At 32.2% G+C, this 72,089-nt stretch overlaps 1 protein-coding gene across 1 annotated transcript; it reads left to right on the forward strand.

Annotated features, from left to right (window-relative positions):
- The first annotated feature begins 28,977 nt into the window (after nt 1–28,977).
- On the forward strand, nt 28,978–57,031 carry LOC125077742 (tetraspanin-2A). Its single transcript, XM_047689786.1, has 5 exons — nt 28,978–29,183; nt 44,633–44,830; nt 45,350–45,526; nt 55,322–55,507; nt 56,744–57,031. The coding sequence occupies exons 1-5, from the start codon at nt 29,076–29,078 to the stop codon at nt 56,822–56,824; spliced, it is 750 nt and encodes a 249-aa protein (XP_047545742.1). The 5' UTR covers nt 28,978–29,075; the 3' UTR covers nt 56,825–57,031.
- The last annotated feature ends 15,058 nt before the right edge of the window (nt 57,032–72,089 follow it).

A 72,089-nucleotide genomic window follows, 5' to 3' on the forward strand; every position in this document is an offset into this window, starting at 1 on the left:
ATATTTCAGTTCGTATCGCATGGGAAACGCAGAACAGTCTGAAGTCGTATCTTGAACTGTTAAAGGAAATATAAAATAAGTCCTAAAAAGATACAAAGGCGGTATTTTTTTAAATAATTTCTTTTTGTTTTTTTTTTTCATTTATGTATAAAATAATAAAAAATCCTTACATCACACCAATGCGCGACCAACCTTGGGAACTAAGATGATATGTTCTTTGTACCGCAACTACATACTAAGTGTTGCTGTGTGGCGGTAGAATATCTGATGGGTGGTACCTACCCAGACGGGCTTGTACAAAGCCCTACCACCAAGTAAATAAAATTCTTTGTACGGCTTGTTAAAATACTCGTTCCATTTTTATTTTCATAATAAATTTAAAACATTCAAACCATAAAGCACGAACGTATCTCTATGAAACCATATTTTACTTTATGGTTCGTTCATGCGGATACGAATTAGTTTTAATTAAAGCCTGTATAGTAGATGTGTGTTCGTATTATCTTTGAGAAGGCCTACCGCATTTGAATCGCGCTCAGAGCGCCTCGCGTTTGATATAATTAGCTTTATTATAAGGATTGCAATATTACAATTATGAACGCTTAACCTATCTTTTTATTGTCAGTAAAATAAAAGTGTATTTTAAAGGTATTAAGAGTACAATTATTAACCCTGTAACGTAAGTTGGAGCTATTCAGGACTCTGGCTGAGCATGCCTTGATTCTTACGTGGGAGGAGGATATGGACTCCAATTCAGCAGACCTGGTGACAGTGTAGGCGATCTGTCTCCACCATAAAGATACAGATTATAATTTTCATTTAAACTTTATAATTATAATTAAAACTTTAGAAGATATCACCGATTCAATTGAGTGCAATAAAAAAACGTTCACTACGAAACGAGTAGTCGAATAAAATTTCTTACCTTGGCAGCTAAAATTACCTAAAATTTAATCTATAAGCCGTAACATATTTAAATTTATGTTTCAAAATAGACCAATTGATTCATATTTCTCATTTATGACCTAGTTATTTAAGTATCCCGTACCACGTAGATGTCCAAAAATCCACAACAGCGCGATATTTAAGACATTTTCTGCCTCGCACAACCACTCTGTGGAACCAGTTTTTCCGGCGGTTTTTCCGAACCGATACGACTTGGGAACCTTCAAGAAAAGATTAGTACCCATTCCTTAAAGGCCGGCAACGCACCTGCAAGCCTCCCAGTGTTGCAGATGTCCATGGGCGGTGGTAGTCACTTTCCATCAGGTGAGCCTCCTGCTCGTTTGCCACATATAATATAAAAAAGTATGCTTTATTCATATTAGTATATAGCACCCTTCGAAGCCAGGACTCTCTTATGACTTCTCTTATGATTTCGATTTCAATTATGATCCGCAATTTGATTTTTTGTCTCTTCACAGTTGATGTCAATGCATATTTATACTTATATACCAATATCATAAATGCGAAAGTAACTCTGTCTGTTAACTCTCCACGATTAAGCCGCTGAACCGCTTTAGATTAACTTTGGTATGGAGATTGTTTCAGCCCCTACATACAGGTTAATTTTTCAATTCAACCCTCGAAGGGGTAAAATGGGGGTGTTTTGTCTGCTATAGGTAGTTTTATAATTTTATTAACGCGCGTAAAGCAGCTAGTTTCACGTATTGAAAAGTATATTTATTATTTATTCTATTTTAAAGTCGTGTATCGACTTTCAATGTCCGGTTAAATATTATCATATTCCGATTGTATTCAAATTATAAAGTTCGGAACGATAAAACCTAAAATATTATATGATTTTTTTTTCAAACAAAATCAGATATTAAAACACTCAAATAAGATCACTTTGCTTACATTAAAAAATCAAATTAAAAATATACTTTATTCAAGTAGGAATCCATAAGCGCGGTCGAGCAAAACCTGTAAAATCTTTCATCATTTCACCAATAAAATACCAACGTTAATTGAGTGCAAATAAATTCATATACATAATACACTCTACCTGAAAATCAACAAATATGTTACTATATTCTTTCGTTGAATAATTCTCATTACAGTAACTGATACCATCGTGATTAAATCCAGGCAGGGCTTAGTAAGGCGTAATATCATTTAAAACACGCCACGCTCTAAAATTTTACAACTGTCTTTAGTATTCTAGCGTTCATCGATAGTTTGAATTTTTAGTGCAAAAATCTGGAGCCTTAAAATTTTAACCTCAGAAGAATAAAGATGTAATAATTCATTCCACCTACGTTGCCTTAAATTACATGCCTACTCAATCAATTTTTGTTTAATTCTGATTTAGTTGCTTTGAGGCGTTTTAACTACATTAAATAACGATGTTTGTGTCATTTTAGTTACATTAAAAGTTTTTTTACATTTTTCGGTATTTTTTAACGTAAAATAATTCGTTTCGTTCGTGCAATTATTTGCTTTTTGCTTCTGAGCTATCTATCACAAGTCATTTTTATCAGTTTTTTCAATGATTAAATACGTAGGGATGCTACGGCTTCCTTCATAATATTTTTGATATTATACTTTTAACGATTTATTTATTTTGTAATTTGTGCGCGTATATCACAAATGCACCCCCACTTTGCCTAGCTAAATAGTGCGGGACGATTAGTTGAACTGAACAGAAATGTATCACTTTACACCAAAAACACAGGACACAGAGGGTGTGGGCCTGTGCGGAGCATTATTATCGATAATGCTGAATTGAGCAAAGTCAACGACGTGATCACATTATTATATACTATTATCTACTTTTATATTTCAAATGAAGAGCAAATATAACATATTTCTCTTTACTTTTAGAGGGTTTTAAATAGTGTCACAGAAGCCAGACATCTTTTTACTCGGCTGAATCGGACACTGGTTTCACGTGTATCTTTTTGCAATATTCGACCATTTCAAATGTTTTTGTCTCTTTCCAAAGCTGGCGCCAAAGTGATTTATCATAAGACAACATGCTGTGGTTGAGATGAAAAATAAAAGTAATTCCTTTTGTATTTGGCGACTAAGGCTGGTTCGGGGACGTATTTCGCAAACGTCTGAATAATAGCTCTCTGATGCAGGAGTTGTTATATAATCTACTCTTTGCTGGAATGGAATTTAAAATGTTCATGGCAGGATTTATTAACCAAAAGGCTTTATCGGGGTATAAGGATTATCGAAATCCCATGGCTAACATATAAAGCAACAAATCACGAGCCCCTGGGTTCAAAGCCCGGGTCGGACCGATGAAAAGTGTTAGGAATATATAAAATGATTAAAAAGTAATAAAATCTCACTGTCTTAATTAGTCTATACCGGATAACTGTGTTACAATTTTTACGTATATAGTGAGCACATAGTTAGGCAAAACTTATAAACTGTATATAATAATACAAAAAAATATCGAGTTTTTTAGGTAGGTAAGTGGTAGGTATGCCGGAAAACTTGGAAACGAGCCAATTGATGGTTAGTGGTCACCGCTGTCTTCATATCGCTAATTAACCTCAAACGGGGAACTGAGATGTTATGTCCCTATGCCTATTAGTTACAGGGGCTCATCCTGCTTTAACCTGGAAGACAATAATACTACTAATACTAGTATTGCTGCTTGGCAGTAGAATATATGTTGAGTAATATTTTTTACGTAATTTTCAGTAGCAGTCTAGAGTTTAGAAGTCAAAGGTGTTTACAATCCCGTGACTCAGCGTTTGGTGTACTAGAATCCCTTTTGATCATGTCTTGACGTTCCATTTGATAATGAGAGTAAATGAATAGAAAGTGCACTTGTGCGCACAGACTTGTGCACTATAATATATCCTGCACAGTCGGCTAATCTCCCTTGAAATTGGTCAGCAAAATCGGTCAGGAGGACATCACCACCGTCAAAAGTTTTACTTTATAAATCTGAAAACTTAAAGACAATATTCCTTCTTCTATATCATTGTGTTCATGAAAAAGACATAATAGGGTGCGTTGAATTTATTGTAGACGACGACGGCCCAGATGGCTCGCCTCATAAAATACTACGAGTGGCTCTGTTGGTAGCAACGCTATACTTAAAGATAATCACAATTTACGAGATCCCTTTTGGCGAAAATTTGGAAATACTTTCCTTTTAGCAAGACGTTGGAGCAATTACTGGGCTTCTAATGATGTTCTGTCCCTAGCTGGTCTTTGGTGTAGTTAATGATGTACTCCGAGATTTTTACGTAAGCCTTCTCTGTTTACTTGATATAGTCTTAATAGACCTTTTAATTGATATTTGATGTCTCAATTTATTGTTTTACATATTAAATACGGAACAAGGATTTTTTTTTATAATTTTTATTTTTTACATTCGTAGTCAAACCTAATTACATTTCTTTAATATATAATTATTTATATCACTCGTTGTTGATATTCCAAAAGTCGAACTAAACGGTTTGACAGCTCGTTTTTGGTGAGAGTCGCCAAGATTTGGAACGACCTGCCTGAGTCTATTTTTCCTGATAAGTTGAACAGGTTTCTTTTGGATGGGCGTGCACCACTTTCGTCTTCATCTACACTTTCCATCAGGTGAGATGGAAGACAAACGGAAGTTCCATTACAACTATAAAAAAAACAACTTATATGCACTTTAATTTTACTTTCAAAGTACTGATACCAGCTGCAACTATTGTCTATCTATAATATTATAGATTATCGAATCTCTCGACGCTTGATATTGTGTTAATTCGTTGTCAAATATTGTTTATTTGTGTTTGGTCCTCTCGCGATTGTAATATGCTATATTCTATTTAAACAACTTTTCAGGTGAGAAAATCATTCGATTATTATGTTTCGTTTACTTCACGTTCATGAAAGTTATCAGACCGAAAACCTACATCATCTTCGTTTATATTCACGAAGGCTTTATCAAAGCAAAGCGTGTATCAGCTTAACGGTAAATCAGAATTGCGTCCAATTTATGCGGAACTGGTAAATTTTAGTTGCATTTATCTGTGAATTAGTAGATTGAAGTGAAGAATGGCGAACAGTGTAATTAAAATCAAAATAAAATATTAAATTTGACAGACGCCACAGATTAAAAATAATCTACTAAAATTATAAACTTACTTCTATATAATATGGAAAATTAATGGGTTTAACAAGCTTTTATTTCTCTTGTCACGTCGTGTGTCATCCAATCTCGCAAATTAAATTTGACACAGTTCGTGAAGTTCAGTTTTGCTGGAAAAATTGTCCACGTTTTTTTTGCTCATGACAATGTATGATTAACTAAATAGGACCATATTAAATACAATATGGCAAACGTCACGAAATGGCAATTCATCATTTCCGTAGTAACCCCTGTGATATGGGTATCAAATGAAAGGGTTTGATGAACGGAATGCGATAAACAATGTGAAGTCATTCGTAAGTCAATATGGCGGACGCCGCAAAATGTTTATATAACATTTCCATACAATGATATGGGTATTAAATAAGAGGTTTTGAGTGGAATAGGTTAAGCAAAGTGACAGTTATTATTACCCATTATACTTTAAAGTACAAATTTAATTAAACGCTTTTGTAAAATAAATAATAAAAAGTTTTTTTTTGGTTATTTATACTGAGACAATTCTAGATATATCTAGTTTAATCTGAAATTATCAGGATTCAACTCAGGGTGACTCGAATTGTGACATAAACCCGTATTACCTTAGATTTAAAAGATTATCAATATTTTATGAATTTTACAAAATATTTTATTACATAAAACTATTTAAGACGTACGAGTAAGAAACTCTCTAACGTCTTACGAGTCATAAAGTAATTAAATATTATCGGAGTCTAATATATTTATAAAAGGATACAATTGTGTCTATACATACTTGCTATAATTCTAACATCATAGTTTAAAGTACAGTACCACTTGTAAATGTCTTACAGCTTGTCTAAAGCCTACTCTCCCTTTAAGAATAAGGTTTAAAGCGTATTCCCCCTCATAGCCCGAATGGGAACACAATGGGCACACACATGTGCCACCACATGGGGGTGTCGACTGTGTTTGAACCGGGATTGTTGACTAAGATAATAGAATTAACTTTATTAAATAAAGAATAAAATATGTAGCTTAAGGAATAGTGTTAAAGTTAGACAAAGTTAAGCTATCCGAATTTTAACAAAATAATCTAGTAAGATTATTACCTTGAAAAATGTGTTTTTTTATCATATAAATAATTGTGTTTAAACATTTCGTTAGTAAACAAAACAATAGTTACGATACATGTATATTGAATAAAAAGTAATATAAGTCGTCGATTTATTCCTGAAGGCTATATAGAGTGTTCTAGGAATGTAAGCCGTTATTATCGCCGAGTACATTCACAAAGGCGTTATCAGCGCACTGCGACGTGACTGCATCAGCCTAATAGCATATCTGTGTATAAAACGTCCAGTTTATGAAGCGCTGTCACTTCAATGAACTTCATTTTCAAATAGGATTACGGAATAGAGAAGTTTTTGCACATATTCTTGTATAGAAAACATAAGAATTGTCGCCTAAGGTAACATATATATTTTTTTAAAGGCGAGTAAGATTTTTAAGTTCAATCGGGAAATTCATTTGGTGGTAGAGCTTTGTAGAGCCATCTGGTTGGTACAACCAACTCATCAGCTTTTAATAAACAGCAATAGTTGGTAAAGCTGTGTTACTTGAGTTAGTGAATCGGTGTAACTGGGGGCGCAAGGGCAAATCTTAATCTACAGAGTTGGTGCCGCGTTGACAATGTAAAGAACAGTTAATATTTCTTACAGGGCCAATGTCTGTGGCATATAACATTGACTTACGCACCTCAAAATATGACCTAGGTTTCTGTTTTCTAGAAGAATAATTAAGAAGATTCATTTAATTGTAAATGAATGGCATCTATAAACTAAATATCGTTTTCATTATTTCATCACGAAACTCCTTTGTCAGTTTTTCGCTAATGAAAAAAACATAAATACATTATGTATATATATATATATATATATATATATATATATATATATATATATTTGGATTTGACTATCCATAAATACTTGAAAGACATCAACCTGTACAACGTCAAAGAAAATGTGAAGAGAACGTCCCATGTATCAACTATTTTTCAAGCAAAATATTCCATTCAGGCATGTTCCAACGATAGAATGCGAAATTTAATTCCCTCGGTACTATCAAATCTGATAAGCTTTACAGAGCTCTGTGGCCTTGCCATGCAGCTTAAAGTTCTTTGACCTGCTCGACAATGCACCATCCCAATATCTTAAATACTAGAGGTAGATGGGATTGAAAACAAGGTATATAAATTTAACTAGTTACATTTTGTACATAAAAAAGGGGAATCCTGTCATTTTCACTATTTTCGCCTATACAACGAGAATTTGTTACTCAACGGAATAATGAATTAATGCTTTTACTTGGTTGGCTTCGTGCAGATCCGAATAGATACCGTCTCCTTATGAAAAAGAAAATATGAAGTGTCAATAGCGCAATGACTTACGGGCCGTCTAGATATGTAAAAAGTCGCAAGATCGATCCCTGACCCCGTGGGCTATTGTCGTCCCCACTCCGAGCACAAATGATAAGCTTAAAAGGGATATGAATAATAAGGGATATAAACATTTTTAATTCTTTAATTATTTTGGGGAAATGTTATTATTTTAAATTAAAAAACAAATTGATGACAAAATGTTTCAATTGAACTCTTCGACGACCACTTATTCACTAGTAATTAATCTTTGTGTTGTTAGTCTTCGTGGGATTTTGGATGGGTAACTGACGTTAAATAAACGTGTGTTATATTTTTTATTAAAACATGGGAAATAAAAATTATTCATTCGAGTTACACTCCATTTTTAGCATTCGGAAAAAAGTGAACATCACCAGTCTATAAAAGAGTACGGTAATGGGTACATTTAGTAACTCTTAAAAGCGATTTAATCTACTTTCATAAAAAAAAAGTCATTGATGGATATAAATATGTTAATTTGTATAAAACAATATAAAAGCGTTACACAAAACAAATGACAGCTCCTTTACATCTCTCATATTATAAGATCATTCTCTCTTTGTGACTCGGATTTCGAATATTTTTAGATCATATTTTCAAACATTCAATTACGAGTTTACGCCCGCGGCTCCGTTCGCGTGCGAAGGGAGGGTAGTGCAGATGTCAGTAACATTTTTCCGGGATAAAAACCTATGTGCTATTCCAGATTATAATCTGTCTCTGTACCAAATTTTATTCAGATTTGTTTAGGTGTTCTAGTGTGATTTTGTAACAATCATGCATCCATCGAAACATTCGCATTTATGATATTAATAAAGACTTCATTGCGCTTATTAATTTATAATTTTTTGACAAGATCCTTCAGAGAAAATAGCCTACCAACGATCTTATTGATTTGTAAAGGATGATATGACTTTACCAAATAAGAGAAATCATAAATAATGTGTAATGTCAATGGTGTCGTAATTGTAGTTTATATATCAATCAATACTTTGTATTGCTTGCGTATTGTGGTTTATAGGTAACACATTTAAAGGAATACAAATGGTTTTCAGAAAAGAGGTCATGATTAAATCAATATTTCTAATAACTATTTACTTGGTGGTAGGGCTTTGTGCAAGCCCATCTGGGTAGGTACCACCCACTCATCAAATATTCTAACGACAAACAGCAGTACTCAGTATTGTTATGTTCCGGTTTAAAGGGTGAGTGAGCCAGTTTAACTACAGGCAAAAGGGACGTAACATCTTAGTTTCCAAGGTTGGTGGCGCATTGGTGATGTAAGGAATGGTTAATATTTCTTACACCGCCATTGTCTATGGGCGGTGGTGACCACCTACCATGAGGTGGCCCATTTGCTCGTCCGCCTACCGATACCATAAAAAAAGATGGTACTGCGTCAGAATCATTTATTTTAATTAAAATTTGACACCGTAATCATAAAATAAGATTATTCAGTGTGACATAAATGCACTAGTGAAAAACAAAAACACATTTAGCAACCCACATATAAGCAGCTCGGTGGAATAAATCCCAGCCGTCCCCTTTTTACCACGAGAGAAATTCACAGCTTCTCAGCTCCGGCATTATGAAGTTTAATAATTGTTACTATAGTTATATTTTATTTGTTATACAAATAACAATATTTATTTCTCTATCTTAGATCGTAGAGAATATTACAATATTACCAAAATAATTATAATATTTACAATGATCGAAATACCAAAATGTAATCAGACCAAATGATAAAGATTCGACAAATGACAAAGATAATGTTCCTCTTAATAACTTGTTCATTGTAACCAAAGACTGAATGAGCCAGATTATTAAAGAAAGTAATACGCCCCGAGCTTTCTTTTGTTTCGTCCACCGGCCTTTGCTTATACTTTTCGTGAAATAGGAGTATCTGTTGGTTTTCGCCTGACCTTATTCTGACTAACTTAATGTAGCTCAGTTTATTTATTAAAGGAAAATATTAAAAAAAAAAACATTTTCATACAGAATTACAATGCTCGTGACGTTGAGCAGTTCCTTCGTGTAAGCCTGGTAACATTTTAATGGTAAGCATGACAACACGTCATGATTACCGTTGAAATGTTTTGTCATCAGAACTGAACCAACATCAATTTCATTTAAGTAATATAAGAATCAAAATTAAATAGAAGCGTGTGAAAATTGCAGCTAATATTTTATTGATTTTTTTTTTTATTAATACTTGCATCTGTATATTTTAGTGGTGTAAAACATTTAATGCCACTTTAATTGAATCGTAAATAAAAAACCGTCGTTTATTTATTTTTTTAAGCCATCGAATCCTTTCGTTTCAAACAAAGTATTTGTCTTGCAAAGGCTTTACTGTCCGCATTTTTATAACGGACGATGTCTAGGATCCCGTCATAAAATTACAGGGCGGCGCGACGAAAGCCACCCACGTTCAATACCCTCTCAAGAAGTATTACCCGTATTATGAGGGGTCACAAAGTGAGGACGGTGATATTGGCAGCCCTTACCAGGTGCCGTAAGAAGGTGAGGAAATTTCACATAAAACCTAAGGAGGCAGGTGCATTCCATTTCGAAGGCGTCCCAAATGTGGTCGTATTTCACGCTTCACGCGTCATTACTACTCCTTACAAGGTATACAGGCGTTATGTTAGCGAAAAGGGAAAGTATAACAATAAAAATCTTACTGTTGAAGTGGAGCTGGGTTATGTGAGCTGAGTGCTGCTGTGTTACACCTTATCACCTTGTGTCGGGTTATTGTACTCGTAAGTTTTTACTAATGTTATTTTTATCGTATAAGTCACCGGAACCAGTTAGAATGTATAACAATCTGAAATTATCAATTGACAGTCACGATTCTTTGTTTAAACAGAGAACACTTATAAAAAAAAGGTTGGTATCATGGTACACTCGGTTGGAACGAAATTGCTTTAACTACGTATTAAATGACACAATGAAATAAATTAAAAACTTTTGAGAATAATTCAATGACAAGTCATTAATATGAATTAAAACAATAACAAAATTAAGTTTAAATATTAAACGTTATGTAATATAAAGAGACAGAGAGACAAAAATAGAGGGAAGGTCGCCCGGAGGGGAGATTATTTCTTTACGCGCCGATGTCTGCCAGTTCACTCTACTGTAAGCCGCGGAAAAGAACTTCGTTCCAATAACTGTGTTTATTTTTTAAATATTTTTTTATCCAACTCAAACTCAAACTCAAATTCCTTTATTCGATATAAAAGCATTACACTTACTTATTGATAGTCAAATTAAACACTACGCGATTCGGAAAAGGAAATTCCCTGACCTGAGAAGAACCGGCGAAAGAAACTCAGCCTTATATTCCGCCATTAATCGTAAATATTGTAGGCGATTAGTTTAGCTTCACTGGAAGTAAATTGAAGCAAATGACTATCGCTTCTCACTACACATTTCATATACATTACATAAGGACATAAAGAAAATGATATTCATAAAAATATCAATAAATTTTCTAGAAATGTATACGATATTAGTACGAGGAATAAACTAACTTGTTACTCCTGTTAACCAACTACACGGAGTTAATATTACTTTGTGTGATAATATACGCTTTGGCAACATCCTAGAAAACGATTAATATATTTTGGTAATATACTTGGTGGTAGGGCTTTGTGCAAGCCCGTCTGGGTAGGTACCACCCACTCATCAGATATTCTACCGCCAAATAACAGTACACTGTATTGTTGTGTTCCGATTAGAAGAGCGAGTGAGCCAGTGTAATCACAGGCACAAGGGTCATAACATCTTTGTTCCCAAGGTTGGTGGCGCAGGTGATGTAAGGAATGGTTAATATTTCTTTCAGCGCCTTTGTCTATGGGCGGTGGTGACTACTTACCATCAGGTGGCCCATATGCTCGTCAGCCAACCAATGCCGTAAAAAAAAAATTTTTTTAAAACGTTTTGTGCCAAATTTTAGTATTAACATTAAGATAAGGGAATAAAATATATTCGTGATAAAAAATAACTTCTAAGTTTCTTTAATAAAGTTAACAAAACCCCGTTTCAAAGTGTAGTATCGACGTATATTAAATAATATTTTTAAATCGTTTTAAAATCCCAAATGAACTCTTCCAAAATGTACTCCTATATTTTATAATGAGGAATAAATATATCTTTCATTAAATGTAATATTCAAATTTACGCGAAGTTCCGGGCGCTATTTAAATATCTTTCTAATTAAAACGGCTAACGACCTTTTAGGAACTTTAGTATTTCTAGCCAGGTTTAATTTTGTTACAAATGCTGAAAGCGCAAAAAGGATTACCTCGACGTGTTATGCAAAATGCTATGGATTTACGTAGCCGATTATAAATAACTAGATAAACCATCCAAGATTGCCTCATTAACGATCGCTTCGCATGAAGCGCACAGTAATAGTCTACTTCGCATAATTGGCTGGTTTTCATGTGTAACAAACGTTATAAAATCCCGTTGTAATTCATCTTCGAAAATTATTCGTCTGAACAGATCATAGAGAAGACTCAAACTCAAATTCCTTTATTGAATACACGTACTTATTGATAGTCAAAGTAAACACTACCACCGGTATGGAAAAGAAAACACCCTGACCTGAGAAGAATCGGCGTAAGAAACTCAGCGGGTCTTTTTTTGTCAATTTTATTATTTACATATATTGAATATGAAAAGAACAAGCCAAGAGGCGATCGTTTTATTCTCGAGGTGCTATCAATCATGAACTCACTAATTGTATAATAACCTTTTTACCTGCTGTGCTGGAGGTGAGGGAGTGTCATCACTGTCAAGTTCCAAACTTTGGGTATTTCTTAAAAAAAATCTTAGGTCCGTATTTATTTATGTAAATACAACGATGTACGCCTACGTATGGCAGGACATTAGCGATCTAAAATTATTTGAATCATCACTTTTTTTTAACCTTATGTCTGCAATAAAAGTCCCTATCATAAAAATCTGCAGCAATAATAATCCTTAAATTACCATACTATATTATTGTAGAACAAAAACTGTGTTACGTGGTTAAGGAAGTGAAGTTACCTTTCAGACGTAGTAAAAAATCTTGGGTTTTCATGGTGGTAACAAATTTGTGACTGTAGTTGCATTCTTGATTAATTTCATAAGTTTTATTGACATACCTATAACTAAGACTTAGTTAATTAGTGTTCGTCGATATTTATTTTAAATGTTTTAGCGAATGGACGATTATAATTTATTAATAATACTTACATGTTCTTTTATTAAACTCATTTTCTTTAAGCGATAACAATATTTTACACCATTATTTAATAATATTGATGTTATATGCATCTTATGTATATATAAAATATAAGTTGACGGTTGTCTTCCCAAAATAAATTAAAAAAGAAGTACTACTAATTATAAGCGAATTCGAATTTCGCAATTACAACGTCAGCGCAATGGCTAGGGAGTAGCACTGTCACGCCGAACAGGGGAGGAGGGTAAATGACACGATTAGTTGACCGCAATTTAAACTAACAGCTTTTAAACAACGGTTTAGACAGCGTTGACTTACAACTTGCTCTTGTTAAAATCTATGGAACTTAAATAAAACTTTACTAATATAAATAAATAAAGTTACCACTGGTCCGAAGTTACCAGAAGAACCGGCAGTAACTATTACGAAATAACTCTTTACCACCGATTAAATTATTCCATTCAACTTCATTTGAAGTTTTATTGACAGAAAACCCCATTTAATTTCGATAATTTCATATTTAATCCCAAAACCATATAATTTACAACCTTTAGATCAAAACTACAACCTCTAATTAATCAAAATATCGTATTGTGAAATACGAATTATTTTATCATTATGCCTATAATTATTTCAATTTGGTGTAGTTACGAGAACAGATTTTTAGTTATGAGCACGAGGAATTACTATTGTCCATCCATTCAGAAATAGCCACATCTACCCTGTGTACAACATACAAATCGCCTACATTGTCACTCAAATAAAATGTAATCTAAAAGCAAAATAAGGAAAAACAACATGGTTTCATTTTTCAACTACGTAACATTGCATGTACAAAAGTCGCCGAGGAGCAGTCGACTTTTTTACAACACGACTTTTTTACAACACAACTTTAATATCAAAATGAAAGCACACTTAGCGATAGCATTTTCATTGCGTTTGCTGGTGCGATTTTACTGTTATGACCATGATAAGAAAAAGTTATCGTCATAAATAATACTACGACCTTTATAGCCCTTTTAATTATCTTATCTGTTTCGCTTATAATACAATCGTTATTAACTTTTTTCTTGCCCGTTTTTATTTTCATTAATTGTTTTAATGTTTGTTTTAATCAAATACATTAATAGATATTTGCTTGCAAGCATTTTAACATTTAATTAAATTTTAAAATACAAATGTTTTTTCCTCTGCACTTTTTTAATAAACTATTTTATTTTAATGTTGGTATTGCTTAGGCAGTATAGCTTTGTGCGCGTCCATCTGAATAAGATCCACCCTTTCATCTCTAAGAATATATCTCTTTTTTTCCAAATTTGATTAGTGACTAAACCTCACAGAGAAGACTAGATCCCAATAAGCAAAGAGCATTTCATACTAATTGCTGTCTTTCTTAATATGAACTAAAATCACAGCTAATCCTTAATTACTTGACCTTCGACTTTAACCTGCGTCAGTAAGTGAGCTTTGAGCTAAAAATAATTTTCATAATATATCATAGTAAAAATTCTAGAAAATGTTTAATTTTGTAAATATAATTTAAAAAAATTAAATATAAAAGGAGAATGTTTTATCGTACATTTTACTCGTAAATGAACAATGTTTTCAATAGAAAAAGGGCTAGAGTTGACACTTCAATTAATCGAGTCCCCCTTGTACTGGCCGCTCTATTTTCCTATTACTGCGTTTTACTTTGCAAAATTGCAAATCTATACAGTGCTACTCTTTGTTCACGACCCAAACTCGAATTAACTATTAATTACGATTACTACCTATTTTTTCACAAGTTTTATTTTGAATTTTTTCATCAGAATTCTTATTAATAATTTCTATTTAGTGTCGGAATAAATATTACTAATTACTTTCATTTCATTAATTTAAATTTCGGGAAATATCAAAATGTTTTTCCCATTTGTTTATAAAAATGTGTTACCTGAGTGGTTACCATCACAATACTAAGTATTGCTGTTTGGTGGTGGAATATGTGCCGATTGGAAGGTGCCTAAGAATGACTAGCACATAGCCCTAACACCAATTAAATATACTATTGACTTTTAAATCTAAATAAATGAATCTTCTTAAAAATATAATTAAACCATTTGAAATGGACGGTTTCCATACAGTATAAATAATTATTTAATTTGAGAAAAAGAGCAGTTGTTCATTTTACAGCATCACATTACAAAAGTGAACCACATCATTACGCTATTTATACACTCGCTAAATATGTTTAAGTTAATAAGAGTGCGTGGTAGAGGCAAGCAATTTCCTCTCGACTTTTTGTAACAAATTTTATTGTGCCTTTCCTTAACAACGGCGAACATGTTACTCGCAACAGCCTCAGGAGGATACATATTAAAAAATCTACATGATTCTATAGCACTGCTTGGTAAGGTACGAAGGCATTCTCATGGAAATTCGTCGCGACAATTTGCTTATTTAATAACCACTTACTAAAAAAATAAAAATAGCCCGTAAATATCTCACTCATATTTAAAAGTTTTCTCTCTAGAATGAGTTTTTACTTATTCCACCAGGCGATCCAAACTTTATTTCGAACATCTACGGATCAAATAATATTATCAATTGATAGCCTCGTTGGTGGAGTGTCCCGAAACAGATCAAGACATTCTGATTTCAACCCCTGATGATGAAGAGTTGTTGGGTTTATCTGTAGAAAAAAAAAAACAAAAGAAATCTGGTGTCTCAAAATCTGCTTTAGAAGAGTGTGTACAGGTACACACTTCACTTACCTTGGAAAGCCCGTAATACCGTTAGACCTAGATTTGAAGTGTTTCGAGTCGTTTTGGATTTGAGGTCCCATCGGATTATTAGAGTGACTGAGTGAGTGAGTGAGTTATTATTAGTTATACAGAGTGCACTTGTGTGACTCACACTTGTGCACTATAGTATACCTATATAGTTGGCTAGGCCAGGCTCTCTTTCGAAGTTGGACGCCGAGACCAAAATCGGTCAGTCATAATCATCATCACCAACTAATGCGTGCGTTTTTTAAATATTAAGAGACATTATTCGCTACTCTTACACAGGATACTATTCCTTATATTTTTTTTATTAATAATGTATGTCGTTAGTCTCGTGAATAACTCTTAAGAAATCAAAGGTCATCAATTAAATTGTCACTGGCAATCCAGACTGGAAGTGTTTAGAACGTTAAGCCGTATGTCCTGCCTGCGAACTTTCTTGGGATTGTAAAATTTTCAGTTCATTTGGTTACTGTAATTCACTTAGTTAGGTTATTTTTTTATGTCATAGTTTGGCGCTGAGCATATGGGCCACCTGATGGAAGGTGATTACCATCGCCCGTGGACATCTGCAACACCTTTCTGCAACATTTCTGTAACATAAAAAAAAAACAAAATCAAAAAAGGAGATGATAAGACGACATCATCATCATTATTAATAAATAATACAAATTCCTTAAAAAAGCGTTTTCGTTTTTAAATATTAGATATTTAAAAAATAAAACTTATACTTTAGTTAAGGTATTTACTTTTTACGATTATTTACGTAAGAATTATTAACATTAAGTCCTTAACTGTATTCGAATAAGAACTAAAAATAGTTGCTGTATAAATCATGACCGCGTGCAATGGTAGCAAGAATGCACGCAGCATTTCCCGTTGAATCTCAAAATGTTTTAAGTATTTAATATATCAAATATGATACAAAATAACCAATAAGTTCGAATGATAAAACTACTGCAATAGTAACTGTTTTGCAAAAGTATTCTTGCCTTACGAATATATAAATGCGAATGTTTGGATGGATGGTTGTTTGTTACTGAATCAGAGCAGAACGGTTGAACGGATCCAAATTAAATTAGGCACAGAGATAGATTGTAGTCTGGAATAGCAGATAGATTATTTTTATCTTAAACACCTGACACCCCTTTCCTCACAGGGGGTGAAGCCGCAGGCGAAAATTATTTGTAAAATACAAATAAAGTCTCTACATTCGGATGAAATAGTTTTATAATGTTTATAATGAAAAATTACATACAAAATAGGACTTAAATATTTTTAATCACATGATTATAAAATTAAATTCAAAAAAAGTTATACCCAAAGTTGAACTCTGGAGCCTTTAAGAGTAGAGTGAATAAGTTTCTTTTGGATGGGTGTGTACCACCTTCGTCTTCATCTACACTTTTCATCAGGTGATATGGAAGACGAAGGTCTGTTCCATAATAACAAAATAAAAAAAAATACAAAGAACAACAAATCTTCAATAAAAATGAATTACGTATGCAATATTTCGATTAAAAAAATATATGTATATTTGTTAAACTATATCTATATAACTTGTTTATTAAGCAAACCAATCGATATTCAGTGATGTGTAACGCGTTACTGTTTGCGTAACGTCGCGTCAGCAAACTTGGAGCGTGCTCCGAATCAGCGTGACAATTACGTTGATGTCAATTACGTAAATACTGTCCAATCAAGAGTAAACCATAATGTTTATTGCTTAAATGTATTTTTTTCTAAAATAAATCAAGCAACTAATTTATGTGACGTAGAACTTTGAAGCCGTTAACTACATTAAGAAATCCAATACATTTTCCTTACGATCTTCTAATTAATGTTCGTATTGATATACTAGTGTCTGTATTTGGACGACTATTTTGTGTGCAATAAAATTATTCCTCTCGCTTTCTTCTTTTTCATTTACTAAAGCACCTTTCTGTACTTGGGCTACTTGATTTATTATTATAGCGAATAGTAGTGTTAGAAACAAAATTTAAACGATATCTCAATGAGACATGTCTTGAAGACAACTACAGTATCATTGAATATAATCCAAAGAATCGTTTCTTAAACATTATAAATCGTCATAAAACACACGTTAAATGTGACAGAAAAATACAGCGCAGTTGTCTTTGTCTATCACTTAACAAGTACCTATTTTCAGTCCTTTTTGAAGCGTTACAGTGTGAATTCTTCTAAGCTTCATCTCTTTCATGACTCTGTGTATATTTTGAGTTAAATTCATTAAAAGAAACAGTTTTGGTGCTGAGTAAGTCTCGACGCATTAGTGTTTGCACAACGTCACGTCTGCAAACGATGAGCGTGCTTCGAATCAACTATACAATTACGTAGGCGCGCTACACGTCTATTATGCAAATATTGTTCATGCGAAAATACTCTCTATTGTTCCTGGTGCAAATTCAATGCATTCTAAAATTGAATACACAATTTTCTTATTTGTCTTTCCATCAAATTTATTAAGAGGCGTTAAGTGTTTAATTAGGGTATTTGATCGCTACTAGGTGATTTTTCTAGAATCATCTATCTGTCCTATAAATTCAAAACAGTGTAAATCTGTGTCATTACTTAAGTATTTGACAAAACACAAAAAACAAGATTCTAATATCATCCTGATTTCAGCTACAGAAGCCAACACGATTCTATTCCTGATTTCAGCTCATCTAGGGAGATTATAAATTTAATGATATATTTTAGTGCACAGGTGTATGAGCAAACACGGTTGATACGACGATATAAATCGTAAACATGTCTGGTGAGAGATCAGATATAGGACCAAAAGCCATACAGCTACACGAATTTCGAAACTTCAGGCTGTACTAGGAATCTCTTAACAAAACACCCAATAACTTTTGATTGGCACAACTTGAGGTTAGAGCACGGGACCGTGTGAATTGCAGCTTTTTGACTAAAAAAAGACAGTTGGTTTTTTAGTCAAAAAGAACTTTTATCTTCAGTTACTCTTACGCAAAAAGCGAAATAGTACGCAACCTCTCACGTGAGTTGAACTGAGCGAATTTTAAATATTTTTTACTAATTGATAACACATAGGTTATTTTGACCATATTAAAATTATAAATTACTCAAGCGATTTTAATTATTTGTTATTCCATAGACTCATAGATAAATAAAATATAACATATCCCATGTCCACCTTCAAATTAGGTATTATCAGTAACTCGTGGTAAGAGGACCCTTTCCATAACAATGCATACAATTTTATTTCATTTTTGTTGTAAATTAAATTTAATCAATATATATATGTCTGTGTGTGAGTGTGTGTATAAACTAGAACTATAATACTTAGTCTCATCGTGAATTAGATAAGCAAGTAATTTAACTCATTTTCAAAGTTACTCAGATCGATGGAGTACGCCCTCAATTTAACATAAGAGGAAAGATCAAAACGAAAATAAATAAATTAGTAAATATTTGTGAAGTCAGAACCATGTGGCGTTTGACGACTTTTGTGGCCTTATCAGTTATACATTTTATAATAAATAATAATAATGTTGACTTCAAAAATCCGAAATATCGTCTATTTTAATATATAATGTACATATTTATTTCGAATGTTAAAGCCAATATACATATACCGGAGATTGTTTGACGTCGTGAATGAATGGCATATTTCCTTAGGGATTGGTGGAGGATACGATTTGAGGGACGTGAATGTTATTGCGAAATCATCCCCAGTTTTATTGGTTAACTTATTGTTATATTTCTTATAACATTATATAAATAATATTATATCAATAGTAGAGTATATCGATGAAAAATTACAATACAATAAACAAATAATAGTTTTAAAATGATAGCAATCATTTTGATGATGAATTGGTCTTCAAGATGTATATTGGGTTAGGTTAGGTTAGTTTTGCTGCTAGACGCAATAATCCTAATTTTAAATACCCTGTGAAGAAAAATCGGTAAGTGAAAGTTTACTGCAGTTTCATGGATACGTGGCAAAATTTCTCTCTTTAGTTTCCCATAGTAAGTTTACCTTCAACGTCGACTGCTAAATTAACAAAAGACAAATTGTAAATCTAATATACGGGGTTATTTGTAAAACACTAATAACCTCGTAATACCTATATTACTACAACAATATTTTATTATATGGGTTTTAATAAATCTCTGATTTTTTTTTTCAATACAGATTTTTAAACATTACAATTCTTTGCCTTTATAATTAACAACATGTTTGCAATAAAACACTAGAGTATACGTTGCAAGAGAAAATTGATATTAAATTTTTGGGAATTATATCAATATTCACTTTAAAGGTATATTCTTAGAAACTTAGTTAATACTATTACTTAAAACAAATATAACGAGGTTATTTATTATATTATATATATCAGAACAACAACAAGAAATAACCCAAAAGACATTCGTACGAGATTGAAATTGCTGCGTTAATAGAATCAGGGCGCCAGGGGGCGGTCTGCGAATACGCTTACTATCCCGCGGTCAGCCACGCGTAAATTGCTGCCTTAGTTCATAAGTGGCAGCGTCAGCGATTAAACACGTACAAATACATATATGGGACAATAATATGATTTATGTAGTTGTACTAAATTTTATATACAAAAACTTGTAAGAATAAACTCGATATTCATTGAAGAACTCGAGCGTGATATGTCAGAATGTGATATACGATATTGACTGGAATATTTATGAAATTTAAATGATACACGTATCAAAACTGTGTATCATAGTATATCAGTTATCAAAATTTTAGTCACGATTGAAATCTTACAAACTCGCACTGCAGATAGACACCACGAATCCTCACAGAGTGATAGAACCGCTTCGGAGTTCTGTATTATATATTTTCTCTATATTAATTATGAATGATTACTATAACGAAAATGAAAATAAAAAACAGTGAAAATATAAACAATAATTATAATATGTAAATTATATATAATAGTCAAAGAATTTTGTGAACTCGACACGAAATCACTTAAAATTTTTTGAATCGACAATTTCTATTGACAGATTAGTAAGAATCGCCCGAGCTGTGGACACTGGCTGATTCTCTAAATATTTGGTTGGAGGTGAGTCGTTTATTACATTTCCTTGGACGACATTACTACCTGTACAATTTAATTGCGCTCTCCACTTGGGCTCAAATTCCTTTATAGAAGTGGTCTCATTCAAAAGAAGCCTTTATTAATTCTCCTGATGGTATAATTTCAACCTAGAGTGCTTTTTTACATTTCAACTTTTTTTGATTTCGTCTAATCGATGTTCATAACTTATAACTAGACCTCAATGGAAGAAGATCATCCAACTGAAGTGACAATGGATTAGTTACATGACTCAGGACCAATAACCGACATGTGTATTTTTTACGTAAAAGGCCGAAAAGCAAAGAGTCCACTTCAGAACGATTAACTATTCCTTACATCACCAATGGAACCACTAAACAACACTAACCTTGGGAGCTAAAATATTATGAACTTTGAGCCTGCGGTTACAATGACTCACTTAAACCGCAACACAACCATAGAAAGTATTGCTCTTTAGCAGTAGAATATCAGACGAGTATGACCTACACTGACAAATATTTCTTCCAAAACAACCTTTCGTTTTCTAAAATTTATCGGCGAACATTGTAATAAAATGAAATCATTCATGACTTTTCTTTTATGAAGGTTTCAGGAAGGTTTTGCCCGGTAAACTAAATTTTCCAGTAAATTTATAATATATTAGTATTTAGTGGTATTTTAATTTATAAAGAACTGTTTATTTTTTTTTATTGGCCCTTCCCAGATTTGTGTTTTTTTACGATCGGTCCTTTGACCAAAGTTGCCTGGAAGAGATCACTGCTTTAGCAATAAGGCCCCATGTTGAACTTAACGCAATTCTGTACATTAAATGGTCTATTGTGGAAAGATTTTGTTACTTGGAGTGCAACAAAATATAAATTGACGACCTCCGTGGTCGAGTAGTGTGTACACCGGTTTTCATGGGTACGCCACTCCGAGGTCCTGGGTTCGATTCCCGGCCGAGTCGATGTAGAAAAAGTTCATTAATTTACTATGTTGTCTTGGGTATGGGTGAACGTGATGCCGTCGTTGCTTCTGATTTTCCATAACACAAGTGCTTTAGCTACTTACATTGGGATCAGAGTAATGTGTGTGATGTTGTCCAATAAATATTATATGAACTTCGAATATATAAATATAAATGTTTATTTATATTTATATATTAAATAAATAAATAAATATATAACAATCTCAACATTAACGTTGCGATATAATTAATAATATCTCTATCAAGATCTATATCAAGATCTGAATTTTTTACATTCAGAGATAGAAATGATAGAACAAAAACAAATGGATGCGAAAAATTTTTATGCAAGCACTTCATTCCTTCAAGTGAACCACTTCGATTATTTGGCAAACACTTTAACAGTAGCGTTCAGTAAATAGACCGTGGACCGGATATTACAAAGATTCAATTAACAGATAAAAATTTACATTGAAATCGTTGTAGAGTACTAAATTATCACAAAAAACACAACTGGATTTCATGGAAATTAATCCTTTTTTACGTACAATAAGATTATACTGAGATATCTAGTTTTAGGCACAAAAGTGATCTTAATAGTTCAATAATAATAAAATCCTTCGACTAATTGATTCAGTTAGGTCTTCTAGGCTATTCTGGATATTCTAGGCTTTATTAATGTTATATATTCTACTGACAGTAATGAATAAAAATATTTACATCAAAGACTTTAAGCACTACCATAAGCATGAAAATAAAAAATAGCTACAACCTTTTTTTTAATTATATAGTTAAGTGGACGTGTAAATCGGCCACCTGATGGTAAGTGATCACCACCGCCCATAGGGAATGGTCATTTCTTACAACGATTATGCGCCCATAAACCTTGGAAATAAAGATGTTATGTACCTTGTGCCTGTGGTTACACTGGTTCAACCTTCAAACCGGAACACAAAAATGCTGAGTACTGCTGCTTAGCAGTACCCAGATCAAGCACGTCTGGATACCACTCAATCATCAGTGATATTCTACCGCCAAACAGCAGTACTCAGCTTTGTTGTACAGCCAGCAGTGAGAGCACTGTGTGAACATATTTTCAACACTTTTTTTTTTTTAATTACTATCCCTTTGCCCACCAATTACTTTATGAACATATCTTTTGGTCTATATGAAAACATTGATATATTTATTTTGAGACGAACACTTGATGTTTTCTGGTTTCTATCACAATAATCAGAAATATAATAGTTTTATATTAGAATTTACATGGAATAATAATCCAGCTGGATTGTTGCCATAATAAACAAACAAAGTAACAATCCAGCGCCACGGCGACTTCGACAGACGACATCCAGTTAACTTAAGTATCTGAATTCTACACTATTCCCCTCGAAATACTTGAAAGGAAATCAATTTGCCCCAGCAATATTAAGCTGGCTCGAATTGAGCTAAATAAGGAACGGGGCGAGAACGGCGGGTTTAATATTTTTGTCGTGGTTCAGACTCTTTCCTCTCTTTGCTCGACGAAGACGCAGCACGGTAATCAGGAAAATTATTTACTCACATCTACGGGCCTCGATGCAAAATACATTTAGGGTTGCTGAGATATCTAAAAAGTTATAATTTTTTTTTTCATTTTTTCCTAATTAGAATTATAATATTAACGATCAGTCTGTTCGAGTTAGATTGCAAAATAAATTGAATATTTAAAAAATGAATTAAAAAAAAATAGACTTGTCGTCGGACACCATATTGGAACGAAGTTGCTTTCCCTATATTTTATGTATTAAATAAAAATAAATTAAAGTAAAGTGTTAATTAAAACATTAACAAAAATGTATATATGAAGCTATATATAGTAGAAAGAGACAGAAAGAGAGAGAGAGAGAGACGGATATGTTGCCTGGAGCATAACGCTTTTCATTTGATTTCTGCCAGTCCACACTAATGTAAGCCGCGTAAAAAAACTTCGTTCCAAAAAAAAGTGTATGTAATCTTGGAACAGTCGGCAATTATTTTGTTCCTGTTTTTGTCCACATCGATTAAGCGTATACTCAAAGAAATATTTATATTCTTACGTATTCCTTTGATTCATATTCAAATCGAAACATGATTATAGGAATTTTATTTCTTACGAGTTTTGTTGACAACTTAACATACAACAGACAACACAAATAATATTATATACTATTTTAACATTAAAGATGTTTATAGTTATTATTTGATTATTTGTCTAGAATTCGATGTTGGCTAAAATTTGGCAACCCTGCTGAGTTAATTTAACCAAAATTATGCCACGGTGTTTTGTATGTATTCACACAATAAGGTCCCAAAATTTAATTTATATTTTGTGTATGGCGTTCAAATTCACGTACAATGAGGTTATTCTTAGTACCGTGAAGGGGAATCACTATCGTAATACCAAATTACAAAAATTATGATTATTTATTGACAGCCCTATTTCTTATTAACGTCAGAATCAAAAGCCAGCCAGCGAAATATGGCAGGTTGCTTTGAAAATAGTCACCGATAAGCTTTTTGCAGATTATTTCCAGGTAAAAGCAAAACGTGATTTGCTTCTTAACGCAGAGAGTGCAAACAATATTCGGACTTCGATGTTTCGTTAATTTAATTGATTATGTTTAAGGTATGACTTATGTTTAAGCGTCAATATCGCAATGGTTGGGCCGCCTAGCGATGTAAAAAGTCGCAGGATCCTGTCCCCTTGGGCTATTGTCGTCCCCACTCCTAATACAAGCGGTAAACTTAAAAGGGGTAAATAGGAATATTAGTAATTCCTTAATTAATTTTGGGAAATTGCTAGTATTGGCCGTATAAAGTATTATTAATATGAATATATTGCAACGTAATATATTCATATTAATAATACTTTATACGGCCACAAATATACATACACACATACATATATACATACATACAAACAAATATTTATACCACATTACCTACTTACTACTATGCTACAAGTACTTATTAAATTCTTCGATGTGGTTTTTTAAATAATTCTGTGTACAACGAGAGCGATGTCCAAGCATATTTGAGAAGTCAATTTTTACAACAAAAAAAATCATATCTTTACGAACAAATAAATTCGAAATTTAAACAAACAAACATATTTTATAGTTAACTTAATACGTATTAAATAAATATATTCAAATATATATTAAATAAAAATTGATAATTTTCATATATAATAATTATTTATTATTAAGTGTACACAAATTATTTATCGATCGGTATATAATTTCAATGAATAAATGGCGATTACAATATATCTCTGCTCATTATATTAAGCCTTGAAAACACGGGAGATTCGATATGATTCGTATTAGCACAGATATATGAAAAAAATAATAATAATATATCTATTTATAGGATTCTAGTATCAAGTGGTATTCAGTAAAGTATTTTTTTTTATTTTTTCTATTTTGACAACCCTGGGTTCTTTCACTGGCAGAATGATGAGGCTAGGGGAGCACGCCAGGGCGCTTTGTAAATAGTCACCGCAATGGCTTCTTGCAGATTAATTTCAAGTGAGAGTGCATCGTCGTGACTCACTATTCAAAGAGAAACGACACTCACCAGTCACTACAATATACTCTTCACTTTTATTAAACCTCTGCTAACAGACAATCAAGTCTACGATATAAAATACTATACAAGTATATACTTAGGGAGATCACGGTGGCCATTGTTTAATATTTTATACATCACATCCAAATAGTCGTTAATTAACTCTGATGTGTTGATTTATTTATTTCATTATAATCTATATTTAACCTAATTACAAAATATATATATTTAAAATAATACACTCTTTGAAAACATTATAAATATATGATTAATACAAATATTAATTATAATTTATGATTACAATTAAAATAGCGTCATTGTTTTTCTTTTAGAAAGTAATTAAAATATCAATCAATCTTTGTACGTAGCACTATTTTAAAATTTGACTGTATGTAGGTAGGTTTGAATGAACGTGTGTACGATTCTGTTTTGTCTCTTGTTTTAACAAGGAGTGTTTTAACGTTTAACCAATTATTGTGCGATCAAATTTGGAGTTTGATTGGCCCTATAATATGGTAACAATAATCTAATTATTGTTATCATATAGTAGGGCCAATCAAACTCATTAATGTCTCATATAGTACGTTTTGAGGGTAAAATAGTGATATTCACCTGATAATAATCACTTCAAGTGCGTTAATGCATAATAAACTGATTACATCTGTATGAAATTCAATGCAAATTTCGTCTACCGGTGTTACAGAGTAAATTGATTGTCCGGGTAAACCAAATGACAGCTAGACGAATTTTCGCACTAGAGGCGAAAATTCGTCTAGCTGCATGCATACTCTCTACCGCTGAATATTAAAATTCGGTACCTTGTTATTTGTACTGTTTGGTGGTTTATAGTTCTTCAAGTACAATCAGCTCATTGCAATTACCAGCCTAGATCAAATTTTATATAAATAAATTTACAAAACAATAGTCCAATATAGGGAAGAATAATATTTAGTATAAAATATCAAAATAAATTATCAAAAATATAATTTGTACTTTAGTGGTATATAATTTTTCAAAAATAACATTAATCCTAGTGCAAATGCAAACAGTTTTTGAGTAGTAACTTGAAACGAAGACTCACATGTCTTATGCATGCCGATACATGCCGAAAAAAAAAAAGAAAGACCCACTGAGTTTCTTTCGCCGGTTCTTTTCAGGTCAGAGTGTACCATTTTCCGAACCGGTGGTAGTGTTTAATTTGACCATCAATATGTAAGTGTAATGCTTCTATATTGAATAAAGGAAGTTCAGTTTGAAGTTTGAATTTGAGTTTGATAAGTTAACGATATCCTGATTATCTTCATCATGACGTTTTTTAATTTGAAACGTAAAACTCAAAATAACTAGCATTTACAATCTATGTATGTATGATTTATAAAAAAAATCGAATTTGCATTAACGTTGTTTTGTACATTTAAAAAATAATTTATTTCGAAGCCGCTTTGACTAATGTAATTTATATTTGCCCCTAGGTACGGTAAGGTTTTTTCCGTGCCGCGTAATAAATCTCCAGCGGCCTTCGTATTTTAAAAGTATTTAGTTTTCAGATCTACCAACTGTTAAGTAAATATTTTTAAATTGTGAAATGTTCTCGAATTCAACAATTTATGCCATTGCATGGATTCCCATTCAGTTTTGTGCGTTGTTATTTTCTAAAACGTCGTATATCTTTCTTATTTATGTTAACAGCTTATACCGGCCGCTGCCGTTTCTGTAGTTTGAATCCGTTTATCGGATTTCGAACACGTTTCGGTCGAACGTTTCGATACACTTGATATATAAGCTTTCACCCCAACCAAATTATAAGGAAAAAACTCACCTTCATATATTAGAATAAATTGAAAATATTTTAATGGAATTTCCGTTTTCACATTCAAAGCATATGCCAATAAATATTTGTAGTAGTAGATATAAGTAAGATCGAGTCTACGGTGTTCTTTGATATATGTGGTATCAAGTCATCGACACACCTATAATAATAATGTCTAGGGAGGTGTCAAAAATCTTGCAGTATAATAAAACAAACAGCACTGACTCAAAATACATCTAATATTAAGCGATTAATGTACTTGATTTATCATAGCTTAAATTCGACTTTCAACATTTCAAATGTTATGTATAAATTTATCACATAAGTCAATTTTTTTTAACAATATATTCTGTGCATAATTTTTTTTTTATATTTTACTAACTTAAAGACAAATTGATATCCTCCTAATTGATTCAGCAGCCATTCTCCAAAGGAGAATTATTAGAGCGCACAAGTGTGTGCACATTTACTGGTGCAAAATAAAAGTGGTAAAAATAAAACTCTCCGATGGGATTACAATACGAATCTCACGAAGAGAATTCAGAAACAGGACTCATAGTTTTCAGGTGGATGGTGTTACGTATAAGAAATATAAATTCACTGAAAAAAAACTCTGATTGCTGTTCTGTTAAATACTTTCCGTGTTTATTTAAGTAAGTCATAATCTGAAACAACGTTATTAATATTGATTTTTTATATATGTGATAATCACAACATTGGTACAAGGAACAAACCTAAACTAATCTCCTCCTGTTACTCGACTGCATGGAGACAGTAATTCATTTGTAGAGTATTTTTACAACAGGATCCCAGAAGGCCTTCAAAATGCTTATGTTGCCAGATTTAATAAAAATATAAAGGAACGCTTGTGTGCAATACAATTAGTGATTTCATGGTTGATGTATACCATAGCACACCTTGGGAATGAAACGATCGCCTTCTACTCCTTTGATATATTGAAGATACTATGTAAACCATCACAAAAGGACAAATAAAAAATGTGCATATAGGAAATTCTACTTCTTCGGCTTAACAATAGTTTTTAACTGCATGTAAAAAATTAACGTACAATAAAATTTAATTCCTTTATTTTTCCCGATTACTACAACACTGTCTCACAAAATTAAACAATCACTATTTAAATTTGTCGTATAATAAACATCGAATAGGCTTAGGGAGCAAGTGTATCATATATTTTTCATGGCAGCCTGTGCGAGCGCATCGTAAAAAATCACTTTCTTCGTTTTTCACAGCGTGCCGAAAGAATCTGCAAAAACAAACCCTCTGAGTTTCTTTCATTTCGTGGAACTGTTGGTAGTGTTTAATTTGACAATGACCAAGTAAGTGTAATGATTCTGATTTCAAAATGTGTTTTGATTTGTCAGTCAGTGCTCGAAGCTTATACTATAAACTACAATACAAATTAAATATTCCTTCTATATTGGCTTACTTTACCAAACAATTAACTTTGATTAGTGATCTCATCTTGTATTTTCATCTTTTGAATTAATGAACGGAATGGTTTTGATATAACTGGTTGATATATATTTCCAATATTTTATGTTTGATTGCGATTATATTACTAAGGTTATAGTCAAGCTAAATTACGATTTAAGACAAATATTTTGAGTAAATATTCTACAAATTTAATTCAACAAAATCGACAAGTGTATATTTTTTTTAATTTCTGAATTTAAATTTCTTCAGTCAGCTATATTTCAAGGCCAATTTTGATCGAAACGATTCCGTATATATTATACGTAACTTTTAAGTAAAATATTATCGATGCATCGGTTTCCATTCCATTCTTACACGAAATGATTTGAATCGTACTGTATTTCTCGATTCTATGATCGAAGGACAGAAGAAACGAAAGAGGTTATATGACATAAAAAAATGTTAAAAAACTACAACAAACAGGTGTGGCAATTGAAGCCAACGCCATATCAAACCTTTATCTTCGCAAATATAGATAACCTAGCTATGTGTAACGCTTTATCTCCCTGATAGCGGGCAGTAACGATCCGATCGTCTGAATGGACAGCCCTAAATAAGTTTCACAAGACAAAACTGTTTGTAGTGAAGTGAAATATTAAAGTGCTATGGCAGGGGTTGGCAGAGGCGGAGGACAAGGACCGGCGGTCGGGAAACTGGAGTCCCAGATTTATTGTATCAAGTACACTTTGTTCTGCTTCAACGTTGTACTGTGGGTGGGTATTGGAAATTGGAAGTAGTGGTTCCTTCCAGCTCTATTTCTCTCAGTGTGTTTACTTTGAATTAGTTGTTAGTATTTACGGTACAGCACTAGATTCGATTTCAGAAATGCAACGACGTAATTGAAAATTGTTTGTACTGTTCGTTGTGAAGCATTATTAGGTTGACTCGTGGCTGATACGTTAGCCCAGTGGGTATACAGGATATTAATCACAGATCACTAGTTCAAACCCGAGCAAGTACCTCTAAATTTCATGCCCTTATTTTTTTAAATATTTTGTGTTTGTGAAATTCTGACACATTTAATTTCATCATACACGAAAGAAGCGTGCTTTTGTAAGCGTCAAACTTTACCATTACAAGGAGAAAAGGCGTTGAACCAACAATGACTCGTAAATCTCTTGAATATAATAAATATATAAACTTTTTCGATATTCGACTCGCATGATTAAGATAGTGTCTGAAACTTATGACTAATCGTCTTAAGATATGGCGTTTACTACGTTTCCGTTGTCAAATACATGCTGCGTCATAATAAACCTATATGGTTATTCTTAATGGATCCATTTTATGACATCACATCACTGAGTTTTGTTTTTTTTATTTTATTGTATTTAAGTTTATTTAATCGATGCCATTATCTTATACATTTTAAAAATATATTATTTTTATATATGTTTTCTTTGTTAGTGTAAGTGCGAATAAACGTTTTGTATATCTATTTAAAGTAAATAACAGTAATATATGTCTCAAAATTGGGCCTCCTCTCAATATGAGGATGAAGTTTTTTGAAGCTAATTCCAATACGCTGCTCCAATGCGGGTTGGTGGATACACATGTGGCAGTAATATATTGGAATAAGACACTTGACCCCACGATGTTTTCCTTCACCACAGAGCACTAGATGATATAGAAACACATGGAAATTCAGCGGTGCCTGGACTTGAACCCGCAATCATCGCTAACATGCACACTGTGCCATCCCTATCTACCCATCTAATTTTAAAAATCAAGCTAATAACCAAAATAGGGTCAATCCTAATAATATATAAACGAATCGATTTTTTCATTCGTGAAATAATTCAATATCTCATTAAATGTTATTAAGCGATGTTAACTAAAGGGCGTAAGCACCTTTATCAGTTTGATAAGCCACTTGTCCTGTTTTCCGAGTAACGGAGACATAGTGAATCATATATAATCATTACAAACTTACCATTGTTGAATTCCTTTTAGTATGTATAACTTTTGTTATAGTTAAATAAGCAAATTGACATTTTGAAGCAAGTGGATACATCCTCCTTTGTGGTTTGTGTTATTTAATCAGACATTTAATTATTTAATTGCGATATGCTGACAGTACAATGGTATCTAAGATGAAAAATAGTTACCGGAGCTAGGGTTTGGATGAGTCATCCACTTCTCACTGTAACATGCGAAAGCCAACCAGTGACGCTCGAAGAGTCACAGAGGATACCGCTGGTTTTTGTGGGTATTCCGGTGTACTAGGGCGTGCTAGGCATCCTGGGCACCTGGAAGCCATTCCATTATTCCATTGAAAGAAAAATGGTACCACCCACTCATAATTTAACTGGCCATCAATAATACTTTGTATTGCTGTTTTCCGGTTTTAATGTTGTGTTAGCTAGTGTAATTACAGTCACAAGAGACGTCTCTAAGCCTATAGGTGAATCGACTGAGTGGCTTATACTTTGACAGTTACAGTACGAAAGGTACCCTGCTCGTCTGTTTCTTAAAATAATGTATGAACAAAACTACTCTTCCTCTTAAAATAATACGAAATCGTCACGTCAATAGTTAATAACAATTTGTACTGAAATCTTCCCGAAACGAGCTGCATGTTTTGATATACGTTTTTATATTAAAGAGGCGTTGCCAAAAAGAAGTCATTTATTAATAATAGAAATAATAATAGATTCAACTCTTATGAGTGACGTCGTTCGTTTTCTTGAGGTAATTGTATGTATTTCTTTTATCGAAAGCAATTGTTCGTAATGTTTGTTTTTGATCGAATGTATTTAGTTACCAGGTATTTGATCTCGATCGCTTCTTTTTATGTATTTTTTACTTTTACTTCAAAGACGAATAATTTTCTAAACGTACAACGTTCAGAATCGAAACATAATATGTAGACTTAAAGTTACACATTGTGCCTGTATCTAATATTATATATACTAAAGTGACGTTTATTACGCCCAAGGTAGATTACAGAAAAATATGGCATACTTACACCTTCTTGAGTGCTCTTACAGGTGAAAACACGAGCATAAACTAATAAATCATTTTTTAAATTAATTTTTTATTTCAATTATTTTTTTAAAATATTTCTGAGTAATTATTAAATTATATTTTATAATCATATCCCCCTAAAGCTAATTAACGTTACGTGGTTTTAAGAAAAACTCACGACCAGGAAATTTATGAAACAAAATTAAACTTAAGAAAGTTATATAAAAAGGCAGATGTTCCACATAATTTTAGATGGACAGACGAATTATGGCCTCGGGCCGGTAATTTTGTAGAGAGGGGTAGCCTAAGGGTAGGCGCACATTGGGTAGATCTGATTTAACTTGTCATTTTATACTCAGACAATTTTTTGTACGACGATATTAAAATCAACACTTTACAGACATAGTCTTATAATTGTATTTATTAATTATAAATGAAATTCGTTAACAATTTTCTGAAACGATTCGAGGGACACCTACTATTTCTTGATTCACTCAATAAATTCGTTTGTGACTTTAGTAATTTAACAGGAATAAAACATTGCTATCTCTTTCTTACGTGTGCAGTTAGCAGAGATAAGAAACATAGCCTTATCAAATTCTAGTTCAACGATTCTCTAAGTAGGTACTAACCAGTCATCAGATTATTTTACCGCCAAACAGCAGTACTCCGTATTACTGTCTTCCAGTTTGAAGAGTGAGTAAGCCAGTGTAAGTATAGGTAAAAGGGACAAAACATCTTAGTTCCCAATCCCAAGGTTGGTGGTTCATCGGTGATCTAAGGAATGGTTAATATTACTTACATCGCCATGTAAGTAATATTATGTCTATGGGCGGTAGTGGCCACTTATCATCGGGTAGCCCATTTGGTCGAACACCTACCCTTTTAATAAAAAACCACCCTAGATAACAACCCCTTTCCATCAAAAACACAAAACTAGTAAGTATTATTGTGTGTTTTACTACTAGGTAGTATTAGCGTTCGCAAACCAGTAACGTCACAAATGATACATCACCTTTCACCATTTCACGCTTGCGATACGAAATGAATCGTGTTCGATCATTTCAAAAGTGATTTTATTTACTGTTGAAATTTAAAAATAAATACAATAGTAATTGCAATGTGTCATCACCTTTATCGTTATCTAAGGCAAACATTAGCGGCACGCGGCGTCAGCAGTAAATTGTCTTACATAACTTGCTCGATACAGCGGTTATTAAACACGGTTAATTAGGAAAATTAAACATCAACTATAAGGGTAATGAAGGAATAGGTCTGTTAAATTATTGTTTTGGTAAACATATTCATTTTATAGTTTAATCTCTTAGAATATGACTACAGATTATAAGAAAAGCAGTTGATATAAATTTTGACAAGTGATAAGGGCAGAAGAAATAAAATGACGATTCGATGTTTCATATATAACGTTGGAGTGAAAATATTCTGACGAAGAAATAAAGAAGACAACTATTAAGTTGCATGAGATAAGCTTGTTAGTAAATCTTCCTTAAAAAAACTAGTAACGCAGAGGGTAAGTGGTCGATTAGTCGATTAGTCGCAAAATGAGCACTGCCTGAAATATAAATGACTGCTTTAACTGTCGATACTCTGTCAACCTTGGGATGTTACGTCCTTTATCAATGTACACGAATAACCTCTTCAAACAAGAATACAACAACACCGCCAAGCAGAAATACTAAGTGCTGCTTGACGATAGAAGTGTTATCTACCCAGTTGGATATGCACGCAGCCCTACCACCTAGTTGGTATATGTAATAAGTATCTATATATCTATTAGTTCCACACGAGATTGAACCTGGGACTTTAATAGTAGAAGCCGTATAAGGATGTCCTTCTAACTGATTTCAGTCACGGTAACCATTATCAACGGTGAATAACCAACTGTACATATTATATGGCTCTAGTGTGTGCTCCACAAGTGTACTTTACGTTCCCAAAGTCACATAATCAAATATCTTATACGACTCTTTCCAAAATTTGAGGCAGGGCATCAATGGCTTTACCTGCTTTCCAGGAGAGGGGAATTTTCACATCACCAATTGCTAAAATTTGCGTTGTTACTTACAATTTATTGACAGAAAACCCCAATAGTTTATTATTGACCTGACCCGGCGTTTGACATATGGCCTCGATATCTGCATTATAAGCCAGACATCACTTTACCAACGAGGCAGTAAAACCTTTTAGATCTAAAAGGTAGTATTTAAACGTGCAAATATGAACTCAAATTTAAGGTGAAACATATAACAAGAGGGCGAATTGCCAAATGACTACAAAATAATATTATGTTGGAGACTGTATCTTGAAAATACAAATTTCTGTTATATTAAATACTAGTTCTATATAGTATAGCAGCATATTAATTCTAATGTAAACATTACATATGTTCTACCTTAACCTATAATAAAATATTCGGTCATTTCGTATTCAATTCGCCCACTCAGTACTTCTTTTCGGTCGCTCCTGTATTTATTTGCTTTCTTAGAATTACTACATTTAGGAGCCCCTTTTTAGTGTATCATAATTGTCACCACCTGAAATATTTTTTCATAAACAAACTTTAATGTTACTCGGTTTAATATAAAAGTATCGCCAATTTTTTTAATAGACCAATTAATGATATTAGCATTTTAAGTTATTCCTGACTATATATATATTTGTGTGTATATGTTACTGTAAAAGCTCAAACTAAGGTAAATCTTAAGATTTTCCAGTAAAACCTAAGATTAATTAAATAAGGTAAATGTAAGTATTTATTATAAAGGGACGACTTTTTCGGACTTTTACCATTCCTACCCTAACCTTACCTAACCTAACATGTAAATCCTACGACATACCCAGTGAATGATGGTAAAAGTTCGAATCCCAAAGTTTTATGGACATTTACCATTCATAATCGGTAAATCTTAGATATTACTGGAAAATCTTAAGATTCACCGTAGTTCGAGCTTTTACAGTAACATATATATAGGATATAAGGTACGTCACTGAGGAAATTATTTGTATGAAACGCGTAATCAAAACCTTATTGTTAAAACGAGCTATTGTACTTTCGATGATGGTTATTGAAAATGGAGATTTTTTTTTATTTCCTGAATAAATATTATTGTAGCCTACATGTTAAGGTCATGGGCTATTAGTATGGTGAGTTTTAATAAAACCTGATTCATCATAACTATCTATGATCATTGTTGGATACGTTGGCGTGGTAAGAAGTATTTTGAACTTCTTGGCATTATTCCTTGACTATTCCATCCTTTTAAGGCCTGCCTTTAAGTTCTTAACTCAGGTACGGTTCGATCAGCTTGCCAGCATTACATGTGCAGAGTTTCCCTCTTTCCATCGCAAAATATGCCCAACCCAACACTATCGCGTCAGATTTATTGTCTTGAATTGATGGCAAGTTTACATCAATCTTAGAATCAAATTGTTTTAAGCTTATAATGCAAATAATAGCCGTGACAATATTTTAGTAAGAATTCTTAAACGAAGATAATTTTACTACTGCCAAATGGTAATTTTCTTATCTATTTTTTACAAGATAATAACCATACATAGATAGGTATAAAATAAAAAATAATTTTTACTATAAATGGAATTACGATTCAACGGCGAAATTGTGCTGGCATTATTTCCACCATTGCACGAGGTCTTGATTTGTATAGTAACCATTTTTTAACTTTATATATTAATATCTAAATTCGTTACTAAGCCTTTTGTATGTATTCCGAACTGATTGATCACTGAATAATAAATAATTTTCAACTATATTATTTATTAAATCGCCAATATAATTTTCATACAAACTGGTCTATTCTGTGAAGAAATTGTTGAGCAAGACTTTGTCTAGTTAATTTAATATATATATAATATATTATTTATGTAATACTAAAATGATACATACGACTATTTGTTTGAAATATTCTGTTAAGTTACCTCAGTGACTGTTAAGTGCTTTTTCGTTTCAGTGAACGTTACAACGTACGACGAAAAAATTAATATAAATCTTTGCATCTTTGATTTGCGGGTAAAAGTTTAATATTCAATGACTGGTAACTAGTACATTCGTCGGTGAAAGTGGTTGTCAATGATAAAATCGATCGTTATAAATTTTGATAAAGGTAATATACCTACGGTTGAATTTTTTTTTTATGTATCAAGTTTGAAAAAGTTAACTTCGCCTATTAAAATAATGAGCGTCGCGCTTATAATTCCAGAAACCTGTACACTGTACAGCTTATTCTAATTTTGAAATTTACTTTATTTTTATTTCTAATTTCAACCATGACGATCACATTGACGTTCCATGAATGCAAGTTGACAAATTAAACTCATACCCCGTTGCAATTTTATTTAGTGTATAAATCAATCGCAGCCCACACCCGGATATGAACTTTAACTTCAAACCCTATCAAACTCATGACTATAAAACGAACGATAATCGTAATAGCGCTTTAAATTGGAGTGTCGAGAGAGTTGACGCCAAAAACGCTGAACGTCAAGTGTCATTCAAACCTGAACAATCGTTAAGGTGTTCCTGCACAAATGAGAAATAATTGCTTGAGTCGACCCGCGAGGTCACTTCCAATAATTGACTTTTGGAATTGTGCCAAGATGGATCCGTGTTCCCATTTAAAATGTCACCTCTGCATACGGTTCTATTTTTGTGACGAACTTCGGTAAAACGAAGCTATTATATTGTAGAAGGCTTATTCCTAAACATTCCAATACACATTTCAAATAGTTTTTATTCAAATATAATTTAAAAAAGAAAATCTTTTATTTTAATAAGACTTTTTGTTATAAATTTAACTTTGATTTTGTATTTAGAACATTCGAAACAATTTCTTCCAAATTAGTTCTCCGTAGCGATAATTAAAATGGGTATTATTAAAGTACAGGAAAGATTTATTAAAGTTTTGAAACGAATAGATAATCACAATTAGATAATTGGAATAAACTTAATTAAATCTTCTAGCAAATACACAATCGTTCACGAGTCTACGATTTCAGTTTATGATGAAAGCCAGTTTGGAATGTGAATTAATTTATCTCGATTAGCGAAACATTCGAGTAATTCATTGCATTAAGTTGACGATAAAGAAGATCCTATCAAATATATTTTTTCGTAAATCTTTTTATGGTACATGTGCCATAATAGAACACGAAAGTCTTCTAGATTTCTGACATACAGTTTAAGATATATCGCAGAGTTTGATGAACGTTAATAGCTTAGTTAGACCACCAAGAATTATCCTTTATTTATTTCGGATTTATATCATATTATAATACGCTATGCATCAAAAATGAATATCATAAGTATTTAATTTATTATTTGAATTTATTTTTATATTAAAATATTATTGATTCATATAGGCTTTTTACAAGCAGTTTTGAAACTTCATTATACAAGATTACTAAGATATCTATTTTTACAATACTCGTTTCAATTTATTTAACACTATATAGTTCTACAGAATAATATACTCTTAATATAAATACCATTCAATATAAATACCTAGAGTCTAAGCTACTTAAATTAATAATTGCCCGTAAAAAGAAGACGCTTCCCTCGTTCAACTTCAGCAAAAAGTTCAGGATCTTGCTTCGTTGCCTTCAATTAGTTGATTATGCGCTTCAGAAAATATTAATTTAACCTTTAAAATATGTCGAATGTACTTTTACTTTTATGGAAAATTGAAATACGCAAAACTTGCAATTTAGATGTTGAATATAAGAATAAATATGTATTAGGCAAAAAGGAGGTTTTGAGAAGGGAACGATTGGGGGAGATTGAGGCAACGTTTTCGAAAAAGATAAAACAAAACGCCCACGTCTTGAATTCCATGTATTTTCGCTGACTCTGGCGTCTTATTCCATTTACAAAATTTATTTTTCCGCAATGTTCTCCGTAAACGGCAACGCTAAGTCGCTGGGCGGACCCGTAAAGAAGTCACTTTTAACTGTATGATTGCAATTTATACTAAATTGGACTCTTGTTCGCTTTAACTGAAAACAAAATTCGATTATATAAATTTTGACTTATTCACCTTAAAATAAAGCCGATTAACCCAACTCAAATGTCAAACGTTGAAGGTGTTAAGTGTTTGTTTAAAAACTTAAAATTCGGAACGGATTCGTTCCCGGGAGTTGCGTGGAATAGATAAAATCTACCATATAAGATATTCAAATCCCTTAAGTGCACGCTGCGGTTGAATTGCGAGAAAAAGTCCCATTTTGAAACGTTGTAAAAGTCTTTATTATTCCGGATTCACAGGTGTCTCAGAGGAGATACAGCGGGAGACAGAACTGACGGTTTACCTCTGGATGTGAAATTGGCGCTACATTACCGAAATAGTGCTGCTCGACTCCTGATAGACTTGTTTTGCGTTAAGACAAAATAAGTTTTATATATATTTCCGTCTAGATTTTCGTAGATGCCCTTTACTCGGTAATCTATGGTTTGATATAAAATTTAACGCGCAAAATATTCACGTATCTACATTGTAATGCCATATACGAGACGGTTTTCACGCGGCAGACAAACGCGGTGCGAGTTTTTACGATGCTATAAATTTTTAACATCACAAAAACTCTGTCTTTGGCTCCCAAAACGAGCAAAACATAGTCTACGTAGCGTCGGACAAGAATATAAATTGAGTTATATTCGATATGAAAAAAGCGATCGTTTTAATTTTTGATAGTGAATTGTATGTTACCTAAGTTAAACTTTAAAAATTCACATAGATTTTTACTTATTTTTATGTTCAACAGTTCTTACCAAATTTTAATTATTTTATTGATACGTAAACAGTTTGTCCTTCATATGACAATAAAAAAATTGCACTTTCCCAACATTGCCAAAGCACCACCAACCTTGGGAAATAAAATTTTCCCAATTTTCCCAATTTTAATGCAGGCATAAGGGAAAATTTTATTTACTCACCCGGTACTGGCACATTTAAGCCGGAACACGACAATACTATTGCTGTTGGCGCAATATATGAAGAAGCAGATATGAAATTACGGCTTATTATTGAGTCAATTTTCCCCGATGTTAACATGTAAAGTATAACCAGGTCAAATTTATTCTATATCATCCTCAACAACCCAAATTTAAACGTTTTTGCGATATCTTATTAGGTTAGGTAATTTAAGAAGCGAACCCACGTTAGACGGACTATTTTATATCACATTTTACAGAACCGTATTTTATTTATTAGTACATAAAATTTTTGTATTCACGTTGAAACGAAATGATTAAAAGTAATTTTAAAATAAAACTCTAAGAAACAACTGTGATTTAGTTAAATGGTGGCTATCAAATAAACTTTCGAAAACTCAAACATAATAATCGCTCCATTAAAAATAAGCCGGCTAGAATTTGACAGAATCGATTTTTCTTTGTTTCAAATTTATTAGTTAGTCGGCTTCGTTTCCAGATTGTCCCATTTATCATCGTGAGAGCGTGTATCAGCGAATGAATTCGAGCGTTAATGGCGGTCTGGCCCTAGCATTATATGATTTTTCCCGCTGCAAACTGTACAAACGTACAAGTCAACTTTCCGCGTCATTTGGCGAGGCCCTAATGGATTGCGAACAGAGTTGTTGTCTCGACAAAGGTTTTTGCAGACAGAGTATAATGATGCGTAGATATGGCTCTTTTTTGCTTGTGAGATTATGAAGCGCTCTGGAAGACTACCCGCAACCGCTACAGCGACCTGATTCTTGCAGTTTTTGCTTGATTACTCTCATCTTTGATGTTCTAACTTAGAAATGTATTCGTCCTGTGTTGTAGGAAATATAAAATGTAACTTAATTTTCCTAATGAAATTATACTATGATTTACAAATCAATAGTATATTAATCTAAGACAACATACGATTTAAAAAAAAAAACAAGTAAAATCTGTTATCAATTTGGTTCCGTATTAAAATTATTGCCTGTTTTTGTTTGTATATCAAAACAGTCTTGTGATAACTAACCCACTGAAATTTCAAAGATTACTCAAGACGGGAACGCATGTGAACAAACAGATGAATAAGCAAACTCGCTTACGCATTTATAATTCAAGTTTCCGCTCGCGGCTTTGCCCGTGTTAAGGTAGGGGGATTCAGGTGCTATGTAATTTTTTATACTGGAAAAAATGTGCTATGTGCTATGCTATGCTACCTTTGTGCTATTCCAGATAGATAGATGATATTAGTAAGATTAATGAAGTTGGTCGATTACATCACAGATAATAATTCAAATCCCTTGAACAAATCTCGGTCTATTTTATGGATTTCTAAAAACTGTAATCAATATTTTTTTAAATGTGGAAAAATAAAATGTTATCAATTTAAATATTTAAAAGCCAAAACTTAATTGCCGTCCAATAAAAATAACAGTACATCTCAGTAAAACAGCCGTATCTCAGTAGAACTCAACTGAGTCGAACTATACGAATCTTTCACTAATTTCAGTATATACGAGTAAGTCACGAACGAAGTTCAAACAGTTATTTTCAGGTTAGCTTCAAAATATTTTCTATTCTCCGTCTTTTATAAATGAAGACACGGGCATTAATTTTTCATGTTTGTACAAAATAAGTCCGACAAACGAAATAAAAATTCTATTACGAAGAAAACAGACAGGAGCGGTTAAATATTGTACAAGTTTGAATAAGGTAAGAAAGTTCGCCCGATAGTTGATGTTCCGCAATTTGTCAAAAACACTGACGCTACATTTTGAACAAGATATTTCTGGTATAACTAAAATACTCCACGTAAGTTTAAGTTAAGCTCTGACGTATTTCAAATGTCTACCATAAAAATTAGAAACTATAAACAATGACGCCACTATGTTCAAATGGTGCGTTAAAATAATAATAAAAGAACATACCCGTCCGTTCATAAAAGAAATATTAAGTCTCCAATTTGATATGAGCCTAGATGTTGGATACACATTTGGTAGAATTTCACAATATTTTCTTTCATTGCCGAGATATAAAATAAGTATGAAAAGATTGTTGTGTTTGCCCAGTTTGTAAATCCAATCTGCACAAGTTCTCGGCAATCGCGGCTCTGATGTAAGTAATTATATTTATTATGAACAAACTTCATCGCTCGTATATTAAATTCGAATATATATTATCTAGTACTGATAAATCCTTCATAATCTGAGTTCCTTTTCACCGTCAAAACATAAGCAGATTATAACTTGGTTTTTTTTAAGTATGTCATATTCTTTAAAGAAAAATCTTTCAGTAACAAATAAGTTGTCTCAGCCCTAACGATACATTGATACTTTATTTCATTCGTTTAAGAATTAAAGTAGAAAAACAAAATCAATTATCACAAAAAATAAATAAAAAGCGTCTTTGTGTTACGACGTTAGAAATTCGTACGAAATTATTTGTAGTTCTGTTAAAATCCGATTAAACTTTTACTCCATACTACAAAATATAACATGGAATCATTTTTGTAGATGCAATTCCTAAAGTGTAACTGATTTGGCTGCAAAGAGAGCAAAATAACAAGTTCATATCATGTCACGTTTCGAAGTCAGTCTCGTTGCGAATATGGAATATATGTGTCTATTTGGAAAAGAAAAAGAAAGCAAATGAGTAGAATTTGTCGACGCGATTGCACGACAAATAATGCGAGCGCCATGTCGCAAAATTGATACAAATTGTCAAAGAAGTTGCACGTTATATTATATTTTAAAGTGAAAACTCTTTGGCAGTAAAACTCCAAGGTCGAATTGGATAGCAATATTTCTGTACGAAAAGATTTCAAAATGAAATACTTTTACGAAACTCTACGTCATACTGTAATAAAAAAACATATAGTACATTTACAACACATACCGTTTTAAAACCCATTACGGTATTGACAGGACCATTTCTTTTGAGAATATTTTGACCGGTTTATCGATATATCGAAAGTAATAAAATTTTGCAGACCACTTTACATTTATTAATTACAGCCTGTAAATTTCTCACCGCTGGCCTAAGGCCTCCTCTCCCTTTGAGGAGAAGGTTTTTGGAACATATTCCACTACGCTGCTCCAATGCGGGTTGGTGGAATACACATGTGGCAGAATTTCGTTGAAATTAGACACATGCAAGTTTCCTCACGATGTTTTCCTTCACCGCCGAGCACGAGATGAATTATAAACACAAATTAAGCATATGAAAATTCAGTGGTGGTTGCCTGGGTCTGAACCCGAAATTATCGGTTAAGATGCACGCGTTCTAACCACTGGGTCATCTCGGCTCATTTTTTTTACCTATATACCTATTACTCAATCAGAAACAGATGTTATGAAACATCAAAATCAACCTTGCAAAATGACAAAAGTGCTTAGGACAGCCTGCTTGAATAAAGTATATTTTGATCTTGTATATCCGGTACTTGATTATTCTTCTTAAAATGATATTTATACCCGGACTCCCTTTTATTAAGGGTTTATTACATGAGCTTAGGCATAATACAGCAATAAATCAGCAAAGTAATCAGAAGACACGTCGATGTTAGCAAACAGAATATAAGAGGGAAAGTGACTTAACTTTTATCTATAACAATCCAGGAAGGCAAAAACAAGCCTATTATATGGAATTGATCTAAGGATATCCATTATTCTCGAAATAAAGTTGTTATAAGCAAACTACTAGCAAACGGTGTTTTGATCTAATTGGATTAAAGGATCACATGAAAATATTTTATTTGCCGATTCGATAAAGTGACGAAAAATAATATATAGTGTCTTAATGATTTAGGCAGTCTTAAATCTTCCAGCTACCAAATGTGCGTTCAAGAATTTTTATCTTTACATATAATAAAATTGGAATGTCTGTTTGTAATGCCAAAATTGTCCGCTTTTACTAAATGCTTATGTATGTATGTTTATACACGGAATATACGAGTATACCAAAATATTTTTATTTTTTCAATTTTTGCCTATCTGTTTGTTTCGGCTCTGGAACGGCTGGATCGATTTTGATGGGACTTTTACTACCAGATAGCTGATGTAATGTAAGTTAATATTTACTAACTGTGACGTCACAATATAATTACAACAATATTATTTATATTCACAGTAACATTGACCACTTTGATAAAATCGGTGATAATAATTGTATGGGGACAAGAAGTAAGGATAAGCTTATAACGCCAAGTTTTCGACTCCGCAAGGTCAATAAATCCTCTTTAGGTAAGGTATCCGTTTCTATAATAAAATTCCGCGGACGTTTTTAACTTTGCCGATTCATAAATTTGAATTATTTGTAAAAAATACGTCGGTAAAGAAGGCATATTATTCAATACAAGATTATATAGATGATAAAAAAACGTGGAGTTAATACAAATTTAACTAATATATATTTAACTAATATAACTGTATTTTTAAATATTGAAAAAGAGTAACTACTGAGTTTATTGCCGGTTCTTCTCGGTGGAATCTACATTTCGAACCGGTGGTAGATTCACTTAATACAGTTTGTTAAATGTCGATTCAAAAGTGCTTGTAAAAGCCTACTTGATTAAAGTATATTTTGTATGGATTCGTTTATGTCCATAACGGCCATAACCTATTTTTTTTAAAAAAACTATATTTTTTTTACAATAGTCTTTCTTAGCTAAATTCTTTATGAATAAGGATTAAGATGTTTTTCAAAAGCTAACTTATGCGATTATCGTTTCGATAAATCCGAGGTAACTGTTGGCAGTAAAAATCGTGGAATTGCGTATTTCCGGCATAAAAGTTTATGGCACTCGCGGAATTAATGAGATTGTAAAAGTTATACATAGATCTGGCATAGTTTTATAGTTGTTTTTAAAATATAATGGGGTTATATTGGGCTATTGTACGAGTTATAGGATTAATGTAAACAAGCTTTAATAATGACAAACTTTATTGCTTTTAATTATATGTTTACATAGACTGACAAAGCTGAAAAAATAGTGGCCAAATGTTTTCTACATACAAGAAGTACACGCACACTAGGATGATAAAGTTGGCTCGTTATTTTAGTTCTTTTGTAGTGCGAAAATCAATCTTGATATATTAAATAATTTAAGCTTTTGGGGTATACCCAAATACATTATATTAAAACTTGTTTTTTTGAGGGTGAAAAATCCTCTTAGAAACATCAACCATGTACTATGTTATTACTGTGCCGTAAATGTTTTTGAAAAAAAGGGTAACGACTGAGTTTCTTACCGGTTCTTCGGCGCAATCTCATCAACATTCTGAATCAGTTGCTCAGCATTGAATTTTATCGTGAGACATGAGTCACTTTTTCCTTAAGACAATATTTGGCTTAAAGGAAAATAATAGTGTTTATTGCTTTTAATCTTGCATATTATTTTTGTTAATTAAAGAAATTACAATTACTGCAGAGTAAATTAATTTACAATCAAATAGACAATTAGATAATATTGGAGCCAATATTTAAATTAAATTCTGTTCGTTTTTAGTGCAGATTATCGAAAAATTTGAATTATTTCAAAACTTAACTATCGTGGATTATTAATAAAACGAATATTTATTATCATATAGAATTTTGAAAACTTAGCCTAATAATATTTATAAAGTTAATACAGCATCCTTATACCGTAAAACACTTAAACTCTTGAAGTTATTGGCTCTGTATCTCTTTGAAAAAATGCTCTTATGAGTTTCACTTAGACAAATCGGGGTATGTGGAACTCGCTGTGGCGTGTGCTTAGTGCAACATACCATATCGTATCACGCACTAAAAATCATGCGGTACCCACTTCGCCTCTTCGGAAAGCATTACGGGATCTCTTGGGGATGGCCATGGCGCTCTGACGGTTGACCCAACTATGTCTCTAAGGATTTCCGGACGACGTAAAACTCCCATACTACCATGGGCCCTGAGGATAATATAAGGAATAGTTTTACGCTAGGTGCAGTTACTTGTATATAGTAGATCCACTATTGGGCACAATGTATTAGTAAGTCCAAATGTGGACTGGTTTTAACTAGTTTTTGAGATTTTCCGCCATTGCTGAATTTCCTTCAGAAGGACTAGTAAGACTACAAGGACTTTAAGTAGTAGTTAAAGTGGGCAATCACAAATTTTAGTAGTTAAAGTGGGCAATCACAAATTTTAGTAGTTAAAGTGGGCAATCACAAATTTTAATATTTTTTTTTATTTTGTTTGCAGTTATTTGGCGTTTCAATATTCGCACTATGTCTCTGGATATGTCTCGAGCCAGGTTTCAACGAGTGGATGAGGATATTGGAGCTGCAGAAGTACTTCATCGGTATCTACATAATTCTAATCGGGTCGCTTGGCATCATGGTGGTAGCTTTCATCGGATGCGGTTCCGCGTTAATGGAGAACGTGTTTCTGTTGCTAGTGGTAAGGCCTAATATTTTAATTTAAGTTTTGAAAACAAGCTTAATAAAACTCTTTTAAATTCAATTTCAAAAACTCAACAGTTAATTTCCAGTTTTTTAACCGTCGATCATAATAAGATTAACTAATTTTGTTTTACACTGAACGTAAGGAACGTTCAGTTCATTTCACGCCTACGGCATCGCCAGCTATCATCAACCAATGACAATTCAGATTAAACTCAAGTTAGTTAATTTGACTTTGATCAGTCTTTCAAAAATTGACGATAAGTCTATAATACTTTCTTAACGATAATTATTTATTTAATTAAAAAAATATAATGCATTTAATTTTGCATACCGAATGATACTATAAAGGTCACAGTATAAAACAAAAAGTATCTTCCTTTACTTTGATTACAATATTACAAAGAAAATGTATCTCAATAAAACCATCAAGGAGAGACGTAAAAAAATGTTATATACACTCAATTTTACATAACCTTTTGGCACTTTTATCTATTTTAATTTCCTTTTTTCATAGTTTACAGCGACACAGTGCGCTTTATTCGTGTTTGGACTAGTGGGCGCATGTGTCGTATTAGACTTCTCAACGTACGACTCCAGCATTCAGCCTCTCATCAGGAATGTCATCCTTAGACTTGTAAACAATCCTCAACATGAAGGTAGTCGGGAGATACTTAGGATGGTACAAGAAGGTGTAAGTATTCGATATTTTTAAACTATTTTATTTTAAATAATAAATAAATATAAATATTGGACAACATCACAAACATTACTCTGATCCCAATGTAAGTAGCTAAAGCACTTGTGTTATGGAAAATCAGAAGTAACGACGGTACTACAATCATCCACCACACTAATGAAATTTGTCCAATCGACTCGGCCGGGAATCGAACCCGGGGCCTCGGAGTGGCGTTCCCATGAAAACCGGTGTACACAACTCGACCACGGAGGTCGTAATGTTTATTAACTATACTTATTTTTTAATCTCAAGCTCTAACCTAAGAATCAATTTCAATTTAAATCAGTTCAATTTGTAAAAATAATTTAGCATTGTTCAGTTATTAAGAACGCAAACACACAAATAGCAAACATAACAACGTGTATGGTGAATATAACCCACGAGAGAGGAGCGGTAATATCAGTGAAAGCAGACGGGACAGTTACTATTATGTAGCGGAATTGTTGCATTAGATTAATCTGCTGATTGACAAAGGTTAGAGTTAATCAAGCTACATCCCTAATCACTAATTACAATCATCAAACATAACTATAAGTAAACTGTATGTGAACTTACCATCAGCTGTGATAAGCGTGACAAAAAAAAAAATTGAGGCAATGACATAATACTACTCACCTATGCTGAGTTACAAGCTTTTCGTGAAATAACATCTAAACATTCGGCCTCTACGGTATATATAGTAATTCTTGTCAGTGACGTAGTACACAGAAAACGGGGACGGTAAGTGCAAAGATACTTATTGTCTTTTATTAGAAATAATAACTTCGTAACACGCCATGTCACCACGACCAGGTTTAATATAGAATAAGTAAGACGAGACAAATATTACGTCATATTTTGCTATTATAGATCAGGTGTCAATTGAAGCTTTAAGATATTTTGAAATGACGATATTTCTTTTATTTTTATTGTAGTGAATCAATTTTGTCAATTATTCCAAAAATACACATCAGATATTAAGATATATATATAGATATATATATTTAAGTTAAGTTGACTGATATATAAGTAGAAATGAATACCGATCGAAATTAAAATATTGTGCCGTAATCAAGTTGTGTTGGTTTTCAATATGTTCATATAAATATATATAAATTAAATATTATATATAACATCACTTTGCTACATAGTCGAAATTGCTTAAAATAAAATGTATATAATAGATACCCGAGAGCCGAGATGGCCCAGTGGTTAGAACGCGTGCATCTTAACCGATGATTTCGGGTTCAAACCCAGGCAGGCACCACTGAAATTTCATGTGCTTAATTTGTGTTTATAATTCATCTCGTGCTCGGCGGTGAAGGAAAACATCGTGAAGAAACCTGCATGTGTCTAATTTCAACGAAATTCTGCCACATGTGTATTCCGCCAACCCGCATTGGAGCAGCGTGGTGGAATATGCTCCAAACCTTCTCCTCAAAGGGAGAGGAGGCCTTTATCCCAGCAGTGGGACATTTACGGGCTGCTAATGCTAAAAATAGATACCTAACCACTTGAAAATTTAAATGAATATTTATTTATGTAAACACAACCGGCATATTCACGATAGTAGACTAGAACAGTGTATATATATAACGGTGTACAGTATAGGTACGAGTATATACTGTACACCATTATAGGTGTTTAAAACAATAAAATTAATTAATAAAGGCGAACGAAATTAATAACACGAAAAAACAAATATAAAAAAGATACTAACTAAACGATGTGATGATTCTTCATATTAGGGCGTGTTTCCAACGACATATTTCTCGAACGTATTAGAAACTTTAGGAATTCTTCAAAAGATGACCAACAATGTCGTCAACGTTGTATCAAATTGCATAAAAAATTATATATTATAGAAAATACTGATTTTCCAATCGTTGTGACGCAGCTTTATAACTAATAAAGTCGCCGTCATTGATTGCCTTACCTAATGTAGAGCGAGCAGGTGCAACTAATTCATATACTATCAGCACATAATATAATCCAATCGAATTTGAATAATTAATTGAATTTCATACATAAACACATTATTGTAATTGTACGTTTTGAAGTCGCTATTAATTTTGATCAGCGTGAATACAATGTATTTATGTTATATAAGCATTTTAGGTTTTACTTTAATTCTTTTAAATCTAAACAAAATGGTTGAAATTACTCAAAAAAAAAACGAATCAATTTACATGGAACAAAACTAAGAAATATTTCTATATAAATATAATAAATAAATATTGGACAACATCACATACATAACTCTGATCCCAATGTAAGTACCTAAAGCACTTGTGTTATGGAAATCAGAAGTAACGACGATACCACAAACACCCAGACCCAAGACAACATAGAAAACTAATGAACTTTTTCTACATAGACTCGGCCGGGAATCGAACCCGAGACCTCGGAGTGGCGTACCCATGAAAACCGGTGTACACACTACTCGACCACGGAGGTCGTCAAGTATATATTATTACAGAAAAAGTTAAAAGTGACTGAAAAAACTAATTAGTAAGCAAGTGTAGCACATCCATATTGAATAAAGATTTTTGACTTTGACTTTGTGAAGCGACTTGGCTATATACTATATAGAGAAGTCGAAACCAGGAAGTCATTATATTTCTACGTCTGTATGGAAAACTAATTAACATGTACAGCCTTGACAAGTCAATTTCAGATCGTCATTTTATTAACTAGATTCTATTCAATCACCTGGACGAAGTAAATAGAATTCGTGAGCACTATAAATAAAGTGGGACCATAACGTTCTTTATCTACGCAATGTCGCCTGACATATCGAGACGAAATCAAACCTTACCCAAAATACATTTACTAAATGGACAGTCAATGTTGAAACGTAGCGTAGGTTTGCCGTTAGGGACGTCGGTACTAATCAAATGACCTCGACGGCGCGTTCACGATGTCCGATTGAATATTCGAACAAAAATCTCGTCAAAATCGCAGATATCCGTTCCTTTTGATTGTCAGCACAATCTGATTCCAGCTTTTAAAAATTTCAAGTGGTTTTGTTAATTAACTTATAACTATTATTTTTGTTAATTTAAATTCACTATTCTTAATATATTCAAAGCACAATGATGTAAGTTAATCAAGGCCTAACCGTATTAACTAAATACCTTATCTTTAAATACAATTATTATGAAAGCCAGCTAATTTCTTTCTGAGAGAAAAGTTTACCTTAACATCTTCTATAAGAATTTGCCTTAAAATTCCATAGATAAACTGTAATATTCGAATAGATTTTAGACTTTATGTATATACGATACGCATTCAATAAATATCTTCATTTGTATAAATATTTATTAAACGTCTGTGATAGCAGATTGTTTATCTTCACACAAAGTGATAAAAATAAATTATTATCGGAAAACACGTTTGTTTTCGTCTTCCTTTATCTTTCAGTTTTTTAAATTAAAAATATGTTGATTTGTATAACTATTGAATCGATTTAAAGGGGAATTACCATTTCAATCTGATATAAGGCCCAAGTGACATAATAATAAATCTTAGATGCAATGATAAGCTGCACATTAATGGCGTAGAAAGTGAATACTTCTTGGATTCAAATAAAAAAACAACACTTATAAATATAGTAAGTATCTAGTACAGTTACTCTTTCACTGTGAAAACTGTCAAACTCTGGAATGCACTACCCACTGATATACGGCAGTCTAAATCCTTGCCATCCAAGCATCGTTTGAGAAACTATTATCAATCCATATCTCAAAAATGTATACAAGTATGAAATAATATGTAGTTTATAATTACATATATATATATATATATATATATATATATATATATATATATATATATATATATATATATATATATATATATATATATTGTGTGTATTATTGTATATTAAATAAATATATATGCATATAACTAAATTACATTATTTGTATACGCTATCTGCAAATGGGTGTTTTTCACAAAAAATGACCCTAGCAAAATCGGACTGTCCCACAATTTTAAGCATTTCTATTTTAAGTTTTTTATATAGGACATATGGAAGTGATATTTTGTATGATTTAGGTAACCGTTTCAAAATCGATTTTAATTAAAAACTACCACAAAAAGCGAATAAATGTTTATATATTTAAAAAAAAGCAAAATAGGAAGTGAAAATTTCGTGTGTCCCACGGTACTTTCAGGGATTTCAAATACATCTTACTTATAGAAAATTAGTTTTTGAGTAAGTTTAAATGTTTTAACGTAGTCTCTGTATGTCTTTAAGTGTCTTTGCAGTCATTATATGATAAATTTATAGTTTATTTATGAAAAATATTTTTATTTTATGTTGTCCTACGAAAACCCTAGTACCGGAAAATCCGGTTTCGTCACGGTAAATTTGATATCTTACACAAGACAAAATCTACTAAATTTAGTTTTATCTGTCTTCCTGGCAACATTATGATCGTAACATTCTTCCGTCATTGCTATTAGAACGTCAGTTGCGACAAAATCTGAGACGAAAGTGTCGGTGTGTCAGGCGTGCAGAAAAAGTTTTCTGGATAGTAACCAATGTAAATGGTAAATAAAACTGTCTTCTTTTATTTATTATATTGTATATAAAACAATAAACTAACCTATTTTTGTTTAGTAATGATTAAAATTAGCTAAATTAACAAAATACTAGTTATTTTTTATTTTAAAAGTTTAATGGTATGATATCGTCACCTCCTGTGCGTCACGTGACATACTACCGGAAAAAAATCGTGACGAACTTGAATGTTAAAGCTTAATGTACAATGAAATGTTTTAATTTTTCTTTTCCTTTTTCATGTATTTTTGTAGGAAGAAGTAATTAATTACAAGAAAAAGTAGTTTATCAAATCGTTTTATCAAAAAAATAAAATAAAAAATGGAATGGCGCTTACGGCAGCAGAAAGGGCAAAAAGATATCGCGAAAAATTGAAAAAGAATCCTGAAAAATTTGAAGTTCAGCGCCAAAAACAGTTAGCAAGACTACAAAAGAATAGGAAAAAGATATCGGATTTAACAGACGAAGAAAAATTAAAACAACGCAGATTATGGAGGGACGAAAAGAAAAAATTAAAACTAAAACAAATGAATAAAGAAAACGAAAAACCCACAAAAGAACCTGTGAAAACTCACATACTTCGACAAAGATATAAAAATATGCGCGCCAATTACAAAAAAGCTTTAGATAAAATACAGAAATTACACAGGATGTTAGAAACCAATAGAAAACGCTATTACCGCCAAAAAATACTGCAAGAAAAAAAGGATCGCGAAATAGAGAAGCTTCAAGCACGTCAGGAAGTGTTAGAATATTCTTTAAAAACAGTTTATAAACACGCAAATACACATAAAGAAAAACTACTGTTAAAAAATATAGTAACTAATCAAAAAGTAAAAGCTAGCAAGTCGATCATGAACCTAACAAAATATTTAGGACTAAAAAGCCGGATAAGAAATACAAAGGAGAAACTCAAAAATTCAAAGTCAATTTGTAACATTCCAAAAGATATTGAGACATTTTATAACCGGGACGATATGAGTAGATGTACAGCAGGAAAAAACGAGACAAGAACAAAAGCTAAACGAAAAATGCAGATTAGGTACCTGACCGACACATTTTCAAACTTGTACAATATTTACAAAAAAGAAGGAGGAAAATACAGTTTTACTACTTTTTTTAGATACAAGCCATTTTATATTTTATCACCTACAATTAGAAATAGAGATACATGCTTATGTATAAAACATAGTAATATAGAAAACATTTTCATTGCACTTAAAAAAAATAATGTTTTAAGTTATAAAAATTTAGAAGACCTAATAACTAAAATAACCTGTAATAGAAAATCATACACCTGCATGCATACTAAATGTAATATTTGTAAAACTCCTGTGCTCCAGTACAAAACAGAAAAAATGGAAGATGAGATTTTGTGGTTTAAGTGGGAAAAGATAAGTCATAGTTATATAAAATCGGGCAAGACTTTTGTTACTAAAAAAATGTCAAAACAACAGAAAAAAGGGACCATAAAGACCCTAGTCTCTGAGCTCCTAAAAGAACTTCCACCATTTAAATCCCACGTTTATAATTGGAGGCATCAACAAAATGAATACCGACAATGCATCAATGGGTTACAAGATAATGAAATAGCCATTTTATGCGACTTTAGTGAAAACTATGATTGTAAGCTTGGTACAGAAATACAGGCAATGCATTTTGGAGCTTCTAAAAATAATATAACTTTACACTGTGGCATGATATACATGAAAAATAGATCACAATCATTCGTTACCATATCTAACAATACATGTCATGAACCTAATGCTATTTGGGCACATTTGTTACCTATCCTAAAATTCGCAAAGCAGTTAGAACCAAACATTCAAATAATTCATTTTTTCTCTGATGGTCCATGTAGCCAGTATAGGCAAAAAAAAAACTTTTATTTAATCAATCTTTTTGCCAACAAAATGAACGCTTCTTACTACACATGGTCATTTTCAGAGAGTGGTCATGGTAAGGGTGTAGCTGATGGTATTGGTGGAGCAGTTAAACGACAATTAGACAAACACGTGGCTTATGGTTACGATATAACAGATGCTGAACATGCTCACCAATATCTTGAGAAGAGCATGCAGTCAGTGAAATGTTTTTTCATTTCTGATAATGACATTATCAATATGAAACATCTTATACCAGATAACATTCAGCCTGTCCCTGAAACCATGAAGTTACATCAAATAATTTCTGGACGGCGAAATATGATCTTTTACAGGCAATTAAGTTGCTTTTGCGGTGAGCAACGCGGTCTATGTAATTGTCATTCTCCTAAAACACATATTTTGCTTGACCAAGACGAAGACGCATTAATTGCAGTAGACTTCGGAATAACTGAAAAAACCTATCATGCATCCAACTTTCTAGCACAAGATCATGATCATAATCAGAATCTGACTATTGAAAAAAACCCAAGACTGAAAGTTGGTGAAATATCTTCTATTCAAGATAATTTGACCCAGGAGGAAGACTTGGTTCAAACCATTACCGCTAGTTTAATTCATAGTGATGCCCAAAAAAATGAATGTCAAGAACCCATTGGAAATAATTATAGTTCTCAGATCAGTGATTTTTTTTCTATCGACCCAAGTGTTTTGATTGATGTGACCAACGTAATTGACCTAGAAGCTTTGGATGTATCTACTTTTATACCACCAAATGAAGTATTGCCCTGCAGTCCTGAATGCAATATTGATGAACCTGGTACTTCTACAGGCTTAAAACGAAATTTTGATTCAGAGATTTTTAATATATCTAGAAAACGGGCAAATGTAATGACACCGGTAAAAAGCGATGGTTATGAAACCGGTAGAGGCACCTGGAAATCTAGATCACTAAAAACTGTAGTTTCAAGGTACTTTTTATGCCATTTATGTAAATGTCGTAAATTTTTTGTACCTAACGATATGACTCGTTGCATTGCTTGCAAAAACTGGGTGTGCAGTTTATGTTGTGGCCATCCTTCAATTATCGAGTATATTTGCGACATATGTTACGGACCTGAATAGTACAATAATTGTAATGCGTACTAAGATCTCACATACGCAACTTAAGTAAAATAATTATAATGTAATAGTTGATTCAAGTAGAATATTTAAGTTCCTATGATTCCAAATGTGATTGTGATTAATAATATAAGAATAACTTTAAAATAATCACCAACGACTCAGTTGATACTCATAATATAAGTTAAAGTGATGAATATAATTATGTAATAGTCTCAAACTGTTTATCAGTTTGAGATTATTACTTATTTTTTATAATATTTATGTGTAGGTAAGAAAAGTTAAAATGAATCATTAATAATATTAAATTAACGATTTTTTTATGATTGTGTTTTTTAAACCGGCAGTATGGACGGTGCTTAAATTATTCCTATTCGTCACGCAATTTTCATAATAGTCACTGTCCCATATACTAAAAGATACAAAAATCGCTTTAAAATAAATGTTATTTATTAGGTCACTAACAGTATTTTTCTTTTGCCAAAAAAATCTCTCTTTGTTTTCTTTTTGAATTCAAAACCCGTATCATTAATAAAGTAAATTTTTCTAGTGCGATCTGTCCAAAAAGTGACGAACATGATAATATTTCGCTGATTATTTATGAATATGTTAGAAATATGCCATCTTTTTGTTATTTTTTGAAAGATTTTAAGGACTTCTTTATTTTAATATAAATTGATTTTGTTTTAAAACCTGGTAGTTTTATTTCTGATTGATTATATTTTGTGACGTACAGGAACGCTTTGCATCATAGGCTACCAGAAAAACGTGGATATTTCTTATATTCATAACATAATTTTAATTTTAATGGTATATTGAGCTAGTTTATTATATGCTTAAATAACAGAGAAAGTACTTTAATACTTTCATGCTATACCCAAATTTTATTTCCTGTTCGTCACAGGGTCATTTTTTCTGAAAAACACCCAAATACAACAATAATGTGATCTATTTTACACCGTATACATATATTACTTATCATATCTTACACTGAACAAACACAAACATACATGAATTGTAATACCATGTAACCATGTTATGAAAAGCCTATATCAAACAATAATTGATGTACTTAACTTAGAACTAGTCGAGTCGGAAGACCAACACTGCCCCCAGAGACCAATCACAATTCTTTTATATCTCGGTTGACATAATATAGGACTTACTTAAAATAATTTTACACCCACCCTCAATGATTGATTAGTACACAACGCGTGTAATAAACGAGTTAATACTTTTTACAAACATGATTGAATTGCCATTAAAATCTTAATAATCATTCAAGTGCGACTTTATGAGCGAAGGTGAAGTATGTAAATAAAATTGTATTTAGAATACTTTGATACTGTTTGACCATTCATCATTGAATTAACATTGCTTTTTGGAATGATGTTCTTTTATATGGCTCACAGTGGAGTGTACTAGAAGAGAAATCGTAAGAAAAAAGCGTTATACCCCCACCACACGACCACTCTGTCTCTTTCTATTCTATACGGTTTTATATTATTTAAGCTGGGTGTCCCAAGACACTTCTCGTTTTTTTTCCATGTTGGTTTTTGGACCATATTTTTGTTGTAACTCCCAGTGGACGGTACTGAAGCACATCCATTTTCATACCGCTTAAGCAATTACCATGACAATGTTTTTCAGCGTTTCTTTCGCCGGTTCTTCACAGGTCCAAGGTTTATTTCCAAACCAGTGGTAGATTTTTGACTATCAATAAGCAAGCGTTACGCTTCTATATTGAATAAAGATTTTTCTCTTTCATATTCTCCCGTGATATTTTTTTTTTTTTGGCATCCTTTAGTGGACGAGCGTATAGGCCACCTGATAGTAAATAGTCACCACCGCCCATAGACAATGGCGCTGTAAAAAATATTAAGCATTCCCTACATCGCCAATGTGCCACCAACCTTGAGTACTAAGATGTTATATCCCTTGGGCCTGTAATTACACTGGCTCACTTACCCTTTAAGCCCGAACACAAAAATACTGAGTACTGTTGTTTGGCGGTAGAATATCTGATGAGTAGGCGGTACCTACCCAGATGGTCTTGCACAAAGTCCTACCACCAAGTAATTCGAAGTCAATCTTTGAATTGTTACAAATTTGGGCAAGGAGAATATTTAGGAGGGCAAAATAAAAGCTAGTCAGTAGCTATAATAATATTTAAAAATAATTTATAATTTTTTCAAACAGATCGGCTGTTGTGGAGCAGACGGTGCGATGGATTTCATAAGCATGAACAAGCCGTTACCATCTGAGTGTCGTGATTCAGTCACTGGCAACGCTTACTTCCACGGTTGCGTTGATGAGCTGACGTGGTACTTAGAAGGAAAGACCGGCTGGCTGGCTGGCATCGTTCTGGCGTCTTGCATGATATGTGTAAGTTTTATTGAAGTAAGAAGTAAGATTCGTATAGTGCCGAGATGGATTAGTGGTTAGAAAGCGTGCATCTTAAGTGATGATCAAAGATTGAAACCTAAGCTATCACCACTTCATTTTTACATGCTTAATATGTGTTTATAATTTACCTGGTGCTCGACGGTGAAGAAAAACACTGTGAGGAAACCTGCATGTGTCTAATTTCAATGAAAATCTGCCACATGTGTATCCACCAACCGCATTGGAGCAGAGTGGTGGAATTAGCTACGAAACTTTCTCTCCAAAGGGAGAAGAAGCCTTACAAAAGCCCACTGTTGCAATTCAAAAAGACCAAACGCCACAAATTTTTCACATGCTCAAATCATGTTCATTGGCGTTTGGACATGGACAGCATCATTATTATTAGGAAATCATGTGTCAAATGAAATTCTCGCACATGGAGTAACTTCCCCTTAAGATAAAAGGACTTTTGAACAAGAGGGGCATATTTGCAGGCTACATGTGTGTATGTACGTTTGAATGTTTTTAACTCGAAGAAGGTTTCGTGTACTAATTTGCACACGCTTTTATTTTTTATTACTAAATTAATAAGTTTTAAAACTAAATAGTCATTAAATCAACGGTCACGCTATTGCAGTTTATATACATGCTTAAAAGGCAAAGCATGGCGTGTCTTACTACTAGTTGAACTTATCTTAACTACTCGTACTTATAAATATTAAACATTCTCTTTTACGTTAGAAATAAATATAAATATTAAAATACATGACTTTGTTCTCAATATTAAAATAACACGAGATTTATTTTTAAAAGGAAAAAAAAGGTTATCCATGTTATAAATGGCTGATAAAACAATGTTGTATTTAATAGCGACAACAAATCATAACCTGCAAAAATCCCCCTCTTGTTCAAAAGTCCTTTTCTCTTAAGTTACTACATGTGTGAGAATTTCATTCGACACATGATTTCCCAATAATAACGATGCTGTCCATCTCCAAACTCCATTGAACATAAATTGAGCATGTGAAAAAATTGTATTGATCTTTTTGAACACGTGATCTATTGACCCACTGTGATTCTTGTTCTTAAACTACTGAAGAAAAAATACATTTTCAGAACTTGAAACCAACACACTCATAAATGTGAGAATTATAAAAATACGTCAGAAAAAAATCTAATTATTTATGGATTAATATAATAGGCGGTGCGTAGTACACTATTTATTTTTATTTTCAGGTCATAAATGCCGTCATGTCACTAGTTTTAATCCAAGCTGTCAAGAAAGAAGAAGAAGAATCCGTCGTATATAAAAATTAATCAATAAATATTAATACTATATTAAAAATAATTAGGCTTATAATGTTATAGAAATTTATTTCCACGGCGAAATTTTTATTTTTAATATTTTAATTAATTATTTTTTTAATAATAAAATATTACAAGTTTTTATCAACATTACTTGTTGAGTTTCTGTTCCCATCGTTTTATACACTTAGTTATAATTATAATACATTTAATGATAATACCTGTAATAAAGTTGATATCAACAATATGTTTTTTTTTTCAAATAGACTCCACGCGTAATCAACGCTAGTGTCACTCACTTGAGTAAATTCAAAGTGGGTGAAACTGCGCATGTTGTTATATATATATATGTTTGTGTGTGTCGCAGGCAAGTAGCTTAATTAGCCATCAAATGAAACGCCTAGCCACTTTACTATACGGCGCTGTTCAATTGGCGTCCTGAATGTCACTTAGCCAATTCATTTCAGTTCATAAAATAGGGACTTGACTTTTTATTGAAAATTAACTCAAAACTGACTATTTTAACTCCGACTCTATGTGGTCTTGTCGGCCTTACTCCTAGAGTGTTTTTTAAGAAACCGTAGCACGTCATTCAGGGTGCTAGTTGAACGGCGCCCTTTAGTAAAGTGTCTAGGCTGTCAATTGAATGGCTAATTTAACCAGTTGACTGCGACATATACATATTATATTTGACTTATATTGGTTTGGTTCTTTAGTTTGTCAATAAATAAAAAAGACTTCTACTAACTTATTAGTATTGAATTTCGATTTATGTTCACAATAACTTCCTGTTTGTCACTTACCAATATAATTTTGTCGATGTGATAAAATATTAACGTATTAAGATATTTAGTATTAGTGGGATTGAAAAAAAAGTTACGCGTTTAGAATTTTTTTTTCCACCAGGCAGAATTAAATTAGAGGAATGCTTAATAAAAATTAATGGTCATCACAAGAATTTATAATTAGAAAAAAAGAAATCAAATAAATGAAAACATAGAGTTCCGTGAATATTATATGTTATATGTTATATTATATGTTATATATTCGTAGTAATCGATGTTCTATAGCAAAATATAGAGCAAGGAATTAATTATATTCTATACGAGCCACGCTCACAAGGGAGCAGAGAGCTGAGGCATAGAGCTGGCATGACGGCATAAGAGATTGTCATGCTCTTTGCCATTACGACATACTAGCCCGCTTTACCCCCACGGCGCGTCAATAGATTGTTCAGAATAAATTATTGATAAAATGCTACTAATTGCCACCGATTTTTTCGACTCGAACCGAAAATAATGTCATTGACCTATCTCCACGACTTTATCGTTAAACATTTCTAAAAATTCACGAATATTATGTACTTGTTGAAAATAAATAAATTACATGAATTATTACTTACGACTTATAAATAAAATAATTAATTTTATATGTTTTCCTAATTTGTTACTTAATTGCATTATTATAAGAATGTTATGTTTTAATTTTATTTCTTTCAGAATTCAATCTATTTCATTATTTATCTTAAGATGAATTTTGTTTTCACCTTTGAAGAGATACCAGATCGTATTTTTCGTTTATAGTTACATATTTTACCTATTTTAGTGGTTAATTTTAAGTGCTTAGCGAAAAGTTGTTAGAGTAACAATTCCAATAAATAAATAAACTTAAAAAGCAGGTAAAATATAATATTTAGAAATGTTTGGAAGCGATAAATTATAAACAACTAACTCAGATATCTCATTCAATTTTGAAAACAAGTTGTACAAATAGTTACGAGCACACATCATACATTTTCAAGTTGTTAATGTCGAAAAGTTAACAATGACTACACGGTGCTTACTTCAAAATGCTTTTGTTTGTGAAAATAATAATTTTAAAATACTATAAATAATTACCAATATAATTATTTATAGTTTTTATTATATACTATTATAATACTATAAATAATTACAAAGGTAATTATTTATACAAGTGACATAAAATCTTAGCTCCCATGGTTGATGGTTGGTATCGCATTGGCGATTTAACGATGGGTTGATATTTCTTACAGCACCATCATACGCCATGTCCGCCATTTCAAAAGTAAAATAAAGGAAAATATAGCAGAATTATTTGCCTATAATGGTTGTAATATTAAAAGGATACACGATGAGAAAATTAAACAAAAGTCAGATGGAACACTCGGAACATTATTCAGAAGCAACAAAAGCGAATACAAAATCAAAGGCGAATCAACGTCAATACTCATTAGTTATTAAATTATTTTAATTATTGACGTATTAACTAAGTTAAGTCGTCATTTCACACTACCGGGAATTTGTTTTTTTTTTTACTATAATTTTCTGCACGCTTCAACTGCCTCTTTTTATAGTCTGAGAATTCACACATCAAACCAGCGTATCACCATTTTTTTATGTCATAGGTGGCAAACGAGCAGGAGGCTCATCTGATGGAAAGTGACTACCACCGCCCATGGACATCTGCAGCACCGGGGTGCTTGCAGGTGCGTTGCTGACCTTTATCGAATGAGTACGCTCTTTCCTTGAAGGTTCCCAAGTCGTATTGATTCGGAAAAACATAGTAGATTACAAGGGTCTAACAAACAACAGATAATCTTTATATAATAAAACATTAAGCTTGTCCGTGTTTATTACAAAAAAAAAACAAGCATGAGTATGTTAAGACATTAAATAAAACAAACAAAACACTAAGGCGTTGTTGTAATAAATACTTAAGTATCAATTCGAGCATTAAAAACGCATTTCCCTTGGCAAATAGTTTATTTTTTTCATTTACAGCGCTGGCGAAATGATGAGACTATGAAAATAGAAGTGTACAATCGCTCTGTTGCTTTTAAAAGCGAACACAAAGTAAATAAATCAGAAACACAAAGCTTTGGGTAATGCGTTCTCAACTACATACGGTCCGATTGTTCGTGGAACTTTAAAATTCAAATTAATTAAAAAAAAAAGTCTTAGGTCTAGCGTCAACCATAAACGTAACCCCACTGCACACGTAATGTTTTAGTTAAATTACATTATATTTCTAATAACTTAGAGTTACATTTTCTATGTAAAATAATTGTTATATTTGTTTATTGTAAATATTAGCACTAAGTTAAGCTGTTAATGGATTAAATAAATAAATAAATAAATGAATGTCCCCATAGTATCCTTGAATTATAGCGAATAACCTTGATTTTAATGAACTCATATTTGTTTCATATTAAATGAGCCTCATTTACTCAATCAGGACTTAAAATTGTCAAACTCTCATATTTATAATATAAATGAAATAAAACGGGTTAACGAAAAAAGTTTCCGAACATAGCAAATTGTAAACAAATTATTTTGTTTATTATACTAGCTGAACCTGCTGCTTCACGAAATTGTATGGCGAATATTTCTTCCTCAAAGGATGAGAAAATTTTCAAGCTTGCTTCGTACCAAATTTGAACAAAAACGATTCAGTGGCTTAGACAGTGGTTAGAGCTTAACAAACAGACATACGAAGTTACTTTCGCATTTATGATATCAATACAGATTATAATAGAATAAATATATTTTTTAAACACTGCAATTTACTAAAACAATTTCATATATTTTGCAAAAAGCTATGTGTCAACTTTTGGGAAAATACCTAACTATTGGATGTATAATAACATTTATTTATCATTACTAAGTTTATAATTTAAATAAACATTTTGTTTTTCAAGTTTTATGAACACAGTAGCAGTGTGTATGATTATTTCTTGTTTACACATCCACCGTAATGAAAACAACGCTAACAGTGAGACAGGGGTTCTTCACTTTGACTTTTCCGTTCGGTACTGCGGGTCCATTTCCTCGACATAACAACCAACGTCGCGGCGGAAGGCGCCCCTAGCTTGTATGAATTTCTGCAGTACAGAATACGACTAGTGTAACTTGACCCTTAATATAACCGCCCTTTCTTACTGAGTCAAAGGAGTGAACGATATCTTCATACTATCGTAGAGCTCTCATGAGAATTGATGCTCGCTAAAGAAACATGTAAGTTTGTTATCGGTTCATTTGCTTCTGTAATAAGTTGTGATCCTTCGACGTTTGATAGGTTTCTATTGAAGGAAATGTTGACATTTATTTGTCTTGGAGGCGCGTTCTATTTCTCATATACGCGCAAAAATAAAACTATTTCATATCCTTTTTATATTAACTAGACTTTTCCTACATTATATATATTCTACTCTATTAGCGCTCTTTAATGAGAAGTTTCTTTTGATGCAATGCAAGCAGAATCGCAATTATTTTAGTGCATAGTTTTAAAATTATAGTCTTGATACTAAAATTCAGTCTACTTGTGCAAGCCCGTCTGGGTAGGTACCACCATATATTCTTTCGCCAAGCAGCAAATTGTTGTGTTCCGGTTTAAAGGGTGAATGAGACAGTGTGTGCAGAGGCGCATTGGATATTTAAGAAATGATTAAAATTTCATACGGCACCAATGTCTATGGACGGTGATTACCAGTAACCATTTGTCTGTGTCTCGGAAAGCCGTCCTGTATCTGAACTCTTTCTGATTGTGTCGAATTGGTCGCCCTATCTTGGGCAGTGTACTATGATATGCCCTGAGCAGTTGGTCAGTTAATTTTGAAAATAATCACCGAATCCGCTTCGAGCATATCATTAGTAGGTTAAGAAATCCGACAGAGTCAATAAAAATAACTTCAAATAAAATCCAATATACGAGATGAAACTATGTTTACATTTTAAAATGCTTCTGGCGCTGGTCACCCATTTCTCTAATATAGGTCAATATAAAAGAAACACTAAAGAATAAATTAAACACGAGAAAAAGAGGGAGCCTGAAGGCACTACGCATCCGGACAACGGCTAATATCCGGTGCTGAATGTGTATGAGCAACAAACAACGACTTAGAACAAATAATTCTACTGAGCCCCGATCCTAACTTACTTTCACTAATTGTTTGGTGGGCAACTTTGTTACAAACGGCCGCTGATATTCCGCTTGGGGAATAATCGACTAGAAACAAGGGATGATTGACTTGAGATAGTATAGAACTATTTAAAGTGTAGCAGTTTCAGTAACATGAACTTCACCGGTTTCGATAGGAAGAAAGAGTCCTAACTATTCATCTTAAAATCCACCTTCTGGTATCGAGTTCTGAAATGAAATTTCTACCAAGTTTTACTCTGTTCATTAGAATTCCAAAATCTAATTAATTACTTAAATATTATTTTTATAACGACGAAGGTAGGACATGACAGCATAAGAGAGCATCATTCAGTTTGCCATCACAGCAACGGGCCGGTTATAATCCCCAGGGAAAAAAAAAGATCTTTCAAATCTGTTGGCAATTTCCACGTCGTGTTTTTTGTTAAATCTTATACTTGGCTTAGCTAAAATTCAGTCACGGACAGAAAAGTAAATAATAAAAAAAGGTAAGGTAATAAAAAATACCCATAAAAAATATATATAATAAATTTTTTTTTAAAGTGAAGTCTAAAAGAATATAAAGGCGATGATACTTTAAATATAATAAATTTCAATAACAAAACACTCAGACATTCAAAATTTCTAGATAAGTACCAATTATATGGGATACTTAATGAACCCCTTATAATATCCACCCTATAAATATAAGAGAAGGACTTCAAAGTTTAGAATAAATTACGTCTGACCTTAAACTCTTGTAACGTGAATTGATCCGCGGATTTTATTCCAACTAATCGGATTCGTGTTACGAATGATTCTGCAAATTCATAAAGAATAAATTTAAGACTACGAAAGATTTTCATTGATATTAATACTTTGCTTAGGCGGCATTTTCCTATCTTATTAAGAAATATTACAAAAAAATGGTTAAGCTTTATTGATTTAAGCTATTAAATTTATTAAACTATGTTAGAATTAATATAGTTATTATATTGAAATAATTATCAAAGAATTCAAATAAATAGTAATTAAATAAAACTGCTCGTGATTTTCCCACTGTTGGATAAAGGTCTCCTCGTCACAGAACACCACTGCATTGCTCTAATGCGACTTGATAGTGGTCGGTGACATGTGTAGGCTCCGACGACGTTTTCTTTATCACTTGTCAATTGATTGATTGAAACTTGATTTGAAAAAAGGCAAATTTTTTAAGCCAATCCCCATGCCAGTATATAATTTCTCACCAACAAGATTCATCTAAAAATGTCATTTTGCATAATATTTATACGTAAGAACGATTCACACAAATGCAATTTCTTTAGTAAATGAACGTCCCAGTTGGAATTTAGACAGGGACTACTGAAGCATTACTTAATATTCACGTATTCAATGGTCTTATCGAGCACATCCTTTGAAATGCAAGCAGCGTTTCAGAAAGCCATGTCCGATGAAAACTAAATACGATACACTTCAGCAATTTGTCAATATATGGAGACAAAATAATAATAAATCTATTCTACGATTTGATTCATTAATCAATTCCTTTATAAAGTAACTCGATTATTCGGTCGTTGCTATTCAGTATTGATACTTATTATTCACGTCTCTAAACAAACCTTGCTGTGCTACTAATTGATCTTAGAACGTACCGTGTAATAGCACGAAGGCTTCCTAATTTAGAGCATGTGCTACTTAGTAGAATCAATGTAGCTCGTATATATAGAAAGAGTATAATTGTCAGTAAGAGAGAAAGGTACGCGCACTTGGATTTAAAATTAGATTTCTTTTAACAATAGATATTAACTTATTTTAAGTAAATGTAAATTGTTCTAAGTATTCTAAAATTGCTCGCCGCGATTGTTTTCTCTACTGTCTTTGGAACGAAGTTTACGCAGCTTCCAGTAGAATGATCTGGTAGACATTTTCACCCAAAGAAAAAATGTTATTTCTCTGTCTATTGTATTCGGTTTTATATATAATCACATCAATTTATTTTTTATTGAAATAATAATTTGTTAATTGTTTGTTTGTATTTTCAAACGTTGTCAATTTATTTTATTGTATCTGTTGTTTAATAAGTAATACATGACGAAAGCAACTTCAACCCAACCAGGAGTCTCAAGCCGTCTCTCTTTTTTTAAAGTTATATAATAAGTTTTCCTGTATCAAATTTATTGTCAGGATAAATGTTAGAAATTTAATGGATTCCGCAATCATGTTCGCCGCTGCTTCAAATAATAAGCATTTACATATATCTCAAGCCTCTTTGAAAGAATGCTCGTAATAAGTATTCTTCGGAGTGTGTACGAGGAGTACGCTTTCACTAGAAAATTTAAACTCTCAGAGAACAAGCTGTGAGTGATTATACTACTTACTAAATAATAAGCATGCTTTTTTAATAATTGTTTTATCTAGAGTAGTTCTGTTTTATATAGATTAAAATTCTAATTTTAATAAATCAAACAATTTTATGACTTTTTTTCAATTATTTATATGCGATGAAAAAAATTAAATTGGTAAAAAATAATTTACGTGGTGGTAGGGCTTTCTGAAATTCCGTCTGGGTAGGTACAGCCCACTCATCGAATATTGTTGTGTTACGGTTTGAAGGGTGAGTCAGTGTTACTACAAACACTAGGGCCTATCTTAGTGCCCAAGGGTGGTAGCGCATTGGCATTGTAAAAAATTATTAATATTTCTTAGACCGCTATTGTCTTTGGTCATATGACTACTGAGACACTACTGGTGGTGGTGACCACTTACCATGAGGTAAACAGAACTAACAATATATTTATTTTGTAATAAACTATTATAGTATTATAAGCTGAATTCTAAGCCTACACTATGAAGATTTCTATTCCTAGAAAGATTATTTTATGTAAGCTTTTTATCGTTTTCAGCGAGTTCTTGGAAATTCGAAAGGAAGATCCTTGTCTTGTATTGATTTTATTATACAACAAGCACTAAAGCAAGTTAAAGACTCTTAAAGATAATTCAATTTAGTTCATGAAATCCAATCGTAATATTTCGGATCATACTTTTAAGAAAAAACATTTTACGAGTCCAATATAACCTGATTCATGCTTGATGTTATTGACATGCTTGGAGTTACAATTTAAAGTTTTAATGAGATGGTAAACAGTGTAATAGCTTGAAGGGTAAGTGAGCCAGTGTAACTACAGGCACAAGGGACATAACATCTTAGTTCCCAAGGTTGGTGGCGCATTGGCCACAAGTTTTATACCAAAAATTGGCAAAAAATAATAATCACAATATTAGTTAGGATAACGGCCTAGGTAGATCACCTAAATAACCATGTTTATAATCATCTAAACATATTAATTTAATTAAGCTAATGAATAGTTTTATTATTTTCTCTACCTCTAATCCTTCCTTAAAGTTTTTTTTTTAATGAATCAAACCCAGAATATATTGAGGATAATACAATATAAGGGTAAGCATTGTCCCAAAGAAAAAACTATTCGGATTCGGATAACAGGCGTAACCTAGCTTATGCTTGTTCCTGGTAATGTATAAATATTATGAACGCCTCAATTTCTAGAAAAAACTTCTATGTTTTTACAAACAACATTATAGTTTTCTTAAAGAAACCTTATAGCCCAGATATTTTTAAAGACCAGGTTTATTTTGCATTTAATGTGAGAAAACTTTTATTTAAATAAAAACAAGGTTTTTTCCATTCTAAGTTCTTTCTTACTCTTTAACGATATAAGGCTTAATTAAATATGTAAGGAATGTTCGCGAAATACTAGCAGCATTTTCACATTGAATAGCAAATCCGATTGTCTGGGCAAAAAATAAACCAGCCTTCCTCCAGCGGAGGCAATAAAACGGGTTGTATAAACAAATATATATTTTTTAAATATTCCTATATACAAGTGTTTCAACTTGAAACAGATCTGGTATTGAGATAAAAAAAGAGATATGTCGTGAGACCACCGGTTGGAACGAAGTTTCTTTAGCTATATTATATGTTAAATAACAGACGCAAAACAAAATTAACAACATTGAAGAATAATTTAATAACGAATTATAATGTGTGAATGAAAACTATAAGAGGAATAAATTTAAAAATATGTTATATTAAACCTTATGTGATAGAGGGAGAAAAGAAAGATGATATGGTTAGAAAGAATGTTACTCGTGAGATGACGTCTGACAGAGAAGTATGGAAGAAGAAGACATGCTGCGACAGGAGGATGATGATAGAGAGATACAGTGAGAAAGAGAGGGCAAGGTCGCCAGGAGGGGGCAAAAATCTTTTTCCTTACGTGACGATTTCTGCCAGTTCACTCTACTATGAGTCACGTAAAACAACTTCGTTCCTACTATCTATACATATAAAGCAACCGCTTCACTAAATGCAGATACACACGGTACATATACCAAAATAACATTTTTTTCAATTTTTGTCTGTCTGTCTGTCTGTTTGTTCCGACTAATCTCTGGCATGACTGGACCAATTTTGACGGGACTTTTACTGGCAGATATATGTAATAAGGAGTAGTTTAGGCTATAACAATAACTTTATTGTTAAATTCAAACGTAAACGAAGTCGAGGGCACAGCAAGTATTTAAAATAAGTTTTAATATTAACACTAGTCTTTCACAAAAATTATAAAATATGTATTATTTTGAACAATCATTAAAAATAAAAATAAATAATTATATATAAAGTTCATTCTAGCTTATAAAAAATCATCTATTGTTACACATATTATATGTATATATATTAACATATTATATACTGATACCTCATCCCTCTACATTCGTTGTAATGCATCCTTAAAGTTGGTGAACTAATTATCCGACGCAACTTGCGTTAAAATATTCTACATGCTCAAATCTCCACGAATTTTCATAGAAATCGATTACGTGCTATATATGTTACATGTAGAGTCTCAAAAAAATATATATATATAAACCTTCTCCATTTTTATATCTAACACGCCAACTTATCGTTAAATAAACATATAATTGTCTAATATCCAACAGTACATGAGCTCAATAAATTTTCACAACGTTATAAACCAATAACGGCAGTAATTTCACCACGACGTTCACATATATCCACGTTGCATATATTCTAATTATGGCTAAGAGCACGCGCACACACTTAACAATATAAATCGTCAAAAAAGGGGGGTGTCGTGGGACGCAGAGTTGGAACGAAGATGCTTTCGCTATCTCTATATTATGTATTAAGTAAATAATTAAATGACAATTTCTTTTTCGGGTGAATTAAGCCATATTATATGAAACAGTATATAATAGAAAGAGGTAGAGGGAAAGGTCGCCTGGTCGCATAAAGCTTTTTTCTTACATGACGACTTCTCCCACTTCTCTCTTCTATAAGCTACCTAAAAGAACTTCGTTCCAAAAACAAGTTAATCTCATGTATATTATTTAATCGTTTATTTATTCACTATGCATGACTTATATAATAATTACCAAATTTATAATATTTAGATATTGTTATTAATATCGCAATTACAGTTTATAAAAAAGCCAAAGTCGCGCTTGGTAACCTGTGTGATTTTTCTAATTATTTTGATGGTATGTAATATTACAAATAGTCCAAAAACTATAAACATGCTAGATTCATAAAATACAAGTTTGAGCACTTACTATCAAACTTACTAATATCAATTAAAAATATTAACAAACGAAAATCGACTTCAACAATATAGCAGAAATCACGGTTGATTTTCAGTTTTTTATTAAAGCATTCACTCGTCTGTCTCCGAAACTCATCACCAGATACTTATAGAATTTAAACGGGATCATTTTGGAATAAAATTCTTTTGAACATAATACTGATTTGCAAATTTCGTTATAACCGAACATACCAACATTGCTTATAACTTTAATTTATTTGATATAATTTTATTTTTTGTTTTTCCGGTCAACTATAACATATTAACTACATTTAGAATCTCTTATCGTGTAACGATATAAGTCAACAGTGCAGGAAATATTGAAATGCCCAAGCGTGACACAGAAGACAATTATTCCTTTACAGTTGATTTAAAATAAATCGGCAATCCACGACTGAGAGTCCATACTTCTGTTGCAGGATCAACGGCTTACCATGAATAGTCTCGAAATTTCCAATTACCAAACTTAGGGCTACTAAGAATTTCTCGACAGAAGATCTCAACAACTATTTCTTGAGCCAAGATGAACCCAGGATCACCTTATCTGCAACATTATAAACAAGTCACTAAACCAATAACTAAAAGAAGGCATTCAATAATTGTGTATATTATAATACGGGATGTCTTGACTGATGTGTGCGAAGTGCCAGTGTTCCAGCGTCGTGTCTATCAAGTGAATTTACCGTCACTTGCGGTATGAAGCTACGTGGCTTACTATTTTATAGAACATGTCTGGAACTGTACTGTGCAGGATATTGAGCAATTTCCTCGGCTCCACATAATTACCCTAAACCATGTACACGAAACGTGTTAAGATAATCATAACTGTATAGTGTCCAAATTTTGTTCATACTATGACATTGCCATAATTCTAACTTTGTACATGGATCGTTTAAATAAAGTATTGAATTTAATATCATTTGAAAAAATAATAATTAAGGAAACTAAAATCTCCAAGAAAAATGAATTCAAGAACTAAGGAAGCAAATAAAAAAAATGCTGCAATATTATTTAATAGTTTATGTGTAAAGGATTTTTTTTAAAACAACACAGACCTGCTTTTTGTGCCTTGCCAAAGTAATAGAAAGATACGTCATTTTTCTATTACTTTGAGTTTGCTTGTTTGACGTGCCCAGTTGACATATGTATTAAATATAACCCAAATTCAATTGAAAGTCTCCTAAGGTTATTGGCCAAATGATTACATTTGATACATTTTTTTTTATGGCATTGGTTGTTGGACGAGCATATGGGCTACCTGATGTTAAGTGGTCACCACCGCCCATAGACAAAGGCGCTGTAAGAAATATTAACCATTCCTTACATCACCTATGCGCCACCAACCTTGGGAACTAAGATGTTATGTCCCTTGTGCCTGTGATTACACTGGCTTAATGACCCACGGCTGGACTAAAGCCTCCTCTCGATCTGCCAATGCGGATTGGTACATATATGTTCAGTGCTTACAGACTTTTATATGCCATAAGCAGGTTTCTTCACGATGTTTCCATTCAAATGAAGAACAGTGCTTGCCTGAGTTTTGCACAAAAGTATTTCCAAATATACATATAATATATATTTATCGTGCCAATATATAAGATTGGAACACGAATATTGTCAGACGTATGTTTTAACTATATATATATTTATATTATTGTCTATTAGGTGTGTTTATTTCGTAATTGTGTATAATTACGGAATCGCCGATCAGCTCCCAAACTAACTCGATTCAACGGAAATTGCAAGACACGAAGCGCTGATGAAGCGGAATGACCACCCATATAACCTATGAGGATTTACTCGGTCGGTCTCTGCCATCGAACCGTTACGATCTTAAATTAATTAACTTTATTTTTTTTAATTAAAATACAGGATAACGTAAATCTATCAATGAAGAATCTACTGAAATCAATGGGCTCAGTTGTTACTCTTTTCCATCATTTCAGTAACAGTCATATGCACGCTCACATTAACATCAGTGAGAATGTGAGCGTGCTCATGTTTGTATGTGTGCATAGTCAACATATAGAATTGTATCTATACCTAAGTAATTTAATTGGTGGAAGTGACTACTTAGTTCCCTGCCGGTTAGTCTCCGTAAAATGTACATTCGGAACTAGTGGAATTTTACATTTAAATTAAGAATATAAAATGACCATTAAGAAGTACTTTATAAAAGTCTAATTAAATAAAGATTTTTTTTTATATCATTTGAGCGATGATAAAAAATGACATTTCTTTAATATTTTAAATATTACAATATAAGAATACCACGAATAATTGCAGCAACATCACGAAAGTATACCTAGTTGCGGAAGAATATGGCAACATTTTTTATCACGAATCTTAAATTATCAACAATCGTTATATTTTTATTTAAATATAAGACTGAAATATATAAAAATATAATAAATAAATAATAATAAAATTAATCAAATGAGCTAGTGTTAGAAATCTTCTCGTGTGTTATGATGGAATTTCAAAGATTTTAATGGAGAACGAGTCATGACAAACAAAGTTTATATTCGAAAATACAAATTATCTGTGTCTCGTTTATCCCCGGCCCACCATAACGCGACATTAATGCGATAAGATAACATGATCTCATCCTTAATTATTATAATTGAACTTTGAGTTCAATCTTGATAAGTCTCCATAATGATAATAAGATATATCTCAACGTATAACTTCAAATCTTTTTACCGGTGGTTAACCTCATTTAATTTATTAACTCATATTTATTTATAATTTATTAAAAATTTTATTTTTTAATCGTCTTAACTTGTGCATTTAGGTAATAAAACGTCGGCCTCGCTAGAAAGTCCTTAGATTATTAGGGTAGTTACACAAGGAGTGACATAACAATCTCCGAACCGCAGGCGACGATCACATCAAGGGGATTTATTGTGTAGCTCAGTTCTTAGACGCTGTAGCTTAGTACTTGAGTTAGTAATTACAACTTTATTGTATGCTCAGCGACGTTCCCGCCGTGTACTTCGATCCTTATTAAATTGTACCTATCTTGAAATGAGACGTAATTGGAGTTCCAAATTTTCGATGTAATTTCGCTTAAACTTCACAAATTAATTTAGTATACATATACATATATATATATATATATATATATATATATATTAATATATTTGGACAATAACTTTGTAACAGTAAACAGGCTAAATTGCATAAAATAAAAGTAATATATGATGACTAAAAACTTACCTCTTAATTTTAAATTGGATATAAAATATTGAAGATTTTCCATACCAACCAATGGTCGGTAGAATTTCATTAAATGCAAAATCATGGGCACGTGACTAAGGTTTCATCAAATTAGATGCACCCAGTGTCATTTATAATATGAACCTGTGTAAATCTCGGCGACAGCGGACAATATTTCAGGGACCAGTCAGAGACACTGCTAAAAATATTTTTCTATATATTTATTTTTTATGTCTATAGTATTCTAAAAGCATTTTATCATACCGGATTTTATGAATAATTATATAGATATCCTATATAATTTTAATACCATGGTGAGATTGAATCTGGTAGGTGTTCTAAGTAAGGCAGGAATGTGTTCAAATGTAATTATATACATAAAAAATCTATTTAGTAATAAAACTTATTCAATTGATAAAACTTTATTAATTAGTTAAAAAGAAAGTAATTTATTTATTTTTAACTGGTAAGATATATAAAACATTCAAGAGCTATGTGATAATACTGAGCATGTATATACATACATATAGAATATATAGTATAGTATAGAATTAACAAATCACAACAACAAAAAAAATATAAATCTAATAATATAAACGGTAAACCATAAGAACATCATATAGGAAATAATGGCAAAAGTAATTATATTGTCGTTTCTTTTTAAAACAATCTACATTCCTAACCGATGTTGTTGTAAAACTTTTGCGGGCCTAGACGAATAAAGAATATTTTGATTTCGATTACTCCCAAGTCTAAACATTTCAAATGCATAAAGTATTTCAAACAATATCATTTCGAAACGAGTGTAGAATAACTTATTATCTTTTAGCGATGGACACAAGCGGCTGTCGGGAACAGATACGGAACCGCTGTATGCATCATTCATTTACGCGATTGTTTTGTAATTATAAGTTAGATTGAACGAATAATTATTTATTCATTATATCAAATGTTTTGTTTAATCCGTAGCGGTTAAAACTTCATTTAAATAGATAAAAGATGCATTTAGTTTTATTTATAGTTTAAAACGTGTAATCTTGGTGACGATGGGCAATATTTTAGGGATTCATAAAGACTGCTTAAATATTTTTTTGGTATATTTATCTATTGAAAGTATAGACAATGATATTACATAAGGATTACATTTATTCTGATTTTATGAATGATTTAATAAGTTCTCCTGTCATGTCTACCAGTATGGTGGGCCACCTATACATCATCGAACGTGCTTTGTATAATTTAAAATGTTTGAAATATTTTAAAAATTATATATCTGGAATGGTGAGATTTTTTATTTATAATTAAAAGATTTTTATTTTTTTCCAAAATATTTTCACGATAACACTCACAATTTATGAGAAAAATGCTAAAAATCGATACTTCTCACCTTTGAGGTTGAATATTTTCTGTTATACTTGTCGTAAAAGTATACCTTAGATATG

This window comes from Vanessa atalanta, chromosome 4 (genome assembly GCF_905147765.1).
Source record: "Vanessa atalanta chromosome 4, ilVanAtal1.2, whole genome shotgun sequence".
In the NCBI taxonomy this organism is placed as follows: Eukaryota; Metazoa; Arthropoda; class Insecta; order Lepidoptera; family Nymphalidae; genus Vanessa; species Vanessa atalanta.

Excerpts from the sequence above, each read along its gene's own strand:
- LOC125077742 (XM_047689786.1), top strand. The coding sequence starts at position 29,076 with ATGGCAGGGGTTGGCAGAGGCGGAGGACAAGGACCGGCGGTCGGGAAA. Across the intron at positions 45,527-55,321 it reads TTAGGATGGTACAAGAAGGT|ATCGGCTGTTGTGGAGCAGA; the intron begins GTAAGTATTCGA and ends TTTTTCAAACAG. Across the intron at positions 55,508-56,743 it reads TGGCGTCTTGCATGATATGT|GTCATAAATGCCGTCATGTC; the intron begins GTAAGTTTTATT and ends TTTTATTTTCAG.